Source organism: Meleagris gallopavo, chromosome 15, assembly GCF_905368555.1.
Source record: "Meleagris gallopavo chromosome 15, MGAL_WU_HG_1.1, whole genome shotgun sequence".
In the NCBI taxonomy this organism is placed as follows: domain Eukaryota; kingdom Metazoa; phylum Chordata; class Aves; order Galliformes; family Phasianidae; genus Meleagris; species Meleagris gallopavo.
Genome location: NC_139418.1, coordinates 6,068,577 through 6,140,665, shown reverse-complemented (window position 1 = coordinate 6,140,665; position 72,089 = coordinate 6,068,577). Strand labels below are relative to the sequence as shown.

Sequence of the window (72,089 nt, the reverse complement as noted above, 5' to 3'; positions counted from 1 at the left end):
ACTGGTTCCTTAAGAAAGGGAAGAAAGATAGCTATGCTTGTGCATAACAGTGTATCAGATTGCTTATTAGTTGTATGCCTCTCTTTATTTACCAAAGCACCACTGTTCCTTACAGAACAGTCACTGTGTTCTCTGTAGCTTTAAATAATTCAGATGGACAGAAAGCCACTGTCACTACAGTGAAACAAAAAATGTAACAAAGGATAGGATCACAGCACTGTGTACTGCGGGTTTAGGCAGGTACATGTGGTGAGCAGGAAAGCTCTGAAGATTTTTGTCTGTAGGAGATGCAGAGACAGAAAACTAGTGAAAACATCAGAGTGCGATCAGGAGCAAAGCACTGTCCTTCCAGGAGGTGTTTTCTGCACAAAGGATGATGGGGAGGTGGGGAACGAGGTAGTCAAAATGAGATGAGAACAGTGGCGTATAACAAAGCTTTTCATCTCAGAAAATTCTGTGATCCACCTTTGGGGAAACTTTGGCAACAAAATCTGATACCTATACACCATCTGGTGCATTTCAACGGGAGGAAAATGCATTCCTGGCAGATTTGGGGAGCACCTCAGACATAACAATTGTCTCCGACTCGCGATGGTGTTGAGAAAGAAGGGAACTGTTAGAGATGCAAGGAAATTAACATGAATTTGGTGCTGATGTGTTAACGGTCTCATCAGTGCATCATAGGTGGAATCTGAATACACCCAGTATGTTATATTTGTTTTTCCTGTTCTCTCATGCTTTGATTAGAGCACACAAATAGAATCATATTAATAGTATGGCATCTTACCATCTGCAATGGAAATTCAAGCCTGTAGCTTGCAGCCTTTTGATTGAGATGCAAAATAGCTTCTGGCAGTACCTTTTCTTAGGATTTTACTATCAGTTTGTGCAAAAAACAAAAACAAAAACAAAGACCTATTTTTTCCCTACTTTTACACTACTATTTATTTATTTATTTTTAGTCCAATGAGTTATTTCATTGCTTGGTAATATTTTTTTTTTTCTGACAAATGATGAATAAAAAATGTCTCCTGAACCAAAAGATATTCCTAATACTCCTGTTATTGATAAACTGAGGTCGTGTTCAGTGCTGTACACACTGAAAAATAAATACTTAAAATGGAAATATTCCTGCAGGGTTAGGCAGGTTAGGTTAGATTGTCATCTTCTCTTCTTTTGCCAGAAAAGAAAACAACTCTTGGCCATTCCCAAAGAAGTCTAAAATGTTTTTTAACTAGTATGGTTGTTTTTTTTTCTAGCAAAGATTCTGTGTACACTCTTTAAAAAGATGTCTTTGGAAGTAATGAGAAGTAACTCACTGGAAACTAAGGAACTCAGCAGACCTGTTTGCCTGTCCACACAAAGACCTGGGTCAGTTGTACCATAGCTTTCTTGTAACAGTATGGAGGTTCTAAAATTCTTGTGTGCTTGATGTGTTGGTAGTTTGGGTACTGACTGCTGGCTTTTGTTTGCATTTTGCGTGGTGCAGAAGAAGAGAGATAAGGTTTACATCTTTGGTTCTTGCTAACTTCTTTGTGTAGCCATTCACACCTGTGCAAATTGACAGTGCACTGTTTTCTGATCTCCAGGGAACAGACAGTTTAAGTAAGACCATGCTAGACACCTGCACTGAGTTTACAACTTTAGTAGAAAATTGTTGGGAGTTCACAGATTGAAGTGGTGTGAAAACCTGTTGTGTCTATGACGCTGCCTAGTCAGAAGCCTCTGACTCTCTGCTCTCGCCATGGAGCCTGCACTTGTATGCTCCTCAGACGAAGGGGCATACAAGTACTTCTCCCATTCAGCTTCAGTAGTTATTATGTGCAGAGTGTCAGACATTTCACACAGTCTCAGTGTCTGCACCAATATAAAAGACTGTAGAGGAATTAATTTGGAGTCAGGGTTGATATGTTTGATTTGGAGTATCACCTTGAGTATAGATGGGTTACCCTCACAGAGGCTTTCAGCAGGCTTGCTCCCTAAAGCTGTGATATTTTATTTTGTGCTGACCTGTTGAACTGTGTGAATTTGTAATATCTGGACTATTTTGATAGCAGACATAGTGAGATTATGTAAAATAAATAGTCAACTGTACCCTTTGGTCCATACTTGCTTATCTCATTACTGATAAGCTTGGGCATTTGGGACCTTGTAACTAATAAATCATTGACAGCAAAACATGAGAGTGTCTGTCCAACACAGAGGTTCTTTCATCTTTCATCTAATTGACACCTTTAGGCTGAAGTTTCTAAAACCATGTTGCCCTTAATAAATGTTAACTAAGCATTAACCTGTCATTGATCTCTATGTGTTAAGAAAGAGCGAAGCCTGCCCGCTGTGGAGCATTTTAGATTTGCATTTTGTAGTAACGTGGTTACTTCTGCTGGATAGAGAAGCAGTGTTCAGTGATATGCAAAATATTCCTCACGTATCATTATTGGCAAGTGGCATCACTGAAGGATAGAGTGCTTTCAATGTAGCATGCATGCTGGCTTTGTTTTGGGCTGTTAAGTATTACCTGGTTTTACTGGCTGTTGTATTCACAATCTCAATTTTATCTTGCTGTTTTAAGGTGTCCTGAACACCCTGACTGCCTGTTGTTTTTTACCTCCGCCATCTCTCTCCCTCTCATCGTGAGTTTCTGCTTCACAGACAGTTGAATGTGGATTCAACACAAACAGGTGTAAGAAATGTCTTGGAAACGTAAATTGGGTTGAAGGCAGAGAAGTGTGGGCTTTGTAAGATCGTTAGCCTCACCATAGAAAGTCGGAATCAGTTGTGAAAGGGCTGGGTGCCCAGCAGGCTTGTCTGAATGAAAGCACAGAAGAGTCCAGGGGCAGTGGACTCTTGAGGGTTCTTCTCCCCTGCAATGTAATATCAGTCACATACACAAAATAAAATTGGGGTCTCAGCCCAAACTAGCCAAATGTTGCTAAATTGCTATGCTGGCAAACTGCGTGGGGCAGCTCTGTGGCAACATTGTCCTCTTTTGTTATCTCTTACACCACTGTCTTGAGAGAAGTAATTTTTTTCCATTTTAACTGTATCCACAATACAGCTTTATGGAAACATATTTGAGAAATATTGAAAAATCATACTTCAGCCTAGTATTGTTTTGAAGGCTCAAAAGGTTATGTTGTACTTGTCCTTATTACCATTACTCAACTCATAGAGCGTGCAAAGCAACGGGGCATGGAGAGAGAAATGAGAAAAGCAAAGGGCTTGCAACTCGTTATTGGAGTGACCAGAAAATCTGTTTGAGTTTCTGGTACCTCTCTGTGTCATCCTTTTTGGTTACTCACAGCGCTGAAGAGATGTTTGTGAAGTACACTATTTAAGGAAATAAACGTTCTGTGGCTATTCAGTGCCTTGTTTTTCATGAAGTCTCATTCCACTTATCGACAAAAGAGAGGCTTTTAATTAGACTTCTGAATCCCATTAGGAAAAACAAATACCAATACTTAACTACTCATAAGTGACAAGATGGAAAATTGCTAATGTAATTAGATTTTTAATAGTGTTAATGACTCTCATTTCTTATTAATAAGAATGAAACCTAATGAAAGACTGTATGAAAAATTGTTATTGCTTCCTCTCCTGCCCCTAAATGCAGAGCAGTTGCATTTACTTGAATTCATTTTTTCTGTTCTGTGGAGTCAGGTGGTGCTGTGGCATTTTGTATTAGCGTAGCCTGACAGAGTGTGGCATGATTATTTTCAAGTGGATGAAGTCAGTGGGTAGATTTTGACATGTAGGAAGTGGGTTTTGTATTCTCAGAAGTATTACAGTGAGCAGTAAGGTACTATAAAAGAAACATAAAAACATAAGCTCAAGACTTACTAGAACTCTAACTGGTCAGGTAGTGGTATTAATAAATACTGTGGCATCAGTAAATAGCTGTGGAAATATTTTTCAATGAAAATTTCTGTAAATTTTTTCTAGTGGAAGAAAGCATACTGGTAAGTGGGGTAATGTCATGATGCAATTATGAAAACAAGTCTGGACACCTCTGTTGTTGTCGATACCTCACAAGTGACCATGTTCATACTGTGAATTATCTATCTCAGATGACTCATCAAAATGCTTCATGGAAACAGCCCCAGGCTTTGGCTTTTTGAAATCCAAAATCAGACTGCTGGAACATGAGCATAAAAATTGCAAATGAGTTGTATGATTCTAGCAGTAGACTAAGGAGCGAACTATGTGCCAGCACAGAAGAGATGAAAAAAAGACTGAAAGGTGAGCGTTGCTAAAATGTAACTTGTTCAGATGCTTAAAAATCAAATTTCTAAATAACTCAAAGAGAAGTCTAGAGCTCACTGTGGTTCTAGGTAGCAGTGCCAGCACCAACACCACTGAGAGTCTGTCCCTCCAAAGCTGTAGCACATGCATTGCTACATGTATTGTACGACTGCTTTTTTATATTTTCATTTCTATGCCATTACTAGCACTATTCATATAAAACCTCATTTAAAAAAAAAAAACAAACAACGAATAAATATGCATCATTGTTTTCAAAATCATCCTTGAGACTTAATATAAATAATCTGTGGTATCTACAAAAATACAGACTGTGTGTCTGTACTCATGTTTCGAAGGAACACGAAGCGGAATCTTTCCTTGTTTCTCTGGGAGTGCAGGTGTAAGAGGAATGCACAGGGACTGGCTGAATGTGAGGTTTCAGTTTAAATATCAGGAGTGACTCATTTCAGTTACCTTCAATGAGAGCATTAGACTTCATTAATCACATTGGCTTAATCTCTTGAAGCCCTGTTCAGGGTCTGAGTCCAAATGGGAACTTTCATGGAATTACATGCAGTAACCTGGAAAGCATAGCTCTGTAATGTGCATTTTATGTGGACACAAAAGCAAGAGGCACAAATTGGTCAAGATTTTATATGCACAATCTGCATTTGTATCCAAACCCAGGCTTTACATGGCATTGTCCTGGGAAAACAGCACAAAGCTTTTTTTTTTTTTTTAAGCAGAAGCCTTGCATCCTGCAAAAGGAACCCTGACACCATGCTCATATTTCTTTCCAATCTAGCGTATGTCTACTTTCAGAGCCTGCCATTACTTTCACTGTATTTTCTTTGTGACAGAACATTGCATTCAGACCCTTAGGCTGCCTTTCATCCTGGCATTCAATAATAATGGACAGCGTGTAAAGATCTGTAATCAAAAGGTAAACACTGCAGCATTGTGTACAAATAACTCTTTGAGATATTTATCCTGAAAGACATCCAGGTTAACATTTTAGCTGAGGACACCAGGGAGACCTGCCTGTGGTGAGCAAGCTCCTTCTTTTGGGTTTGTTTTCTGTTCAGCTGTTTCCTGGTGCATCAGCTCAGCAAGCATGCAGCACAGAGCTGCTGCAGGAGCAAAGCCATTTTAGCAGCACGGCTCTGAAATTCTTTCACTCCTGGTTTCTCCCTATTGTTGCCCTGATCTCCATTTAAGCAGTAGATGCTGGAGGGTTCTACAACCTTGTCTGAACCCGAATGTTGTGCCTCTTAGGCATTACTGGTGTAGTTTAATCAATACTATCCTCACGGACCTGGCAACAGATGTAGCTAAACCTACATGACAAAAAGAATAAGCTATATGGTATAAGGTGCTTTCCAGAAGTCCATTTATTGCTGTGCCATATGCCCTTCTAAGAATTAACTTATGTCTGGTGACACTATGAGTATACAAGCAGAGGAGACAGCTGTCTAAGGAAGGCAAAATATAAGAGCCAAGACAAATCAGAGTAGATAAAGCAAAGTTACAAAAAGCCAGGGACAGCAGGAATTACTTTGGCTTTGGAAACTATAGAAGAAACTGAATTGGCTGTTGTGGTCTGAAGGCTACGCACAGACCTCTGGCCTCCCTGCTGCCAACCCCACCAGTGGGCACTGGGGCTGTGGTGTGTCAGGGCTTTTGCAGCCCTTGTTCCCAGTTGAACTGTGTAGAGTTCTGTTGAGCTTGTAGAGAGACTTGCACGAACCCAAGAATCCTCTCACTCCTACCTCCTTCTGTACTGATATGTGAGAGAGCCCTAGAAAGAAACCAAGGAGGTCATTTAAATTTCCCTGTGCTAGAGCATAGATTTTTTGAATTTTGTTTCTTTCCTGATACTCTTAGATATTGCTGAAATAATACCATATGAAAGAGGCTTACAATTTTTATCACAGAGTCACAGAAAGGTGTTCTTATCATTTACTTGAACCTAAAATAGACGTAAATATAAAAGAGTAAAGAAAGTGAGAATCTAAGTCTTTTTTCCAGTCTTTTCATTTTGCTCCTGTGGTCCTTGAGCCCTTGTGTGCATGATAAAGTGAGGACTCTGTACAAAAGGTACTTAGGCCATGGACAAAACACCAGGTTAACTCATGACAAATTGAGCTGTCCTAGCTGCAAACACATGATTCAATTCCTAAAAGTGATTTAGTTTGGTCCCAACAGGAGCAAATGGAGCCCTAGATCTAAATGTCTGCTGCTCTGTAATGCCTGCCTCTGTACATAGACTATTCTTTCAGGTTTCCAATACACTGCTTGATCTCTTGTACTCAGCTGCTATCATGCAATTTCCAGCAAGTATTTCAAGACTTAGCTGTCCCTTTTTGTGCCTGTAGTATTAATCAGCTCTGGAGGAGGCAGGCGGGATGGGGGAGTATTGATGGAGCCGGTCAGGCTTTGGCACTGCCCTCCCCACCTGAATGCTGATGGTGCAGCTGAGCCTCTTCAGCTGTGGTAAGGTCAGGCTGGAGCAGGATCTGTATGCTCTGAGGAAAGTGGAAGTAGAGGCAGAACTGTGGTGTTTCCAGGGCTTTCAGGAAGCAGGCTGACATGCCATCAGCCTCTCGGGATTTGCCTAGGTCATCAAGTCTGATTCGAGTATATCACTGTTACAGCTCCCTTTCAAGGTTTCCTTGGCTTCCTGTACCTCCTCTTTTGTTTTCAGATAAAGAACTGAAATACCATGGAGACAAACTCCTTATAAACACCGAGCAGACAGACAGGTCAGCCACTTTGAGGCACCTTATTTTACATGACTTATGGAGTAGAAGCAAAGCGAAGGCTGGGAAAAAATCCTGTTATTTTCAAACCAATCATCTCATGCAGTGGCTACAGATGATTCTGTTTGTAATAAAAGATGAGTAAGTGCTCTGAGAAACCAGAAGTGGTACGCTGGGTGGTGCATCTCTGTGTTACAATTTGAAAATCAGATTATTTTTGTTCGCTCTTTATCTGTGATGTTTTGAACAGTAGCAACTTTAATCTGCCTTCCCCTACCAGATTTGCCTGTATTAGTCAGAGACTGCTAACTACTTCATCATTAATTACATCAAATGTAAAAAGACTTCTTACAAGTTAAAACAGTACTCACTAAGAGTAAGTCTGAGTGAGTCACACTGTTATTTTTAGTCTGAATAATAACATTAAAAGAATGAAATGAAAAACATTAAATTCTCATGGCAACCTGTTGGTGACAGCAAAGCTACATTAAAGTGCAGCTTGCATTCAAAAACAAGCAAAAATACACTGAACTGAACCTGAATATTCTCAGAGAGAGACGGACTCACCAGATTTTCATTAAATTACTTAATTATGTTTATACAAAAAGCACCTGGTTTCTTCTAGTTTTAAAGTGACTGTCTGACCTAGCAATGCCTTAGCTAAGTAAAGCAATGACTGAGAAGAAGATTGCAGATGCCGGGGAGCCCTTTTGTTTCTTTCAGATAGGAACAACAATTCTCATTCACAAAGCAGATTAAAACTCATCTTTCAAATGGATTCACTGTATTGCCCCCAATTTGTGAGCAAACGAAATCACTGTGATCAGGTGTGAGTATGAAGTAGCACTAGATGCTGTTGATTAGGACACCTGTTTCTTAAAGCCCTGCTGGGGCGTGGAAGCCATTTGCTCCTGTTGTGTTTCCAAGCCTAAGAAGATCCACGACTTGTGTGAGTGGGTACTTGAAGTGGGTGCTTTCAGGTATGGCTATTTATTTACCTAGATAATAGCTTGTAAAAGTCTGTCTAAATTCAGATCCAGTTAATTGATGATATACATATTTTTAGTGGGATTAGATGTGACTCATATTTTTACCAGGCATGAGAACAAAAACTCTCTATTTGTAACTGTTCCAGGAGTGAAACCATTACCTTTGCCCTGTTGAGTACAATGGAGTTTAGAGAAGTACATTTTTTGAGGTTCAAAACGATACCAACAGCCAAATACTGAACAAGTACTGTCGTTCTGGCAAGCCTTGCTTGAAGACTGAATGTTCAACTATTTATAATTTTTTTTAAGAAAAGCTCTTTTTCCTATCCTCTTCCTCCTCTAGCCCATCACCATCAGACATAAGTTGTTTTGTTCTGACTAGTTGAATCTAAGCAGAATGCCAGCATTGGAATCTAGCTAACATCTCAGCCCCAAGAAGATTTATGTAGCTGCAAATAGAAAATTAGGAGCGTTTCATAAAGTAGTAGCTGAGTAATGCTAGTTGGCTGTAACTTTGCTTTACCCTACAGAAAAATGAAGATGGTGAATGTATTGCGGACTAAACTTTATGATGTAAAAAGAAGGAAAATAATTAACAGAACTTAGATTTGTTTGGGGATTTGTTTTCTCTTTTTCTTGTACACATGTAAAGATACTGTAGTTTAAGTGGCAAAAAATGGAGTGATTTGTTCATTTTAATTTTGTCTGATCAGCTGTAACTCTAGATTATCATACAGATTTCCTGGAGATGAATCATTCACGCTGCTTAAAAAATGTGAAATGATTGATACCAGTTTTCTGTTGAGAAAGCTGTGTTTAGTTAAACTATAAGCTTCCCCTAATGAAATAATCTGTCCAAATCTGGGCTGTTGTCCACAAAATGCAGGGAGGCTGAAAAACAAAGCATGCTGATTGCTAACAAGGACCTATTTTTGCTGTCAATCAGGGCTTTTTATTTCAAACTGGACGAAACTTTTAGATGGGATACTTGTGAGCCTTTTACAGCAAGTCTTTGGCGTTTCAGTAAATTAAGGCATCATTTTTTCAGGAAAAACTTCACCCTAAATTTTGTCATGTTTTGCTGTCTTTGTGTCAGTTTGAGCAGATTTGTTGCATGTTTCTGATTCTCACATAAATAAAGTTCAGCCCCACGCTCTTACTTTGCTAGCCTTGCTGCTGCAGTGAGGAATTTAAGAAATTAGCCGAGGAAACCAGGGTATCTTTGGATTGCCTCCAAAACCACATTAACACTCACTGCTTTAGGAGGAAAGAGGCGAAAGCCTCCTTTTTCCTTCAAAGGCAGGAATCCTGGAAATCTTTAATTTGATATATCAATGTGCTTTCAATATCTTTATTTTATTCAGAATGTAAACTATATTTCATTGTTAACAACCTGTGCTTCAGCTCCATTTCTAACTAATACACTGTCAGGAGAGCAGATGGCAAAAGTTACAGGTGTGGTTTTTTAATGCATTTGTCAAAAAAGAGTTGCCTGCTGTTTTCACGGGTACAGCTAGGCAAGGACTCATCAGTTGGGTGTTGCTGCAGTGCTACCCACCTGTGAACTCGGCATGGGGATGGCTCTGTCCAGCTTGATTTTGTGTTGGCAGTGCCAAGTGATGTTTTCTGCTTTCATGTGCCTGTATAGGTTTGAGGCTGGGCCTTAACACAAGGAACGTGTTAGTTGCCAAAATAGCTTTTAGATTCAAGGGGCTACAGAGCTGTATGAAGTTCTGTGAACACTGTATATAGGCTTGAAGATCTAAGTTGCAAGTAAAAGTTTGTCTTGTTCTGTTAAGTACTTCAGATTAGATTATAATACGCTAGAGATAGCAACTTTTCATTGAGGTTGTCTTAACATTTTCTGTTATTTTCTTTGTATCCCTAAGGGAGGGATATGTGCACTTTCTTTTCTACGCATTTGCAATTAGGAATGATGTTGTCTGCAGAATTGTTGCTGCACAGCTCTGTGTTGTGCACTCCAGTAATTTTAGTCCTTTTTGAGAATTCAAGGGAGAACCTAAGGTACCCAATTTATCAAGCACTTTTCATATAATAAGCTTTTTCTCAGATTCTCAAGTGCTGAGAATGACTTCTTTGATTAAGAACCTTTTTAAAAGGTGCAAAGGCTTTTTCTGTATCATAATTTGCACTTGCTCAATTGATGCCTTCCTCCTGTCTCCCTCCCTCCTCCAGTAGATGAGCTGTTCAACTAAAAGGCAAATTTAGTCATCATGAAGGGATTTTTGTAGTCATGATAGAGTAGAGCAGAGCATGAAGATGTAGATGTTCATATGCAATGGAGAACCATTTAAAGGAGCGCTGATTGCTGAAACAAATAGCTCTTAGAAAACGTCCATACATGAGTGAACTACTTACGTATTTGGGCATATGTATGTCTTTGGTGTGATACTGACTATAGGCATTAGAAAAGAACTTGGAGGTCACACTGGGGTTTGAATTACAAGCAAACCCAGTTGCCCGTCTTGAATGCCATCATGCTACTCCTTGTCACCACCTGTTGTGATTCTGCTCAATGCTACAGAATTGACACTATGCAACATAGGAAAGTGCTATGTAATCTGCTCTACTGCATCTGGAAGAGGAAAAATGAACATGTACTGTCTGTCACTTTGGATAACAACCTTCTTATCAGCTCTTACAGTGTTTGTAAGTGAGTTGGGGGTAAGTGCCCATGGTTCACTAGTTCAACACCTGTGCTGATGATACCAGCTAATGTGTGGTTGGCTCTCTGTGAAGTAAAGCTACTACCAAGTTATTTCTCTCTATGCGGGAGCACTGTAGAGTGAGCTGAAGGTACAAACCTTGACTAACATAGCCTGGTTATAACTATTCAGTGTGTCTGAGTGTAGACTGTATTCATAGGCATTGTTTCTCTTGACATGTTCTGGCAGTGTGGAAATGGCAGACAAATACAGATAGATGTTATTTTTCTTACGTCTAATTGTGTTGTTTGGCAAGTAGGTTTGACAGTTTTACCTAATTTTTAAATTCACAACTATACTACTGGATTCTGGATCCTACACTTCTAGCATAAACACCTTGGCAAGGAGTAGTATGGCTTTTAGGAGACTGAGGACAAACAGCCTGAAACTGGGAAAGCTTCTCTTCCTCAGCCTTGCTTTGTCAGCTGAAAAAGAGAAGCATTAGCTCTGCAGTTTAGGTGTAGAGACATGTTTGGTTGCTAGCTAATCATAGGTGATAAAGCAGAAAGCATATATATACACTTTTTCCCTTTTGAAAGAAGCACAGAATGTTTTCCTGTTCTCGTCAGGGAAGTTGGCATGCAGACGTAGTTGTTTGGTTATTCTTCATTCAGTGCTATTCTGGAGAGTGTAAATTCATGTTGAAGTAGTGCAAGAATACTCGTGAGTGTGTGTGTGTGCTGTTAAGAAGGCTCTTTGTGTTACAGATGTACATCTAAAGCAGGCTGTAAAGCCCTGAATGAATTAGGGAACTTGTTAATGAGAAGGTTGTGTTTTCATGGAGTGGTGCTTGTTGGCATTAGTTGGGTGGGATGTGAAGGAGAAGGAACAAGGGTGAACTGAAGGAAAACTAAGTTATTTTTTGTAATCTTAATTTTCACTTCTAGAACATATCAAGCTAAACTTGACTACATTGCCAATTGGACCTGGCCTGGGTTGTGTTCCTGTTCTTGATCATCTCAGTAGATATTTCACTCTTTCTTCAGGTTTATACTGATATATGAAGGTACTTCGATAAGTACAGTATGAAGGTGATACTGCAAACAGTATTTTTTCCCTTGTGAGAGAACCTGGAGAACGTCACTGTGGCTTGTGCAGAGAGTATGGTTATCTGTGTCCTGTAATACCAGATTCATCCAGTTGTTCTTTTTTGGGTCTCAAAAAGAAGAGATTGAGTAAGAGGAATATGGGAACTGCTCTGTAATCCAGTTTTTTTCTCTATATTAATGTATTTTATTGAGATCCAGGTGATATCAAAATTGTCTTTGAAATGTTCAATTGACTGACCCAGTAAGGAGAAACAGTTCCTGAAAATGTTTTATGAAGGAGTAACTGGGTGTCAGCAGCAAGGGATGTCCGGCTTGGTTCTACTCCAACATCTGCCAAATCAAACTTCTGAAACTCTTGTTCATTACATAAATGGAAGAGTAATGCTGAAGCATTACCATGGCAAAGTGACTGCTCCTCACCGAAGCGTGGCTGTAATGGTGGGGGATTATGCTGCTGAAGCATACCAGTCTTGTGGCATAATTGCTAAAACATATACTCTCTGGTGTTCTTTAGAAAGGCTTTATTGCAGATCATCTTGTATTAACACACTGTCATGAGGCCAAAATTGGCATTGTCTTTATCTGGAGGGTTCTGGAGGGGAACCGTAGTTTCTCCTGCCCCTTTATCTAGGGCTTATAAATGAAAAAGCACTTAGTCGGATTTGTAGCCCTCATTAAATGATTGTGATACTGGATTTATCTTGTCCTGAGGGTAAAAGCTGCTAGTCCTCTCCATTTCTTTGCAGAGCTGTTCAGATGAAACGTTCCCAGGACGGAGCAAACAGGCACTGTGGTAGAATTACATTCTGGAGGGAATAAGGCAGACTATTACAACTTCTTTACTGCAGACTATTACAACTTCTTTACTGCTTGTTGTAATAGCCAACCAAGCTGTAGGGGTAGGAATGTGCCTGTTGTCCACTTGTACATGTTTGCTGACCTAGAACCTTGCCAAGAGCCCATTTGCTGTCAGAGTTAAAGCTGCTTTGACTGTGCCCTGATATGTCTTGCTTTAATGGAAGCAGTCCAGTGATGCCCGTAGTTCCTGACCACTTCTGAAAAATATTTTCTGTCTTGCTCATCCCTAGTGTTGGCTGCCAAATGATGTAATGAAGATACACTGAAAGCACGACTCATCTACATGTTGCTAAGCTCTTTGGGAAGCATTTTGAAATGTTCCCCCTCAGTTCTACATTTAACTCCTCACTCCATCAGCTCTGAAGAAAGAACATAAAAGCAAACATAACCATGTGTGTTCAGGTGTGAGGATGGTGTTCCCTGTGCCTTCAGCTGGGTAAGCATGGGTGGTGGCAGGGCAGCCCAGAGCCCTGGCAGTCATTTCTCTCTCTGTAAAATGACAAACGTGCACATTGCTCTTTCATGGAGAACAGATGCTGTTGCTGGTGGCGATTTTATTCTCTTCCTCAAAAAATGAAGGGTGATGTTCTGCAGAAATATGGTATGGCTGTATGTACATGGAGCAAGGGAAGATTTCTTAGAATCTGCTTTGCTATAGACAAATTTACATGACTGCAGGGGGCTGTAGAGGGAAGCAGCTTGCTGGGGAAAGATTCTGACATAATGAGATAAAAGCTAAAGTGGTCTGACAATAACAGGAAATTATTCCTTTTGTGAAGGCTCTCTCAGTACCATTGTGGCTCTAGCATTTCACAGCACTGGTACCAGCACAACCTGGAGTAGCACAGCCTTCATGCCAGCTGCTGTGCAGCACCCTGCACATAAGTGGCATGAAGTGATTGCGGACAGGGAACCCACTGAATTATTGTCTCCTAAGCAGTGTCAATCTTTTCTAAAGGGATGAGGGAAGAAAAGACGTATGAATGAAAGAGGATATTTCTTCCTTTGGCAGGACTCTGATTCTTACATGATAGGTAATAAAATGAGCTGTTTACTTTTTCCCCTTCTTGTCTTGACCTTTACTGGAGCCTGTGCATAAACTGTTCAGACTCAGACTAGTTTAATTTTTCAAAAATAAATGTAACCTTAATATCCGTTGTCCTACTCAATTTATTTTCTGTTTCAGAAAGATCCCATCTCTTTGGAGCAGTGTGTTCTGCCACAGTTGGTGCTTAGGTCACAAAGTGTATTTTGCTCCTTTAAAGTTGTCAAAGTCTTGATGAATAAAACTTTTTGAGGGTAGCAATGAAAGAAGTGAGTTACACGTATTAAAAAACACAATTTTCCCACTCTTTCTCAGAAGTCCAAAGAAAGTCTGTTGGAAGTGTTTGCTTTGCCCTCTTGCATGGCTGCTTTTTAGAAGGCAATACTAGAAACTGGGGCAAGTTCTTGATAAGTTTTATCTTTCCTTTTGCCTTTGTCCCTAATTTCTCCTTCTGCTTGTGCCTGCTGATTACTGTTACTGTCTCAGCGCTCTTCCCCTGTCCACTGATATTCCTCGTTACATTTCCCTGTCATTTTGTCCTTTAGTCCTTCCAGTCTTGTCTTCTGTCCCTTTCTCCTTGCAAAAGACTTAAGTCAGAGCAAGCTGCAGGTATAGAGAAGTTCAGCAGGGAATTCAGGTCCCCAACAGCCTTGCTGCCTGCCTTTCCCTGTATGAGGACTGTTTCTTGGTACAATTCCTGTAATTAGGAGAGATGTCTTCTCACATCAAGAATTGGTGTGGAGGTGAGGAGACACCTCTCCTAACACCTTAGTTAGATTTAAATCAACAAATCCAGTTCACTGTGGGATTTATTTTTTTCCTCTCTTTATTTTTTTTCCCTCTCCCCCTCGAACTTCAGTTCTGAACTTTTTCTCATTTTTTGATTAGGTAAAGACACTTAAGGTTCTCCTTTTGCCTTAATACAATAAAATGAGTATATACAAATGTGAAGAAGCTAGTAAGTTGTGCTATCTACCAGTGATAAACTGAACTCCCAAGTACATTTCTGTGAGCACAATAAATGCCTCCAGCATGTTTCCTCTATTACAGTCAAGTACATGTGGTCTCCACATGGTCTCAATAAAACATAACGGGTCTTTTATTTGGAAATCTCCTTCATCCCTCAGATAGGGAGCTGACTTGACAGGATGAGCCAGGTCTGAAAATTATGGGTGAATAAAACAAATTATGGTTGTTTTGTCTGTGTAAAATTTGCCTTGTAACTACTTTGAGGTTTTTTATCCAAAGTACAGAAATGAACAGCAGCATGATCATGTTCACGTACGTCCTTGTAACAACTAGATGTGGGATGAAAATATGACTTAACTGCGCTGAAGGGAATCCAAACAGCTCTTCTTCAGTACTCTAGAAGGAGATTAATGTTGGCAGAAGTTGACAATTGCTATGCAGTCTGTGTTGCTTCAGTTTTAACACGGTGTGAGCAAGCGCAAGGCAGAGCAGGTAGCTGAGAGTGTCCTTCAACCTTTGGGCTCATTGAGACAGCGCTGGCAGCGTACGTACTGCTTGTCATTTGGAGTAGACCATTCTTCATACCCTATGTTTTGCTCTAATAGTAACATTTTGCTACATCTAGTTATTTTCAGTGTTAGCTTGATAGTAATAATTTTAGAATCAATATCTAACGGGTGGTTGATATATGGACAGTATGGTCCATGGAAAGGCATGTTCTGTAACGTGGCTTCATAACACTTCCTCCACTCTACATCCTTTAGCCTTCATCTGCTTGCAAAGGACTGCAGGAACTCCCGAACTCGTGGAAAACTGCAAGATGCGTAATTTGCTGTATATAGAGACATGAAGTATCCAGAAGTTGTGCTGGAGAAGTGTCTTCCTACGGATGGCTGCTAGCTTTGAGACTGAGTAGTAGTCAGAGTGAACAGAAAATTCTTTCCTTGTCTTTAAAGCCAGTTTTCCCCCATCACTTTGCCACCGGAGTATGCCCAGTCACATATCCCTACTTCAGACACTTAGTGCCTATCTGTGTGCTAATGGAAGGAGGAGGTTGTGCTATGCCAGCAGGAGTAGCTCCTATGGCATACCTCTATAAGAGCATGGCATGACTAATTCCAGTTCATGTGGCAAATGTCTTTTTGTGCATCTAATGTCTGTTTTATGTATTTCTGACCTTTATTTCATGGCCTTTATCACCATGGTATCTAAGTGCTGAAAGGAGATTTTTGGCTTTGTAGGCTTTAGATTATTGATTTTTCCTGTAACTGTCTCTTCTGATTCAAGAAAAAAGAGAAATATGTAATTTTAACTGGTGGAACTCATATCACAGCCAAATTCAATATTAATGTACTAGATAGGCGTACATCAAATATTACCTTTTAATACCCTTATCATTGCTTTTAATGCACTTCTTTGTTCTGCAAGCTCAATATGTGGAAGATTTTCTTTTTTTTTAATAGGATGTTAAATGGCATTTCACGTTGATTCTCAGCTCTGTAATAGGTGTCTGCTATTGGTAGCAATGTCCTGGAGGCACACACTGAAACCACCCTGCCTACCCCATTTCTTTAACTCTGTGCTCACACTTATAACGTGGAAATGATATTAATTAAGGTAAGTCCTTGAGTATCATATGTGAGTCCAGAATTCTGTAAATAGAAATGTCAGTGATGCTGGCAGGGAGCTGAGGTTGAGGTCCCTTTATTGTTGAACTCTTTACACTGCGCTGTGTCCTCAGGTGGAGATCAGCAGAAGTGTTTGTTTCAGTCTGTTCCTCGAGGAAAGTAAACTGAGTGCTATCCAAAGATGTAGAATATTTTAGAAGTATTAATCAACCTTGCTAATGGTTGCTATTCAGCTAATCACACTCAAAATGGCACACGGTTATAAAGATGTCAAAGAGATACACAGAACACCTACTGTTTGAGCTCTTCCTATTCTCATTAAAATAAACTCTTACGGCCTAGCTAGTGTAATCATGTGATAAAACACTCAAATTAAGGGCATTTAATAAAAAAACATGGTGGGGAGCTTTGTTAAGAATCTTTTTAGTGTATTTTTGCATTTGTGCTAAGGACTGTTAGAAATAATTTAATCATTGCCTGATTATAAGAATGTTAGAAATAATGGGATCACCGCCTTATCACATGTAGGCTAATTCAGAGGTTCATTATTTATCATGCATTAAGCATCAAATCAATTTGGCTTGATACTTGAAAGCAGGAAATTTAAGATGAAAGTTGAAGTGAAGATTAAGAAGTAAGATTAAGCCTCTTTATTTCAAACGAGCAGAACTTACTTGCTGAAGTCATGCCTGCAAACAGGTAGATGGATAAAGTCACTCAATCTCAATTCGATGAAGGTAATATGTTGTAGGAACGGCTTATGATTTTGGGATATAACACTCTTTTCATTGTCTTGAAGTCCTTAGTTTTTGAGTGATCCATAATTAAGTGTTTGTTGATTTGTTTTTACACGATTCCTTTACCAAAAATATCCTTCTCCCAATTGTTTTTTAAAAGTGATTACTTCTGTCTGCAGTCTGTGGTTTCCCAATACTCTTTTGGTGATAAAAGGGTTAGGTCTGAGTATCAAAAGTATAAAGGAGTTCAGTGGCTTGCTCTGCTTGTTCTGTAGCTGTGTGTGTGTCTTTGGGGTTCTTTGTTTTTACAGAAGTATGTTCTTTTGTATATAAAAGCAGGTTCATACTTTGAAGTATGAAACTTCGAAGGGTTGGGTGCCAAGCCAGATGAAAGGGGGAGGGTAGGAAAAAAGATAAAATCTTTAATAGGAAGTTTGATGGAAATGCATTGGTTCCCTCCTTGGAGTATCTTGGGTTAGAGAGCTTTTCATGATTTTACAGGAAAATGAAGTATCAGTGTTAATTATATTGGTACTTTGCTCTGATTTTTGTTTCCTCGTGCAATTTTGGTATTTGAAATCTTGATAGAGATGGAATCTGGTTTTAAACATGCTTGATTGAGCATTTTGAATTTTTTTAAAAACAATTCATCTTCCACTTAGTTGTTTTGAAATACTTTGCTGTATCTGCTTTGCAGACTGAGCAGTTTATGAGCCTGTTTGGGGGCCAGTTTACATCCGAATGCGTGAAAGGCAGAGGAGTCTGCTTCACTTCTTGAGCTTCTGACCCTCTCAATAATTCTGCAGAATTCCAGGCATTGCCTGGCAGTGGGTGTGCTGTGTGCCTCTGGTGTGTGATCAGGTGGGCTGAGTGGCAGTTAAACCAGCAGAGAGATGCCACTGCAGGGCAGGCAGCTCTTTCACTCACTTCTCTGGGCTTGGAGACTGCAGAATCTTCTTTGGGTGTTACGTTTTGCCTTGCATGTCACAAGATGCATAGGGACATATTAGTGGGAAAAGTATCCTGCATATTTTATGCTCACTGAATTAATCTTATTTAATATAAGCTGTCAGACAACATTACTATAATTTATTTACATAACTTGAGGGATTTACTTCACGTTAGTTTAACCTTGCAGAACGTGTATTTGTGCCACTGTCCTCCGTTTCCTGCAGTCAGCCTGCTCAAGTGCTTCTCAATTTGTGATTGTTTTGTCTACTGGTTGCTAATATGTGAGGGGTGAATGTAAACACTGTTGCTACAAAGATCTGATTTTCGGAGCTCTTTTTATTGTTGCATGTATTCAATTAAATGAACTGCTATGCTCATACTAAACTCAGTAAAAATATGCTCTAATTAGTTTTTTTTGTAAAACAAAGCATACAATGCTGACCTTGTTTTATACAAAAAGACCTATATTCTAAGGCACTAAGCTCTACATTTTCGTCAGGGCCTTCTGCATATATTATAAGGTTGCTGTAGGATTGTTTTGGGGGTTTTTTTTGTTTGTTTTTAGTGTATATTTCCTTGAGCTGCTGTGAACTGCTGTTTTGAGTGTGCTGCGTTCACTGATGTACTGCACTTCTGATGAAGGAGTTAAAGCATGGAAGTCGTAACCAACTGCTATGGCAAAAGCTCTCAAAAGTTTCTCTCCCCATCTGGGAGAGAACCCAGACCGCCCTGCTTTTCAGGTCTTTTGGACTTTGCCATGAAGTGTGGAATCTATGGAATGTGTACATGAAATGGTTGTTCTATTGAAAATCAATTTAACATGCTCTTGTTTAAGTCATGAAAAGCAAGCATGGGAAAGCTGGGCTTTTGCTATATCCTTTGATGTTGGCATTCTGAAACACAGCGTTCATCCCCTTAGAAGACAGAAATTAGATCAGGAAAAACAAAAAGGAGTGCCTTTTTTTTAAGGAGAGAAGCCTTTAGGTAATGCCTGCAGGAAATCTGTAAACTGTTAATGCTTTTAGAGGGCACACAGTGGGAAAGGACACAGAACCACATTCCCTGTGTGATGATTTCTGAATGAGAGATTCAGAGAGAAATAGGATGCTCATATAGCTTCTCCTTTCCAGCATAGAAACCTATTTCCTCATTATGGGTCACGGATAATAAATTTGGGAATGCTGTTGAGAGTGGAGAATGCAGAGGGAAAGGCTTTTAGTAAAACCAAGAGTTGGCTTGAAGATCAGAAGGCTTCTCAGAAGGTAAGAAAACTCTCATTGCAGCAGTAAAAAAATAAGAATAAAAAAAAATAAAAATAAAAAAATCACTCATGCAGTTGTTCCCAGTGCTTCCATGATGCGAATAAAGAGCCTGTTCCTGCCAGCAGGTTGGCTGCATTCACCTCAGCACGAGGCTCTGCCTTGCCCTCCAGCTCTGGCTCGCCTTTCCTTCTCCAGTGAGCTGCTTGGGTGCTGCAGTGCCATGGGACAGTGCTGTGCTAGCCTGAAGGGTGATAAGGAGGGAGGAGCCAGAAAGCTGATCAGCTGTTACCAACACTGCTATCGCTGTGGTAGGCTGCCTGCATCCTCAAAATAAACCACTTTCTTGGTCCCTTTGCTACAAAATGGAGAAGCTAGTTCCAATTTTTACATAAGCCATGAGCAAGGAAATGGAGCGGTTTGCCCTGAGGAAATGTGCCTCTGGTGTATAGTTAAACAGGAGAGCCCTTTTAATCACTAAACTGTGATTACATTGAACCATATTCTTTTCAGTATTTTGCATTCAGAATTTTTCCTGGATGTAGACCAGGAGGATATGAAACTCATTGGTCTCGTTCTTTTCTCCCCTTCCTGTCTGTTCCTCCTTTCCCAATGGTGGCAATATCAAGGAGAAACAGGATGTCAGAGCAAGCCGAAGGTATTGTTTCAGAAGTATCTGATGCGCTTTCTGAAGGAGAAGGAAAAGGTTTTATTGGTAGTGTCTTTCTCAGGCAAGCTTCCAAGTGATGAGATTTCTCCCTTCCCTGCTGCTATCAGAGCTGCATTCTGGAGGTGCTGCCTGAGAAGATCTCAGTGGAAACGTAATCAAGTCATTCCAGACTTCAAGTAGAATGAAGAAGAAGAAATGAGAAATCTAGTCTTCTAACCTGGGGAACAGCACCTGAGTTATGAGGGATTAGAATATTTGTGAAGAGAAGAAACAAACAAATTTAGAGCCAAACACTGCGCAGTTTCACGAACTCTACGAGAGTCAGTGCCAGTGCAACGATGCTCCTTTTGATGGTATGCTCCATAAAGCTTAACACTGGTGGAGAAAATAAAGTAGCTGGAGGAATTTTTATGACTGCAGTTGTCTAAAGCAATTTTATTTATTTACTGCTAGATTTTCACCTGATTGTTCCTTTGCAGCCCTTTCTGTTCACAGAAGTTTCCTCTAGTAACAGGTGCTAGAAGAAGACAGTAAGAAAGATAGTAAGAGAGTAAGAGTTTTACAAGAGTTGTCAATGTTGAGAGAGTTGACAATGACTTGTCGGAAAAGATTAACTAAGTTTCCTTTCATCAGGATGGCACTTAAATGTTTAGTTATCCAAAGGTGCACTGTGCGATAGTTTTGAATGTCCTTCTTCCATTTCATTTCCTTGTCTTTTCAATTTTGCTTTTTGAGTTCATTTTCATTATTTCCTGTCTATTCCAGTTACAATCTTGATTTTCTGTATGTCTTCTGTCTGTAGTCCTCTAGATCATTAGTTAACAATAAAACGAGGGAGATTACTCACTAGGTCTGCTGCTGGCAGGTGGAGAATAGGCTTCTGTTTCCTTACTTTCTCTTAATAACCACAACCTTTTTGTAGGATGTACCCCAGCTCTTCTCTGTGTGCCATCCTTGTTCCTTGTGTACTTCGTGGGTTTTAATTGGAATTAACTTCAGGAATTTCCTTTCAGTTTTTCAAGTATTTATTTCATTTAAAGTACATTGGCTATTTTTTAACTGATAGCAGTGATGCCATATTCTCCTGGTACAGAATTTGAAGTTTATAGCATTTATAACTTTATGGCAGTTGCTGTTCCTGGGAAATATACATTTGGTAGGCTTCATGGTTTTAAGGTACTAAAGCTTCAGAATCCTTCATAGAATTTTTCATGCCACATTCAAAACTAGAATTAATGAGATAACTGTAATGAACACAGTTTGAGAGTAGAAACCGATATTGTTAAGAAAACAAATCTATTTGTTTTGCAAGTATTTAAATTATGAAACTTAAAAGCTGAGAGAATACTTAGTCTATAGAGGATAAAGGAAAGGGTGTCGTCCAAGGTGATATTAGAGTAAGGATTGGCGTGGAGAGACTCAGGCTTTTGAGATGTGTCTGGGTAATACTGGCAAAGGGAAGTGAACATTTGTCTTGTTGCTTGTAGTTCCAGTAACAGGCGAAGCATAACAGTGCAGAGGAGCCTTATGGTGGGAAATGGCAAGGGACTGACCAGGCTTCTCCATTTCTTTTTAGGCATTCACAATTGGAAGAAGATTTGTGTAGCTTTTCTTTCTTTCTTTTTCTTTCTTTCTTTTTTTTTTTTTTTTGGTCATAATTATTTCTGAAAAAGCATGATAGTATTCCGGGTGTCTAGCTGTAAATGAAAACAGCCACAGCAGTTTCTAGTTCTGCCTCTATACTCAGCTGCCGGCTGATACCATATCTGTATGCATCCTCCTATCTTCCAACTACATGCCCTTCCCTTTCCAATTTGACCACTGAGATACTGTGGAAACTCTGCTTGAAAGTTGCATCTTATATTGATTGTTTCTTTTTCCTCTTTTCCCCTTTCTTTAAAAGGAATACAGTAGCAGTTTGAGGAAGTAGAAAATCAAATTCAGACACAGGAGCAGGGCTGAGCTGTTAAAATTTGATGATAATAGCTGACACGGAGGGGAGTGAAGATAAAGCTCTTTCTAAGAATGATGGTAATATATATTAGAAAGTAATAAACTGATAATATGGTGCATACTCTCATACGGTTTGTCTTTCTCTATGCTGCTAAAGACTGGCTCATACTCACTTGTGCTTTAAGGGAGGGGAGTATACCTTCTAAATGAGAAAGAGACACAGGGATGTCTGCTCATCTTTAGAGTTCCCAATTTTAGTCACCATCAACATCAATGTTATTTTCAGGCTTGGAACTGGAGCAGTACTATCCCATTTCCTCAGAATACGAATTTATGGCAGCATCAACTATAGTTGCCTGAATATTTGATTAAAAAAATTAAAGGGAGAATTAACAATTGCAACTTGGAGGTGATCTTCAAATTCTCAGGACTTCAGCTCTTGCATTTGAACTTCGAACTGTGGATCCTGAAGTAAATTGCTGCCAGGTAACTGCTAAGTAGTGTCCAGCAGGTACTTCTCAGATGCATCTTGTTTATGTACTATTTATATCCTTTTGTAATTAAACATAGAATTAAAAAATGGAATGATGTAGTTATGCCTATAGTTGGCCTGTTCTGGGCACATGCTATTACTGCTCTTTCCTTTGCTGTTCATTCATTCTCCTTCTTAACCTTTTTATAAATTCTGCCTGGATTCAGATCTCCGAATTTGCTGTCCACGTAAAAGTTGGTACCAGATCAGAATTTAAGCAAGGGAGCCTGTGAATATGGAATCTATTTGGTGAATAAATTTCAGTTTTCAGTAATTTCTTTAATAATTAGGAGGAATAGTTATTGTCTCTTTAAGGGCATGTAATTTGTAATGTATTTATTTACTCTTTTGCTTAATATTTATACCATAATAAAGTAAAAGAAGTTGAGGGCATTCTAGGCAGAAGTGAGTTCTTGCACTTGTGCTAAGGAAACTCCCTTGGACTTGCTACAATGCAGCCAAGGGGGATGGCTTCCAGAATGACCCAAGTTACATTATTAGATGTGAGATGGCACAAGTCTGGTGCCCTCTTCCCTTTCGAAGACTGTTGAAAGCACCTGGAGTGTCTTGTGGCACTTTGCCCCTTCATCTCACTTTAAGATAAAATATTCCTTTTCAAAATGTCTTCTTAGCACTCAGCAGCTGTCATCATTATTCCTTTTTTGTTTATTAGGAGCGGATTATTCTATTTACTAAAGGAGATGTAAAGGTTGACACTCATTTTAACTGTTTAGACAATAAATATTGAACTTTCTGTTTTGCATACATGAGATAACTAAATGAGGCTGTGTTTTCAAGACAGGGAGAAGTAGGAGGCTTCCATTTCCCTTCTGACTGCTTCTTTAGCAGTGTTATTTCTTTTCATTTAAACAAACAAAAAATGCAAGCGAGAAAAACAACTACAGCGAATAACACCCCAAACATCACCTCACTTATTTGTACCTGCTGTTGCTTGCCATCATTTTTAGTCTGTCAATACGTATAGAAAATCAGGAAGTAGTCCTCCTCTTACTGCGAGAGTTCCTGCATGTACCCATTTCCCAGGGTCATCAAAAAGAATCCTCTTGCGTGAGTAAGGCTTGTATTTAGTGAGTATGAATCTTCATCATAACCTTATTACTTCCTGAATTGTTTTTCAGTTGGTTGTTATCCATTAATTTTGACATTGTTTCTCAAGTCTTTTGAATCTGCTTGTGGGAGGTCTCTGGTTTTGTTTTTGCCCGTCTCATTTTTCACTCAGAAATAGAATGTGCCCTTTCTAGACTTCTAGATGTAGTAGGGTTAGAATAAAAGCATCTGAAGGGAATACACTCTGTGTAGGAAGAGCAGTTAAACTTCTACATTAGGCTGGTTTTGGCAGCAGGAGAACCATTTAAATTGTTTTTGCTACTCCATTTTCTTATTATGCCTCATTTGGTGCCAGTTTGTTTGCTTCATCTTTCAGATTATCTTGAATTCTTTTTTTCCTGTTTACCAGCTGAACACGTTTCTTTGCAAATAGAATATTCTTGCACTCATGTCAATGACTCTTGAATTTTCAAAGTGCCTATTAGAAGTTGCTTTCAGCTTAAGAGGTCACAACAATATCACAGATGCACAGATTGCTACCCGATTAATACAATTATCAACATGCAGAAATTATGAGTTGAGTGTTTGCATTTGAATATAGCTTTTATTTTAATGCACAGTTTGAAAAGCTTATTTTAAGGAGGCAAGTTTGAATTGGAAATGTTTCCAAGAAATGATTTATGTCTTTTGTGTGGATCAAAGCAGCAGAAACCATTTAACAATTTGTCTGTCTTTAATGAAATCTAATGGATTTTCTACATTTCTCTAAATACAATAAGTTGACATAAGTCTATTATTTGTTTTTAATGCTGTAAAAGCTGGTGTTATATTACTTAGTGTTTTTAAAACTTCAACAATAAAGATTTTTATTATGTTACATATACAAGCAATTATATTTGACAGTTTGGATGCAAACTTGAATTGGCAGCCACTTTAGTATTCTCACCAAGAAAAACATTAGGCTTGTCTATTAAATATGTTTCTTCTGTAATTTATTTTTCATAAGGTTCAGCGTTGTCACAGAAGCCTCTTGTCTCTTTTGTAGCTAACTTTCTGCAGACTTCTTTAAACTTAAGTGGAGGAACACCTTTTTGGGTTAGCTTGCCCCAAGAGAAAGCTCAAGTTCCATTGATATCAGGAAAGAGCTAGAATTGGACAGGAGCTTTGTGAAGATCTGTACCATGTATTAAAAATTTGATATAAAAAAGCATAATGTAGTCCTAATGGAAGAATTTGAGCTCTCTATAGCTGTGCCAATGGAAACCTGCTCCGTTCTTTCTTTCTGCTTCTTGAGTGAAGTGACTCTAACAGCCAGTTTGGCAGGGTTGTGGTTAAGCAGTTCAATAAATTTATTTTTCCGTGTTTCATTTGTTTACTGCTGTCTAACAATGAAAGTGGGAGATATAGAAGGAGATGTTCCCAGCAGTGTCACAGAGGTTGGAACTAGGTGATCTTCAGGGTCCCTTCCAACCCATCCTATGCCATTCTATGATTCTAGTGTAGGAAACATTTATTCCAATACTTTGTGGAACAATGTAAAGTTCAGTGTGCAACCAGCTTATATACGCAAGTATGTAATGATGATCTAAATGTTACTAAGTTAATTTTACTTTCAAGGACGTTGATTTAATATTATGTGCTGAAGCAACAATATGATTCAAGTGAAACGTACATTTGTAGTTAAGAGTCTTCTGCAGGTAAAATAGCTAGCAATCAGGATGCTGGGCACAAGCAAGTTATCCCATAACTTGATGAATAATCCTCCACAAAACTGAAGGCATGCCTTGGTGTATTATGTTTTATTGTAGAACTTGGTCTGCACCCATAGAAATCATATTCAGTCACTAAAGCAATTATTTTTTTCACTCAGCAAATATAATGTCTGAGGAGAATATTTAGCTTTGTCCCACAATATTATCTTTATAGAAGAAAATAAATGTGAATCCCAAGGACAGGAAAACCCTTCAAATTCCTGATGCTATTGGTCAAACTCTTAGTTTTTTTAATTGGTACAAATATCTTGAAATGCTAAGAGTGACTGTAGTCAGTTTAAAAAATGTTCTGACTTAGTTTATCCTTTTCATCTCATATTTTCTTCAGATGGAAAATATACTGACTTACACGAACATTTGACAGTACTGTAAATGTTAAATGCAAGGAATTTTTTTAAGCTAAATCGTAATTCATGTGTTTGCGTCAGAACCTGCCATTCAGAGTTGCTTATTATGAGTTATGATGGTTCTATTGGGAGTAGATAAAGATGAAATGCAACATTTGGTTACTGGAATTGTCTCAAATACAGAATTCTGCAAATAAGGAAATTATAGAGGCTGGAAAGCTATTCAGAAAATGCATTTGAATAATGAGTTCTTTTGTGTAGATAGCAATGTATTTTTGGACAATGTGCTAATAAACACAGGCATAGAGTGTATTTAATAAATGAGCAATTAAGAACCTTTTTGCAGTGTTCTGGCTAACAAGTCACAAATGCAACGGTCTGGCCTTTGTGTCTAGAAATATCTATGTCTAGAAATCCATAAAATGATAAAGAATTTAAGGCTGACTGCAAAAGGATTTCTCAGCTTCACACGCATTGAGGGTGATAATTTGAATTATCAGCATGTTCCCAGAGTCGGAGCATTTGGAGAAGATGGAGTAGCAAGGAGTGCCAGGCATCTGATGCTTTCTTCCAAATCTTCTCGGGATTCTGCAGTCCCCAAATTCTGCCTGATTCACTTTAGATATTCTTTTGTGCCCTCTCTCAGGCCTTTTGCCAGTCATTGAAATGCATGCTCCTCAATCTTTTCTAGGAGAGCAGAGCAATTAATTTTCATAGAATCTTTTAAACTCTGATGAGAAAATTCTTCACTTGCGTGTGCGCTTTCAGCTGGTTGGCTTCTTTCAGTACAGTTAGAGGAACCTAGTCCTTGTCAAATTTGTGGAAGGAGACAGTCTCATGATTTCTTAGCGTATGTACTGTCAATAAAAGTACTCTATAAATGAAGTTTATTGATGATCACCTGTTCCTCTTCACTAGAGTATATTTCAGCTCAATTTCATTCCAATTTCTTGTTTAAATATAAGGTGCCAGCAACATCTCCAGCATCCACCTTGTCTCCATTATCCACTAATCTTGTTTTTATTAGGATAATTCATGATGATCTGTACATTTAGACAGTAATCAAAGTTGCACAACAATAAACCATAGTTTCACATGAAGTAACTCAAATCTCTTCAAGGTAATAACATAATTAGCTGATTAATTTGCCAGTTCATCTAGTACTCATTTTGTATTAAATAAATAATATCCAACAATCACTCAAACATTAATGACATTTCTACTTAGCTTCACTGGTAAAGCTGGTGGAATAAAACCAGGTGGAATAAAACCATACTGCAAATTGAATCTGTTTATGTGGGAATTGAGCCATAAGTTGGAAAAGCTAGTTGGAATGCAGAACTATGGCATCATCTTTACTTAGAAGAAAGCATTCTTCAGTTTTCTGATTCATTGAAAAATGAATCAGACAGATGGAGCTCTCGGGGGAATTGTCAAAGGGCTCTGTCTGTCTGCCTGGGGTTGGCATAAGTGTTTAACTTTTTGTTATCTCTGGTAATGACATTAGCTGGTGAAGAAAGCAAGTGTTGAGGAAGTGAAGAAAAAGAAATGAGCTGCTGCTCCAGGTTCTGTGGCTGCTGCTTTTCTCCTAGGGTGTGTAAACCAAAATGAAGTAACACAATAAAACACGTTGGAGTCTGACACAAAAATGTCAGTGGGAAGCTCTATTTGCAGCTATCCTTCATCTTCTGAGCTCCTAACATTAGAAAGTGCTGCCTGATGGCAGTGCAGGGTCTGTCTGCACATGAAAGCATGAGGAACTTGACCTCAAAAACAATTTTTCCTAATCATTGTTCTTGTCATCTTAAGAAAAACAACAATGCTGTGAAAACATCAGACATCTATGTTTACTGTCTATAAGTAAATGACAGGGATTATTATTTTTGGTGAGCAGATTAAATAGTTAAAGAACTTAATATTTTTAATTACGTTTCTGAGACTGGAAGACTTCTTTTTACTTGTCTAGAATATTTTTTTTTTTCCCAACAATTACAAAAAGAGCCTGTAGTGACTTTGCGGTGAGGATGTTGTGTGTGTGTTGTCATATGATAGCATGCTTAGCAACTCTGTGTATGCACACAGAGCTTTGTCAGTAGAGCAGCTGAAGGTAATATTTTTTTCAATACCAGGATCAGGATGGGTTTCCCATACTGCAGACTGCTCTGTGAGTTCAGTTCTAATGTCAATTCAGAGTTAGTGAGCCTGTTCCAGACTTCTGTCAAGCATAGTTTAAGGAAGAAAATGTATAGGACTGGGATGTAGTGTTTTAAAATTCAGAGGCTGTGTGGGAGTCAGGACCCTGGTCAGACCTTTAGTTTTTCTATTAGCATCATAGGTTTTTCTTTTAAGCACCTTGTTTTTGGTGCAAAGGTTATATTTTGGCCATGATACCGTTTTGCTCCAACGCAGTATGCAGATTTCTAAGCTAGATCTCTCTTTGTGTAAAACAAGTATAGATTGTACAAGGATATTGTTTAAAGGTCACACAGTTGGTGTATGTTTTTTCAAGAACTATCTGCTAAGTGTGATATTTTTGCTAACTGCAGGTTTTGATCCAGCCACAGAGTTAGTCTTTCAGCCTTTTATCGATGTGTTCTGGGATTTTGATTTATTTTCTCCAGCTGAAAATCAGTCCCAACATATGCATGCAATGTTTCAGAGACATTCAGAGTCAGAAATATTTGAATAATCAGTATTTTAAATAATCTGGAGAGGTGACATGCATAAGCTTAGATCAAGGGACAGACCTGCCTTACATTTGACTGGGATTCCATTAAGTGAGGTTTTATTGTAGCAGCTTGGAGGAGGAAAAGAAAGGGAACAGAGCTGTGAAACCGCTAATTTGCACCTTATGAATATTTACATGGAAAGTAGTTTTTAAGTATTTGTGGAGTAGATGATGAAATAGTACTGTATCCACAGGCAAATGCAGCTGTGAGTAGCTGATTCTACAGGCTTCATGGTCTTCGTGCGAGTCTCACTTAGCCTCAAGCACACTGCCTTCACTTTCTTTCTGAAGGACGTGAATTTTCTATGTCAGTCTCTCTCATTTTAGGAAATCTTGTCATCTTTGTGAAAAACTTGTACTGGAAAAAACGTGTTCTGTAGCAGTGCTCTAGAGATTCTGGGAAAGCACACGTGACGCAAAAAACATGGGGCTGTGCAAGAGATGTTGATTCTCTGGCCGGTGAAGTACTGAGGGTGGATGTACTAAGAAGGAAGGAGATGCTCAAAGATAGATTGCCCTGATCTGTGCTTAGCGTGGGGGAGCTCTGTGTCGGGTCTGTCTAATAAAACAAGCCAAATAATGCAGACAACCAGCAAGGTATGGTTGCTTTCAAAGCGGAGCTTATATAATACATGATTATTTTAACACTTTAATTCCCTCATCTGGAAATGCAGAGCTCAAGAAGGACAAGCAGAAGGTTGACTGTTAAGTTTCTGTAACTTAGTCATTCTGCTTGCATAGTAGGGCTCTGAGTTTGGAACATACCTATGGGAGTACCCAATTATTAATTACAATTATTAAGCAAATAGTCACACCCTGTGCGTGACTGTATCCCTTTACATGAGTGCATGTAATGGATTAGTTTATCTGTGAGCTGTACAAAAAAAAAAAAAAAAAACAAACGAACAGTTCATGTAAGAACTTTACTGTTCTCAGTGAGGAGCACAGCTGCCCATATTTTTCCTATGGGATAATTTACTTTCTGATTAGATGATATGAACAATAGCGATGAATGTGAGCCTGAAAATCAAAGTATAGTTTAGATCTGCCTCTTTTTATGTGTGTTTGTTTATCTATTCTATGGGAGTAGGAATCTTATTTTTGTGGGAGTAATGACCTGTGCATCTGTTCTGTGTATGCAAATTCAGGGGGTGCGAGTATGTATGGCTGCTGTATCAGTTTCACTCTTTTTACGTTTTTGCCTTCTGAAACTCCCTGACATTTGTTTTCATTTCTAATGATGAAACTTGTATATGCTATTTGCTTCATATACATGTAGAATTATGGAGAGGACATCATTATGTCTAACTTTAATTAAAAAGAGAATAATTGATGTAAAGGTTGAGAAGGTGTAGCGAAGATATTTTGACTTCTCCAAGTTAAATAGAGATATAGGTTCTATTTAAAGTCGTATTTCATGTTATAATCCATTTAGAAGATAAGGATTAGGAATAAATCTCCATTTCTGACAAGTGAACAGAATCTTTGCTGTCAGAAGGAAATGAACCTAATTAAAATATAATGCATCAAATGTGTATATACATATCCATGTATTCCTACAGAAGATTCTTAGTGTTAACGTAGCTAAAACATAATCATCTGCATCTAATGGACATTGGATAAAATCATCATTTTTTATTCAAAATTGTGCTCATTAACTATCTCCTGGTTGTTTTTATATCTTCTGTGCTCTAAACAAATTTCAGTCAGGTAATTATTTTCTTATTTTTAAAGGCTCTTCAAGTTTCATTTCAATGTCATACTCATTATCGCTTGCTTTTCTAAAATTGTTGTGCCTCATTTCTCCATATTAAATAGCGGCACAGCACATGGCTACACTTTGTCCTCATTTATAACTAAGTACGCCCAGTATATGTGTTTTATCATGTAGGAACACCGTGGTGTCCTTCAGCATGGATTAACCACAGGTGTGCAGTTTGGTCCTGTGTCATTCCTGTTGTCTTCAAAACTCATTTCATACAGGTGAACCATGATGGCTTTTGCAAGGTGTGAACTGCCAGTGTACAAAAAGAGTCCCCACATACTTCTCTTCAGTTCTCTGTGGACCACCTGCTCTTCTGTTTTATGACAATCCAGTGTGTAGAAATACAAAGTATGAATTATTGGTCAGTGGTCTCTGCTGGTCTGAATTTAGGATGCCTTTGGTGAATGTAATTGAATGGCATGGAACTTTGTCTACAAAGGCAGGCTGAGGGAGTTGAGCTTGTTCAGCCTGGAGAAGGCTGCAAGGAAACCTCATTGTAGCCTGCCAGTATGTAAAAGGGAATTATGAACAGGTGAGGAATCAACTTTCTACGAGGGTAGATAGTGATAGGACAAAGGGGAATGGTTTTAAGCTAAAGGAGGAAAAATTTAGATTGGATGTCAGGGGGAAGTATTTTACAGAGAGAGTGGTGAGGTGCTGTTCTGCCCAGAGATGCTGTGGATGCTCTGGCCCTTGTGGTGTTCGAGACCAGTTTGGTTGGAGCCCTAGGCAACCAGAGCTAGCACCATATCTGGAGATTGGTGGTCCTGTCTATGGCAGGGGGGATGGAACTTGATGATCCTTGAGTTCCCTTCCAACCCAAGCCATTCTGTGACTCTGTGCTGTCACAGAGAGGAAAGTATTTGGCCTTGTAGTGACACAGCTTAACCTGTTTACTTGGGAAAAATTCTGTTGGGGAGGGAAAGAGAAGAACTTCCTTGGTGACCTTTTGATATTCCCATAGCCAATATTTCAAAATATGGATCTGCTTATGCTCTGAGGCATAAATTCAGTTTCCAAAAGCATCTTAGTTAAGTAACATCTGCCTTGATGAAGCACTTACATTTGTATTGCTGAGCAGATAGGCATGCCTTTTAAAAGAAAAGGGGGAAAAAAACCTCATCGTCCTTCTGCTTCATCTGTAAAGTAAGATAATAACTGTTTGTTTCATCAAGACTGCTGCCTTAAATCCATACAAGCAGCAAAACAGATCAGATGTCATATGATGTGCAGACAATAAGAGATGTAGGAAGAGAAATGGTTGTAGTCTGAGAAACAGAAATTGTCCTTATTTAGCATCAGTCATTCATTAAGTATATTGCAATGGTTATGGCCATACAGCAGCTATTTGCAGAATAAAGGCCACATGTGCCTTTTTATGATATGGGGATAGTAACCTAAGATTTGAAACATGTCACTGAACGCTGCTGACTTCTGAGAGGATTTGAGCCAGGAAGTGAAATCTTCTCTTATTCCTAAGAAAATTATTCCACAGGGAGTTATCGTAAAGTAACATATCCAAATACAACTCTTACACGTGAAGATGACTATTATATTTAATTAGGTATTTGCAATCCACTTCATGTATTTGTTGGAGGTCTTCTGTGGAGGTCTTTTGTGTCACGCCAAATCTTGAAGACATGTTTGCAGCTTTAATGATTTAATATTAAAGCAATAAATGAACTATAACTGGAAATCTACAATATGTATAAAAACAAAATCTTTTTCCTGTAGAAAAACTGTCACTGCTCTGCATTTCTCAGAATATGGCTTAAGTGCACATAAAGTATATGTGCGTATATTACATTTGTTAGAGGTCTACACTTCATGTTTCCATTTTTATTGCTTTGGATTGAATTCACTTCTCAAGACTTAAGTTTTAATTTGTTACAGCGGCTAAGTAGCAGTTCATTCTGCTTTAACAAGTCCTTACCATCTGCTACAGTAACAGTGAACCAGCATTGCAATCTTACTGTGTTGACAACTAACTTAGGAGTATTTGGAAATTGGTGAATTGTTTAAATAAATATTCTGCTTCCTATGGGCGACCCATTGAAATTCTTTTCATCACTTGTAATTTATCCAAGGCTGAACTGAGTTTATGTTGCAGAAAAAGGAAAAAATACGTGTTTCTTCATTGAGGTATTTATTGAAGGTATGCTGTGGGTGATCAAATATGAGATGACCAATTCCCAAATATTAATGTTTATTTTCAGTGTAGTTTGAGGAAACGAACACATAACGTTTGTAGACAAAGAAAACTTCATTTTCTGCTCTGGAAGGAAAGGAATTATGAGGGCTACTCTCAAAGCAAAGTCTCCTATTTGCCTCGCCTTATGTTGGCCTGTGATGTCAGAGGTAGATGCTGGTGGGATGACAATAAAGGTTAACGTTCCACTCCATTTTCTTCCTGTGTGACAGATGGCAGCAGAGGGGTAGTCTGATAAAATGGCGTCTGACAAGGAAGTGTGTGTGAGGTAAAGATGTTTCATTGAATTTTTCCAAATAAACAGCACTTGCTCTTAAACACTAGCTGAATATTTCTGGAAACCAAACAGATGATGTGAGTACAGTGACCACTGTGCAAACAAAATCTGCGTGGATAGGTCCCACAAATGTTCACGCAGGAAGAGAAGAAACACTGTATGCAAGTTTCTCAGTACCTATTAAACCAATATGAGGTTGAAGGTGGCAGTTTCCTGGATTACATCATTTCTGATGATCAGATGTGGTAATAATAATATAAATCTGAGTTAAAGCAGCCATCAATGGAGTAAAATGTGAATTCCCCATGGAAGAAAAGTTCAAGGTATGGCCCTCAGCAGGTAAAGTGCCTTTTGGGATTGGAAAGGTGTGATTCTTCTGGATTTCCTTGAACCCACACAAACCATCAACTCTGACCACTGTCTCATGACACTGCCTAAGCCAATGGAGTTATGTTTATTACATTTTATCAAATTAAGTCTCACCTTCTGATTTAAGTAATTCTACAGTGAATGTAAATGAGGCTGGATATATTTGATGTAAAACGAACTGGGTGAGAATTAACTCCTGCTTCTTGCAGTATCTCACATTGAAGTCAGCTGAACTTTTTCCTTTGCTTTTACTGGGCTTAACTACACTAAGTCTTTCTGGTTTGTGTCACGGACATTCATTGCCAACTTTTCATGTGCAAAGAGGAAAATGCACTTGGCGCTTAGACTCAGCATCTTATTCAAAGTCTTGTGTCAAAATGCGAGCAAACCTAAGGTGCTACAAGGTCAAATAGCTAGGTATGCTGGAGATGGAAACAGGTGTCTGCAACTCAGCTTTGGAAATGGCTTGCTCTGGGAGATGATGCATTTCAGGCTACAAATACAGACATGGAACGCTGACAAAGTAGGAGAATATTCACGATTGTTCAGATTTTTAAAATGAATTTGATTTGTTCATGTATGAGTAATGTACACGGTACATACATGTATGGTACATAGAACATAAATATCTATTTTTGTATTATAATAGATTTTTTTTGTGTGTATGATTCTAGCTGTCCCATCCCCAGCTTTATAATGTTGTTTACCCAACATTAATGGTATGTTAGAATGTAATTATAACTATTTGCCATGACTGGCTGTTAGAATGAGAGACCAGGCAATTTGCATCTCGTATATCCAGAAATTAAAAGTGAAGGACTGACCACTTGACACCATTGTAGTTTTTGAAATAAAGCCTGCTGAGCTCAATTTGTTGTGGCTGCTAAATGACTCTGCTCACCAGTATGAATACATGATGAAATTCCTGTTAGAAGATGGCACTGTAATAATTGATGGCATAATGAAAGTGCCAGAGACTGAACAGAAATACTGTTCTGTTAACCTCTTATTTCAGAACACAGGTTTAAAGTAGACTTTTTGAATTACGTACATGATGCTCTTTTTTTTTTTTTTTTTTTTCTTCTGATTCTGAGAGGTGATCAGAGCTGTGTTAATTTTGGTCTTCCAACATGTTGTTCAGAACCATACACTGTATTCTGTGGATAATTGTTTTTGCACTGTAGACAGTAACTGCTTTTTCACTTCACAGCTGTATAAAAAAGGCAAATGAATATTATAGTAAGTGATTGCATTACGGGCAATTACAGGTGGGAAATGCAAAGTCTCCACCATCTTAGAAAATAGGTAGAACACCCTTACTTCTGCTTCTGTTTGGTAGTATGGAAACTATTTTGGATTTTGGAATTCATGGAACAAATCCCAGCAGTGCCTAATTATTTATTATCACTATCCTCTTAATTCTCGCTCTAGGATAAATTTCCATTTATATACCTATACCAAAGCTTGGATTTCTATTTGATTGCATCTTTCAAATAGCCACATTTAATATTCATTAAAATAGAACATAGTCAAAAGTACATTTGATAATAAGTCAGCAGACATATTATTGCAAAAAAAAAATCTTTCTATTAACAGTGTTTCTCCCTTTTCTTCCTATTTCTCAGAGTGATGCTCAGTGCAGATATGTACAGTAAAAGCCAATCCCACTCTCAAATTCTCTTGTAAAGCCCTAGCTTTTTTCTTTCTGCATAACATTGAGTGTCCTATATCTTCCGTGTGTCTAATACATTAAAAAGTATAAGATTTAATGCTGCAATTATAAAAGCATAAAGGAAGAAGCCCATTGTGTGTATTTTAGACAGATTATCATCTTTACCTTTCCAAATATGTTCTATTATAGTAGCTGATTTCCTGAAGAGTTTTTTACATAGGCAAATATCTGGCTGAGACTGGCTCTTACACACTAGGATATGAATAAGTTATTTCCATAGCTCTAGCACATTTTTTTTTTTTCCTATTTTTGTCTTAAGCATTCCTTTTTCTTAAAAGCATTAGTTTGCTGCAGAAGCAGAAAATATGAAAAGAGACAATATTGAGTATTCCCATTTGAAAGAAGGCAGCTCATTCAGGTCAGAGAAAAGCTGCAGCAGCGTGTCTTTTCTCTGAGCAATGGATATTACAACTACTAATCAGCTTGAGTATCAACGTGTTTTTTTTTTCTTCTTCCCTCAGAGAAGTCTATTAAGCTGTTTTTAATGTTATCAAAAATTCATTTTCTGTATGGGGAGGCTTTAACTGTTTCAGATCTTGCATAACTTTACATGGCTCTCTTTTGAGAGGTGGTGTTTATATAATGACAGTATTTTCTCATTCATTAGTCAGTTCTGGAAGCCATTAGAGTGATTCAGGAGGTGTTTTTCTTGCAGTGAGGGAAATAGTTTTTTGATTTCACACAAAAAGCTGTTGGAATAAGATGTAATCTAGAAACAGGATTATACCCAGAGAGAGCAAAAAGTCAGTAAGAAGAGAGAGGCTGGGGTTTTGCATTCCCCTTCACATGGTAAAGAATAAACCAGAGGAGCAAAGGAGAGAATAATGGTCAGGGAATATCTCAGTGGTAACCACCTTAAAATAAACAAATGCATTCTACTGAACGATGTGAATTTTGGATCAGACCCATTCATGCTGTATTGACATCTGGAAGTAGTAAAACTATACTGTGATTGGGGAAGGGTTTAACCTTGCTCAACAAGTGAAGTGAATTGACTAGCTGCCAAGGCCATGTACTTCACCAAGGGATCTAACCCTACAAAGAATGGCTGTCATGAGATTGTGAATTTTACACCGTCTTCAATTTGTTGTATTGATTTTTTTTTTTATTTTTATTCTTTTCCTTGGCAGGACACGTGAATAAATCTACCTAGAGAGAAAACTGAACATCCAGACTGGTCTTCCGTAACAGCTGCCAAAGGTCACCAGATACTTTTCAAACTGTAAGGAGAAAAAGAAATCTAATGTGTTCCTCAAAATATCAGACCACTTGGATCCAAGTAGTTACTTTGAGTAATGTTTTATATCTCTTTCTACTAAGTTGATGAAAGATTTCTCACTGATGGGATTCTTAAGTGCAGCTTTTCAAAATGTTCAGGTATCTGATGTTCATAAAATTGGAAATATATTAAGCATTCGGATGAATCTTGATGTGTTTGTGAATGAACAAGTTGTTGGAAATGAACAGCTTTAGGTGCAGTGGTTATTTATACCCACAGACTGCATATGAGAAAGAGCATAACTGTGAGAGTTTTTCTGAGGTCTTCCACTTGGAGATTTATCTCTGGGAAAAATGCCACACTCCTCAGTCGTAGGCATGCCAGTGCTCAGGCTTGGCAGTGTGCTTTAAGAAGCTGTCTGAGATTGTTCTATCTCACTGCTTGTTCAGTGTCCTTCAGCCACTGCAATAACTGACATTTGAATATTTTATTTATAACTGTAATTCAGTATCTATGGTGTTCCAGCAGCCCTGTAAAGCTCCTTTTTTACCAAGTAACAACTAATGCAGAGTAAGGGTGGTGTAGATTATTGTTAGCTTGCAAGGAAACTTTGGTCCTTGATATAGATTTTAAAAGGGTTTTTTATTGGTTTTTGAATGATGTTCTGTTTAAAAGTGGATCTTAAAATAGGCTTAACAGATCTAACTTGCACTGGGAAGGAAGGTGGAACCTAACTGTCAAGATTTTTGTTTGGGTGGTCAGATTCATGATTTTTTTATTTTTCTGGTCCTGTGAAGGCTGTAGTTAAACCTGTCAGCACTTCTGAATGATTAAATGATAAACAAAATATGTTAAGTATTAAGATAATTTTTTTTATTTTTATTCTGAGATTTTTGGATCCAGTATCTGTATTTAAAAAAAAATTTATAGTAGTTTTAAGTAGATTTTGTGTTGTTATGTTGTTATGTGTTGTTCCTATGCATAGAGCATAGGAGATAATAGACTTTGTGCACATTAGAAAAGGCTTTTTATTCAGGTCAAAGTTAATGTTGCTGTAGTTAAAAGTGGATTACCAGACATGGAGTCCTCCCCATTACTGACTGGGAGTCAGTGTTTGTCTGGAAAAACTCTCACCATTTTTTTCCTCCTCTTTCTACTGATCTCTTGGGGTCCTTTTCCTAGCTGTGAGCAGCGGCGTGCCAATTTCAATTAACATTTCCTTTAAAACAAATGTTATCATCTGCTTAGTGCCTGTGACTTTCTATTTCTAACAAGAATAACAGCAGAGTGAAGGACTGTAGCTTCTTTTTTTCTTCTAGTTTGATGTCACTTCACCTTGGTGAACATCATTAACTATTGACCCATCTGTGGCATTTCTCCCACTTCTTTCTGACTTAAAGGTCAAACCAAGGCCTGAAGACTGAGTTCTCTGTCTGAAGCAAAGGTATTTTCTTTTCCATAACAAATTCAGAGCCAAAGCCTATTGCCATTAGGATGATGGACTGCTTTTTCATTATGATCAGCAGGCCAAGGTTTGCTCTCCAGGTTTTTGGGACCTGCAAACCTGTGAACAGTATGGCAGTGATGCTGATTACATCTGTATGAATAAATTATCTTGTGAGATGGCTGATTTTTATCAGAGAAGAAGACAGCAAGACAGTTTTGTCAAGTTATCCTAAAGTGCAATTTCTCTGCCACTGAAAAATTAATTTAAAAATCATTTTGGATTACTAGAAAAATACAGTTAGCTGAAACATACCTCATTTAGCTCTTTTAACCCCTTAAAAATGAAGATATGTATGCTTATATCTGCTTTTGAATTTTTTTTTTGTTACTTTTAATGTTTTCCCCTCTTCTTACATTTGTTATTGTAAGAAATTCATGTCAAATATGGTCAACTCACTGTTTTATTCTTCTTTTCCCACCCTTCTCTCCAAACCTCTCCTATTTCACCTGAAATTGTTCCACTCTTCTACTCCTGACTCTTTTGTGAATATTTAGTCATACATCAAATACTGACTGACTTAAATAATTGTGGCAGTCCAAGTAAGTGTGCATGCCCAAATGTTAAAGCCTGGAAAAAACAAGCTAGACAAATAAACAGTCCTTGGTCCAAAGCAAGTGTGTACCAGGCTTTCTCCTGATTCTTTTTCATCCTGTTCCTCTTTGTTTCTAATTCTTTTTGTTCTTATCAAAAGTAAAATGAAGTCTTAAGAACTTACAGAAAAATGGCAGGGGGAAGGGAAGAGGTTTCAGTTGTACCTTGTGGGCGATTTAATCACTTGTGGTTTCTGTCTGTTCATACCTTTCTGTACTGAATTATGATACTAAAGCTATCTGATACTGTAGTTCGCATCCAGGCGTATCAAAACTGCCACATTATTAATGCTGAACCAGGTGTTTAAATTTATTACTGGGATTATTTCAGAAATAGAAATCGTGACTCTGCCAAAAAGGAACCTGGGATCTGGTGCATGAGATACCAGAGTTGTGCCTGGCCTTGGAACCTCTTCTTAACAGATGCGGTTTCCTGATGCTTTGAAGAAGTTTGCCAAAGGACCAGTAATAAACAAATTAGAGAACATTTTCTGAAAATAAGAGAAGTTAGCTTAGAATTGAACCCATCTGAATTCACACCTGCCAGCATTCAAGGAGTGTGTTCTTTGTTGGCTGCTGAGAACCATAAAGGTCTCAGACGCTTTTGAAGAAGTAACCTAAAAAAGACGTTTACTGCAGCTATGGAAATGTTTTTAAGAAAGCTCTACTCTTCAGTTCAATCTTTAGACACTTTTGAGGGCCTCACTCTATTTAATAAATCTTGATGTTTTGCCTAATATTCTTCACTTTTTTAAAAAATTAGTATCTATCTCCATTGATGTATTCATAATTCTTTTATTCTAAATTCCTTTTTAGCTGCTCAAGGAAAGTTTTGTTTTATGTCACACTGGGAACAAGAATTATAGAGCAGTGAAGAGTGAAGGCTGTTATCTTATTCACATGACAAAGGCATATATTATTTATATTATAATACCCAAACTGCAGGAATTGATAGATGAGACTTATACAGTCGACTCGCAAGCAAGATAAAACATCTTTTAAAAATAAACTACTTTTTGAGTGGTTAATTCAAAGTCGGATGGATTACTGCAAGATACTCTATGTGATTATTTTTACTGTTGGGACTCAAACTACCTACATATATTTTCTCACTGAGACAGGAAAAGTCTTATTGCATTTATTTTTCCTTCTGTTTGGATGATTTAAAATCTGAAAAAGAGACTGTTAGATCAATAATTTAGTGCAGTCAGATGAAAAGTGTCTTAACCTGTTGATTCAATGGTAGGATATTATGGAATTTTACACACTGAATGGCTGCATTTAGATTGTATAATCCATATTCAAAATAACTTCTAGTGGAGGGGAAATTGGCCATTGTGGATGAAATTAACATCTATGTCTGCTGCTTTTATGCCATATAGAAAGATTTGGTCAGCATGAAGGAATACTGCAGAATTATTCCTCATAATGATGAGTAGGTGAACTCTGCTTGTTGACGTTATAGACACAATATTGGCAGTTTTTCTTTCAAGTAATAATTTATTTTCAACCACAGTAAAGAACATAAAAACAGTGTAATCTTAAATTATGTCTGTCACAGAGGAATTTGAGAAAAATTTCCTATATTAGACTTAGTCCCCTGAAATATTCTCAGTGAATGACCTTATTAATGATTTAGATGGAGATTAGAAAACATCTGTGGTTTCACTGCAGTGATATAGCAGTGAGAGTGTAAGTAATTTACTGTCTCTTGTGACCCTGAGAAGCAGCTAAACATCTTGTCTCATTCACAAATGATAATATGACACCTTTGCTAGTAAGACTGCTTGTACCTTGCTAGGACTTCTGAGGCTGTGTGCATGTGTGTTGCAGTTTTTCTTCGTTGCTTGCTCTGTTAAGATTCAGACAACTTATGCTTCTCTTTTTCAGAGACCAGCTATTGATCTCTGTCTTTGCTCCATTCCAGATTATTCTTTTTCTCTTTGTAGTTACAAAATGGAGGAATAATAAACGAGTAATGTTTGTGCATTCTGAAAGCTATTGTTTCTCCTTTAATTATCAGAATACTTTCTTTCTGATTCTCAATTTAAAGTTGTATTGCTTTGAAACTTTGTGTTCCCACAGGAAGAGCTGTTGCCTTCAAAATTTAACTGCTGAATTTGATTTATTTATAAAAGGAAAGTTGCACTGTCACTGTCTGCCACTTGTCAGGGTCCCGTGTTTGTGGATTTTTAGTAATCTGGTTTTATTACTAAAGGACAAAAGTGGTAAGAACAGTTCTGACTGAAAATTCTGTAAATCCTGTTTGAATACATGATACAAATTAACATGTGGTCTAATACATACAGTAAGTGTGCAAGATTTGTTATGACATAATGACTGAAGAGATGACAAGGGTGTTGTTGAAGCTGCTGTTGAGCTACTCGGCACTTACTTTCAAGATACTGTGTGTTAACTTTGATTACAGCTGTTAAATTATTTTCCTCCTCCTCCCTTTAATCTCATTTCTCTCAAGTGGAGAAAATATTTCAAAACTTCTGTCGTGCCCCAAAGATGTAACTTGTAAAAAATCATAGCATATATTCTATTTTCTCAGCATTGAGCTCAGAGATGAACATGACTGAAAAATCAATAATGTGCTTGGCCTGCAGTCTTGTCATTTATTGATTTACATGTCGTTTATCTCTATACAAAATGCAATTATTGCTTAAATACAAAACAGTATTTTGCTAATAGGATACAAATGTCACCACTGAATAAAAAGGTCACACTTGCATGTAAATGATTGTCAACCCAGTCTCAAGCTTTGAAGAGGTTGTTAAGACACTGGAGACCCAGGTTTGTTTTTGTAGATATCAGTGGGTGCTCACCTTTTGATTTGAGTCATCAGTATTCCAATTTTTTGGGCTTGTATTTGTGTTTTGTGCTTGTGTAGTGGTATGAAGTGTATAAATGCAGATCACAAGTAGAGGATTTGCAAGATACAATGCAGGAGCAGTGATGGTGCAAACATTCCATTATTGGTGCACCTCTGGGAGAATTTGCTGTGGCTTCCTCAAGACCAGTCTTGAATTCCCTGTGACCTGAGCAGTACTGACAGAACCCTTATCCTTGGGAGCACCTGAGGGGCTCCTGAGAGGCAGAGAGTTTTCAGTGTTTGCACATTTCTTGTTTCTTTTTCTGTCATAGCAATGACTGCGATGGGTAGTCAGTAAGCGTTTGCTCCTTGCCTGAAGAATCAAAGCAGAAAAGTCAAGTGTGCGTGGACAGAAGAAGAAAAAATAAATAAATAAATAAATAAGGAGAAGATAGAATGGCTTGGAATGTGTATTCTTACCTGCATAAGTGGAAAATAGACCCTTAAACAGTGCTTCCAAATACACTTGGAAATCTATAGCAAAAAATATTGTAGAAGAGATGCTGTCCTTCTATCTTGCTTTGAATATTTCATGGTGATTGCTCTGTTAGAACATTGTCAAACTTTTTATAGTTTATTGCAGTAACTAACTTAGGTAAGAAATCTCTCTGAAGTGGCATTGCAGGGCATTGAACTGCAGAATAGCTAGTATAGAGAAGGAAAAAAATCATTGTATGAAGACCTTTATTTATTTATTTATTTATTTATTTGTAGATTCAGTCTGTACCATGAATAAACCTGGGCCTTGATTTAATTGGCTGCCCGTGCAGGAGGTCACCTCTGCCTCTTCTGATCCAGTGAGTCTACACTCAGGTGCTTCGTGCTTGGATGTACAGCCTGATCCCCTTAGCAGCTTTGCACCTCCTATCCCCTGGTACCAAGTGAACAGTGAGAGGGCTCCTCTAAGGTATCACTTGTAGCACACTCAGGAACGCATTCCTGTTCTACAGCTGCATCATGCAGAATGTCAGTGGGATACATTTAAAAATTTTCTTTCCAGAACCACAAATCAGGCAGTGAAGCATGTGCTGCTGGTTTAAGCACTTATCTTGGATGTAGAGCAGGAAATCAATGCCAATGACAAATGGCCAGTAGTTGACAGTTTAAAATCTAGCAAATGAAAGCAAATGAAGTTAACGAAGTTGTTTTACAGTACTGTGCATCTACAGGTACATCTAACTTCATATCATTCATTTTGAGATCAAATTTATGACTGACAATCTTTGATAAAGTTGAAAACAGTGCAATCAGCAAATGAGGATATGCTATTTTTAACTGGCAACAGATATGTATACTTTTTTTTCCCTTCTCTTCTGTTTTGGGTTGGCATTGGAGGTATTTGGCTTGTATGGAGAAAAATGAGTTGATGTGCTTAGAAGAGGGTCTGTTTTGTAGAACAGTGACACTAGCAATTCAAGGGATGAACCTCAGGTTGTTTTTGTTGTTGTTCTTCTTCTTAACAAACAATTAATTTGTTATGTTAAAGGCCTCAGCTCATTTGTAACTCTTTCTAAAGACAGTTTGTTAAAGAGCACTTCCTGGACTACTCTATAGGTACTGTGATGTTGCTTAATTACTAAAACCTGAAAGTGATGACCAGATCGTAGCATGTGTACTCCTAAAAGGATACAAAAGGTTACCTGGAAAACCTTTCTTGCCACACTTTCCTGTGTAATTTATAGTGTTGATTTACACCATTTCGGACAGCATCAACACTGTCCAGCGCTAGAGTAAAACTCTGTAGCCTCTTTCAGGCTATCAATCCACAGCATAAAGTTCTGCATACGTTATTCCTTCACTACTTTTTCAGTGCAGAATTTTGCTTCAGTCCAAATAATGGAATTACCTTAGAATATGAGTGCAGTAGAACGGAGAAGAATCAAACCAAGACACTTTATTTGACTAAAGCCAAACACAGACATTTTTCTGTCTCTTGGAGTGCTGTACAAGTTTTTGAGCAATACTTTAGTCATTGATTTAAAAAATACTAACCCACTGTTTTGTACAGATTTAATATACATGAGATATATATCAAGGAAAAAAAACTGTATTAGACAAGTACAACTCTCCAATTTCTCAACACTTAACATAAATAATTGCTGCACTATGAAGATTTAAATGGGGATTGCCACTTTTATAATTAATTCTTTTTTGTTTCATCTTCCTTACTAATTGAAAATGGGCTTTCAATGCAGAATGCTTTGAAATTGTGTGAAGAGATAGAATTGGAAATGAACTTAATTAACTACAAACTGTCCAAATCAATCAGTGTTTTACAGTGCCTTTGTAATATACAGAGTTCATAATTTACTAGGGATTTGCCATAATACGTATGCCATAATTGCAAAGTAATCATGCTAAGAGAGTACAAAATTCAGTGTTGTGTTCTCATGCTCTGTAGGGATGAAATGTCTATGCGTTCACACACCAAACTGGATTGGGGGCAAAAAGGCTGTTTTTTTCCATTAACCAAACAGAGAACTTTTATAAATTAGGGCATTTCTCCAAGTCTGGCAGGGCTTTCAGATGTTAATAGCTAGAGAGAAAAAATTCTTTGAATTCAATGTCCAGGCAATCTGGCATTTCAAATTGTAGTGTTTTTGCTACACCATCCATGATGTTTGCAGCATGGAAACCGTAAGCTTATAAGAAGATCAGGCAAAATAATTCCCAAGCAAAGCTTTTCAAAATTTCCAGTGAGTTTTCATAAAGAAAAACAACACAATCAAAGCTGTTAAACAGTTTAGCATCGTGTTTATTTCACTTGTGTTTGGGATTCTAGAAGCCCTCCAAAGTTGTGTGCCTGATCCACAAATCTTAGAGCTTTGATACTTCGAAAGTTGCTATTCCAGTTTCTCGAATGGAACAGAAAGTTTTCCAGTATTCCAAAAAATAGAATAGTTTTCTGTAGTTTTCTTCAAACCCTTTTGCAACACAGGCTGTGATAAAGCCTTGTTCTCAATCACACATAGTATTTCTCACTCAGTAATACTTGAATAAAAAAGTAGAGAGTGACTCTTGCAATTCTTTACAGCTCTGCTTTCCTCTGCGAATAGACCTTCCTTGACCCTTTTTGAGTTGCTGGCTTCATCCATGAGTGTTTTAGTTGCAGTGTCATGAGGAACTAATTTGTTTTTGCCACTTTTCTTGTTTTACTTTACTTGCTTTACTTTTGTTTCTAGCAATGTTATATCCTTTCTTTTCAGTGGTAGTGTTTGGGGGTCAATAAGTAGTCTTTGTTAAGAATTGTGACTGAGCCTTTGGTGAAAAGGAAATTAAAATAATTAATGTTAGCTGAAGAAACTTGAGAAATATGAGAACATTATGTGACTTGTCCTAACAAATACAGGATTTGCTGACAAAGTCTGTTCATTCCAAATACTCCAGGGGCCTTTGCTAAAGGGTCAGAGATCCTTATTCTCTGGAGAAGTCCTTTTAGACGTGACACAGCTGTTGATGACAATTGCCAGTTGCAGGACACAAGGCTAACAGGAATCCTATTCATTGCTGAGTTCTGGTCTTTGTCTCAGAGGACCTCAGAGATAATTTATTTCAACAACAGACTGTTTCCAGTTTATGTGCGACTTAATCTTTTATTTCTGTCACCAGCACAGTGCTCAAATTTGATTGGTAGGAACCTCTCCTTTGCCAGTCTCAGAGAGTAAATGCTGAGAATATACCAGTAAACTGTAGCTGCACAATATGGCAGACAACACGTGGTAGTCCAAACTGAACTGTAACAGATTTTGAATCTGTAATCTTTTTAAAAATTGCAGTGTGATTTAGAGGAGAACATTTTAACATCTGAGGTAATGAATAGCAGAAGGTATATAAGCACACAGGTGAAATCAGTGACACAGTACTTCAGAGCTTTTAGCAACTGATGTACATATTTGTGTAAATACATTGACAGTCCTCCAGCATCTTTGGCATCTATGTTTCATAGTTGGGAAAAAGAGAGGAAAAATAGCTAATGACTGGTTAAATCCCTCTGTACTTATCTAAGATCAATTACATCCTGGGAAAAAGCTGTTGTAACTTCAAATAAATTGGAGAGCTGTAGGGAAATTGCTTTTTATATCTTTTTTTTTTTTTTTTACCAGAATCCAGTTTTGGGGATGAGGTCTTTTTGTACCTTCTTTCAGGATCTGTAATTTTTCAGGGGGTCACAGTAAAGATGTCCTTTGCATCTAGTGTTCTAGAAAACTTCTTGCTTATTCAATGGAAGGATTCACACTGTCCCTGGCATCTCACTAGTAGGCAAGTCTCATTCTCTCTTATCTTTTTTCCTTTCTGATAAAATATATTCTCTAATAATGTGTGTCAGGAAGATTTTGAAGCTTGAGGACTGGTGAGTATCACCCATTTAAAAGAAAGGGCATAAAGATGGGCATGAACAGAACTCCAGTTAGTGTCTTTTCCTGCCAGTGACAGATCTTTGCAGTATTGTGTTGCTCTAGGCACTGTAACCCGGCCTTGAAAATGCCCAGTTGAACAAGCTGGCTTCCAGTGATATAATAATGAGCTCTTCTCATTCTCCAGCCAAAGTCATTATGCTTGGGGTATTCCCTCCAGATGTTCACCAAAATGTGCTTCATGCTTCTTCTGCCAGCTAACCGTATGTCAGGAGCATATCCTTTGCCTGGCCCAGCAGCGATTTACTGGCAGGATGGAGTCAGAGAGAACTGGACTGGCTGGCTGGAGCAGTTATGCAAGGAAAATGAGAAGCTAAATATCCAATAAGTGTGATATAAAATGCTGTCCAGAGAGTGGAGGTCAGAAGAGCCAGCAGGCACAGACGGGGTTGTGGGACTGCCAAAGACAACTGACTGCGTTCAAGGTGTGTAATTCATACTTATGTACTAATCGCTTTGCAAGCTGTCTGGACTGGGAGGCCAATGGCAGCTGAGTGGACACATACCTGGGTCTGAGCCCAGCCTACGAGCTCAGAGAAGTTTCCTGAGAAGCAAGTACCAGCCACTTTCTGGATGGATGATAAGGTGGCACTTGCTGTGATATGAGCAACAGACTGTCCGGTTATTAGAGACTGCCAGCTGTCTTCACTTTGACTGTAGCGCTGCTGCCATCACAAATAAACCAGGCCCTGCCCCTGACAGCAATAAGCCTGAAAACCTGAATATTTGGCATATTTAGAGTCGTAAAGAAGTAGGTCCCTATTCACTACGGCACTGAGCAGGGTACTTAACTTGGACAGGTGTATGTTCCCACTGACAGTGCAGCTATTGAGCAGACATTTTGATGAACACACACCAAAGCGCTGTTGTGCATGGAGAAGTTGCTATTGATTTAAGTAAGCTTACACCCATAAAGGATTTTTTCATCACTTACTAAGAAACAAAGAGCAGTAGTTATAGATGTGTTTCATCAGAAGAAGGTTATTGCTGGAAATCCTTTTGTCTAATGTACGAAAACAGACAAGGCTGCCTAAGCAGAACAAAACAAAAAGGCAGCTAATGCCCATAAAGCTTCCAGACAGTGCTTTTTAGTCCTTAGAGCTTTGGAAACAGATGAAGGGCAATTCAATTGCTCTTAATGATACTCCACTGAATACATGCTTTATTTCAAAAAGCCAACTGCTCTAAATGCCATTGACAAATGCAATCATAATGTACAAGTGTCAGTGTCAGTGTAAAACTATACACCATTTCATATATTTTGCAGCTTGTAAACATCAAGTAGTTCATTTTTTATTAAAAAAAAAAACAACAACCAAAGAAATCAAAGCAGATGGAGCTCAGCAGTGATTTGTAGTATAATTCTTAAATTTATTTTTAATTACAGATTTGTTAGAGAAATATAATTTCAAAGAACAGTGGTAGCTGGACTTTCTAATGGATAAAGCTACACGGAAGTATGATACTTTGAGTTCAAAATAGATTGAAGTCTTGTATATTTCACACTAAGCAGATGCCCTGAGGGGAGTTTTCACTTAAAAGAAATCTCTAGGATACAGCAGTGTAGTTGTGAATGGTTTTGTATATGTTATTGTGTTGTAGTCAGACACAGGAAGAGTATATAAACCGATGTATATAGGTTTAAAAATGAAGTTAATCTAAATAATCTGCAGTCGATTCTAGATGAATCCATGTAATTTCAGAAACAAAATGAAAATTATAGGTAGTATCCTCAGTAGCTGAGGTTTTACGAAGAGCCTTCTGGGGATCAGCACAGATGTGGGTGCTGCAGAGGCTATAAACGTTGCAGCTCTTAACACTCCTGCTGCATCATAACCACAAAAGAAGCTACTTCTCCTCTGTTTCCATTAGTGGAATTGTTCCGTGATAAAACAGGTTTCACTGGGACTTGTTACCTTTCTGACTTTTCGCATCAGAATGTTAGGACATAGCACAGCTCATTTCTTTACATCTTAGTAGCACACAGGAGACTTTGGAGTGGGGATCTCACAAATGCAAGACATACATTAAAAGTATATTTCAAGTAAATGTACATTTATGCTCTGCAGATCTCATAATAACATCCATATAGCGTGTGTTTACTGTGAGCTTTTATGAAAGTGGTTGCAAACATTTAGATATTATTTAAAACAACAAAGATCAAAGCAAAGACAGCAAGGATTACATTGATTGGAATAAAGTTTTGACTGCGACTATGGGAAATAAATAAGAAACAATGGGACATAATTAATCACTCTAAATCTCTCATAATCATTCACTCTAAATCTCAGACATAAGTTGATGTGCCCTATAGAAAGGCTAAGGCTGTGTGCAGCCTCTATGAGGAACAGTCACCAGAATAAACAGAAAGTGTTCAGGGATTGTGGCAGATGAGGAAACAAGGTGGTTGAAACAGAAAAAAAGTAAGCAAGAGACAATTGTATCATGTGATTGTTACATCTCAACTAAAAGATTTTAAAGGATTTTAAAAGGGCTAAGGAGCAGATAAGCATCACAAACTGCGGACAAGAAAAATATGGCAATTGTAAACAATGATTTAGTATGTTTCTTAAAATGCCAATCAAGTGTGTGACAACGGCCTTGTCCAGAAGTGTGACTGAAAGTACTGAAGAAGTACAGTGCATTCAGTGATGAGAAACAGAGCTGTGCTAGTCAGTACAGGGCAGTACTTTTTCTCATTATTGTAATTATGAGGTTCAAATATGTTTCTTGGTCAGAGTAAGGGTCCTATCAGTGTAAGTTATCTGACCAAAAATCAGTATAAGAAGTAATTGGAAATGAATTGTGGGAATTAGAAAGGAACACTGTTGCTCTGAAGAATGTGCCAAAACTCCTGTAGCCTTCAGCAAAGCTAGGATTTCAGCCACAAGGAAAGAGACGTGAAGCCGATGCACATCTCCGAATGTGTTGTGTTTACTGAATGCTCAGGGTAACGTTTAAAAAACAGTGTTGTGCTGGCCTTGAGAAGTTGTTATGATTCTGAGGAGTCACTAGCTGGATGTTAGTGACTGTGCCCTTATACAGCTGTGTTCAAACAAACAAAAAACTGTAGTACTGTGCAATATTATATTGCTGACATTACAGCATCTGAGAATACAGACTACTAAGAGAAATGGCTACATGATTAGGAATTATTTCCCTCTGATCTCGGGATATGTTTTGTGGCTCAGTAGTATGTGAAGGTAGACCTTGATCTTATGTAACATGGAAGCCAAGAATTCGCTTAAGTAAATACTTATGAAATGGATGAGTCATAGTTTTTCATGAGTCCATGGCTGTACAGCAGGTTTATTGGTGACTTACTTGGAGGAATGTTAGGAGGTCAGCAGTCTCTCAGTACTGTGAGGCTGAGGTGCGGTGTTTCCCTTCCAATGGCAGCACTGAGCAACCTGGTGTCAGGCAGCGAGGAATTAGGCTTTCTATTTGTGCTGTGTTCTTACCTGGAAATTGGTACTGACTCAAAGAACAGCAAGACTGAATTTTTTGCCAGGAGTGTCTGTCAACATCGTAAGCCCAGAGAGTAATTCATTTTCTATGGTTCCTTCTGTATGGCATCCATAGTACTCAGTGAAGTACATCTTCCTGTCAGCATGCAGCTATTAGCTGACAATGCAGTTGCTAGCTACAGCACAGTCATTTTTTTACATCTCATCCTTCAACAAATGAAAAGCACCAAGGAATGCCCCACTCCATTGTTTTGTGATAATGTATGTGTGAAAAGCAGCTTATTCTAAGACGAGGATAAGCCTGTCTCTCAAATTTACAATAAAGATTTGCTTTTGAAATCTTCAGATAGGAAAATACAGCTAGCAGCCATTCCATCTGTTTATTTGAATAAGCAAATCTTATGGTTGAGAAGTTCTGTAGTTGTTCTGGAAAAAGCTATAAACAGTGTATTGTTTAGTTTTGAAAGACATTCAGCTAATGTTAGATTAACATGGCTTTGGTAAAAAATTGTTTTTTAGCATATTCAAACATTAATAATAGTTTTATTTTAAGAGTTCCCAGATTTTTAAATACCTGAGATGAATTGGAACTGCATGTTCAAAGATTTAGATGCTACAACACGTGCAAATTTATTTCACCACTCACCTTACACTGTTGTAAAGTGTTAATCTGAAAGAATAAATCCATATGTCTCCCCTGGTACAGCCCAGCATACAGCATGCTAGAATTATTCTGTTGTGGATGAAAAGAGTACCAAGGTTTTTGCATATTTTCAGATTAGTTTTCCATGTCAATTTAGTCTATAAATACAAGCAAAGGTTTGAAAAGCTTTTGTTACCCAAATGGATCATTCTTGTTATTCTCAACAGGACATACTCCTTTTAAAACAACAAGCTTTAGGATTTACTAATCAGCTCCATCTAAAATCCTTTACTTCTAGTCAGGACAAAGTATGATCAGTGTGTTGAGCCATGGAAAATTTAAATGAATTTTGTTTTTGCGATAGAATATAAGAAAAAGAAGTCTAAACACGAAGTTGTCATTTGTATTTCACCGCAAGCTTACTGATCTCACCAGCAGTTAACACAGAATCTTTACTGAGATGAAAACATTGAGAAGTTATATTTCTCTAGAAAGTCAAAGCAAACAGTCTGTTAAATAAATATAGATAATCTGTAGATTTTTCTAGTGTATGTGGTAACATTGTTTTGTCAGCCTACAGGAGAACTCGCGTGGCTGCGCTCAGAAAGGGAAGTGTATCTATAAACCATCAGGACAGTATCAGTTCTATTACTTTTGAGTAGAAGCAAGAGATAATGTTATCTTAATCAGTTAGAAAACCCAGAAAGGAATTTGTGTTCCTCTTCAATTGTCTACCGAAGCTGAATATCTGTGCATTTATGAATAAAGTATCAATATTTATGGTAAAAGCCTCTTGAATGATCATATGGTGAGCTCTTTGATTAAAATAATAAAACTGTATTGTGCACAATTGGAAGTTCAGAGCTCTGACAAAGAGTGTGCATTTCAGGCATTGCTACTTAAAAGCCCCATCAGCACAGAGAGTAAGGATGCTGTTGATTCACCGACCCTGGAGTTGTTCAAGGAATGTTTGGATTCTGTGTTGAGGGACATGGTTTAGTGAATACTATTGGTGATAGGTGGATGGTTGGACTGGATGATCTTGAAGGTGTATATATCCATGACCAGTGTGACACATAGATATCTTTAAATTGTAGTGAGTTTGACAGGACTTATTTTATAAATAGTATGTTTTTGTCATTTATTTGAGAGTCCAATATTATTGTACACACAATTTCTGGATGTGAAAGTGTAGAAGACTTCTGAGTTCTCTGTAAGTAAATTTCAGTAATATTTACTGTAAACCAGTATATCCTATGTATATAACAGAACAGAACAGTTAAACTGCTGTTTCAGGTTCTGGATTGTGCTATTTCTATCTCTCTCTAATCTCATATTCTCCTTTAAATTATAAATTGCCCAAGTTGTATGGACTAAGCCAAGGGAACTTTTGGAACGTATTTAATATGGCTTTATTAGCTTTACTACAGGCTCAGGATATGATTTGGTGTGTTGGAAATGTATCTGTATTCAATGATGTCTCCCTCAGGATTCATTCCCTTTTAATGAACAGTGAGAGATGATAGCAGTGTGTGTGATGTATGTTTTAGCATGGTTGATGGGTTTCTGCAGTTAAAAAGTACATGTCATTGTTATTTACTCTGTATTATTTATACTGTGAGGCTTCTCTGAGGCCCTAGCCCTATTGCACTAAGCAATGTAAAAATATAGATATCATCTATATTTTTTATCTAGTTTTCCTGAGAATAAGAGACCAAGACAGGCCTTCAGAACAGTGAGTCATACTACTACTTTCTCCTCAAGAATGGTCAGTGTTCTGGGGAATAGGGCATTGGCTGATGATGGTCTGTTTAACCATTTCAGCTGTTCTTGGCACACGAAGAATTATAATATTGGGCTTCTTGCTGTCTGTATTCATGATGCTATTTTACTATTTGTCACAGAAAAAAAGAGTACGAAGTGAATTCAAAACTCAGTACATCCACTAAATCACACCTTGGAAAGAGCCTACAAAATGAAGGGACAGTGTCTAAAACAGAGGAGATCTGAACTCTGCACTATTTATTTTGTTTAATAATAATCAGTTTTATAATAATATTATATATAATATATAATAATAATATAATAATAATATTTTGTTTAATAACAAGTTTAGATTTGAATGCCATTTTTGGAAGTTTGGCCCACTTAATATAACATTTATGACCAATGTGCTTCTTTTGTGTAGAAAGCATTACTCATTTTAACAAATTCTAAGTCAAGCATGTTTGTTTAAGCATGCATTTAAGTTTCTCCAGCAAGTTTTTTATCCTGGAAATTATTAGGAAGGGCTTTTCATCACAAAGGTAGTGACTGACTGCATATTTTGTTTTATAAAATCTCTGAATTTCTCTTTGGCTATCCTAGTGGAAGACACTGAATGCAAAGAGCTGTTAAAGCATCTTTACTTTGTTCCAGTGGTAAAATAAGCCATCTTCTTTAAGAACACAATGTAATTAAGTGAACAGATACCTCAGAAAAATAGGAATCAATCACTATAGTGATTAGTTTTAAAAAGATGCGAGGTGGACTTGCATTTTGTGCACTAGACAGAATAATTCTGTCTATTTAAGTAAATACATAGGTTTTGATGGCAGGTTATTTTAGGCTCTTGTAAGTAGTGATCCAAATCCATCAGCTGCTATGGCTCAGTATTCCTGAATACTGATTATCTTCAGGAGCTGTAATAAAACCCATGTAAGACAGGGCTTCATTAAAGCATTTTCTTATGTTTTCAGTTTTGTGATTTTCTTTCAATTGAATTGTTTATGAAGCAAAGTTTAGCTTGAAGTGAATTATTTCCAAGTCACGTATTATCAAAGTAATACTTCAGTCATATTGAATATTGGAGGAGAACGTTTTTATAGTGCCTAGTTTTACTGCCTTGCAACAGTTGGAATCCACTAAGATAATCAGCTACGATAAAATTATGTTATTGAAGAGCCTGAGTCAGTGACTTACAAATTTTATGTAAAAAGCTTAACAACCATTATCTATTTCTTCTTCTGAGTGGATGAAGATAGGACTTGGCTATCCAAAAGCTCATACGAACTGAGTCATTTCACATGTTTCCAAAGCAAAACTTGATGATTAACCACCCAGAAAAGGGGGAAAGTGCTGTTAGCTACATCCTCTCCCATTTCAGTGGAGGTCTGCTGTGCCTTAGAAATGCAAAAAGAGCTGCTAAATTACTGTGGTCTGTTGAGGACTTTTAATAGGACTTCCTATCATAATGAGACATTCTAAAATTCCTTTTAAATAGGTCGTCTTTTATATTTTCTGTGCTTCATATTTAAAGGTTTACTACTTACTTTTGTCAGATTATTCTGATATATTCTTAATAATCATCTTAATAACTAATTAAATGTCTGAAATGTAATCTTTGTCTACTCTGCTGTAAAAGAAAAATTCTTCTAACTTGAGCAAATGTTATTTTTTATAGTTCTACACATAATAAAATGGGATCTCTGAAATTCTGAAGGAATTATGTAAGATGTAGTTTAATACTATAAACTAAAATACTGTTAGACAGTATTATGACATTGTCTGCCCTTCAGGATATGATGATTCTTTGGGGATATAGTGAGATAAAATTACTGATTCACTGGAAATGGACGAATTCCTCCTGGCACATGACTGAGGCAAAAAAAAAACAACCAACCAAACAAAAAAAGCAACAACAACAAAAACAAAAACAAACAAACAAACAAAAAACAAAAAGAGCACCCCCCAAAATTAATCAGAGCAGCTAAGAGTGCATATATAAATATATATATATATACATGTATATCTATTCACACACACAGATAAAGCGATAGAAATGTACTTCAAGATGATACTGACTACAGTTATTTAGTCTGCATCCACTTGATTATATTCGCAGCCCTTTGTCTATATATATTAAAACTTACTTGTGCTGCACACAACCATGAGAGATTAATAGTCGCCTGATGATTTGCTTGTCCTACTGACCATTTTGGAGATGTCTCTTTTATTGTGAAGAATTAATTCTGGTAATCATAACCTTCCGGTTGGCATGTCAAAGACACAATCAGACCCGGTAGTTATGTTATTGCACTACCAGTATAACCTACTCATTGTCCTACAAAAGCAAAGCCATCATTTTGATTATCAATACCATTATTTTTTCTTCAGTTAAGAGATTGATTCCTTTAACATTACAGAGTGGAAAAAATAAACTTCTTGCAGATCAATAACACAACACTTCTCTTCCTTCAGACAATCCTGATAAATGTAGCTTTAGATTGCTTATCTTACTGACTCTACAGCTTAGAGGGGAAAAAAAAACAATTTTTTTTTCTTCTCATATCTTTCAAATTTACACTGCCTGCTTGCCATTAAACTGCCTTAAAATTCTTCAGTATCATCATTTTGGTCATTAACGTCGTGCTGCTATAATTTTGTATTTGTTGATGTTACATTCCAGTAGTTTAGAAAGCAGCTTCAGAACACCTTGGGTTCACAGGTCAAATTAATTTAAAAGTTAGATGGAGCACTGAATGCTATTAATGGAAAATTGATCCTGAGAGATAAAACTCATTACCTAGGAATGCATAACTGGAGTATTACCTCAACACAGGTCTCTCAGTGTCCTCTACCGTCCAAAGGGATTTTGATGTATGTTTTCCTTAGGAGGACATTAGAAGACACTGCAGTGTTTGTGGTTCCAAACTGTTCAAGATTTTTTTCATTGTTTGAATGAGATAAAGAAAATCCATCCAGAAGTATCTTTTATTATTGAATATGAGATCATTGAATAAATTCTTGAGTATAAACTTACTAAACAGTATGGAGCCCTGCTGGTCCCTAGCATAGCAGAGTCCTACTAGAAAGGACATCAGTGTGGCATTGAATAGGCTGCCTTGCTCTGAAATCTCAAAATAACTGCATAGTTCTGAGTTTTAAGTCCCATGAGCAAGTTGCTTTTCTGCTGTGCTTCTCTGTCAGCGTTTCTGCTGTGTGTAATTCTGTGTGTGTATCTTAACCTCATCCTACATGCAATTGAAAAGTCCTTTTGTGTTTGGCCTGTCACTCAGAAGATGTGTCATTGAATGCTATTACCTCTACAGGTGTCCAATCACAGCCAGTGTCTGACTGGAGTTGCTTTGTCTGAAATACTCAGGCTAACAAAGGAGGAGCCATTACAGCCTATTATATGTGAAAGGAACTTTTGCTGGACTCAGTAAGTGGCCCAATTTGTCTAAGAACTCCACCAAAGTATCCTAAGTGGATTCTTAGGGCTGCCCGGTAGACTCTGGATGGCTCCCCTGCTATGCCTCCTTTGTTTAATCCTCTTATTGGAAATTTCTCCTCGAATATTCATTTCAGTTTGGTTATTAGCATCATTTCAGTCTCATCTCTGTTGCAATCTGTTATCCCTGATTTACTGGGAAAAGTGAAGCATCGACCTACTGAAGATAGGTCTGTGAAGGATTATTTAATTTTATATTTATACTGAACTTTTTAAAGGGAGCATTTTATACTTGGGAATTAAACTTACTGATGCTGGTAAAAATAATAGCACCTCTAGTGGTATTCTGAATCGCTAGTATATGTACTGATAATTCCCTGATGTAAACTGATGTAGCAACCGGTGTAACTTTCATCTCTCTGACACAAAAATCAGGTTGATAAAATTCGAAAGTAGAAAATGGAAACTGCATTGAGCTCTTCACCAGAGGTTCAGTCTTTGCAAACAAGATGCCGTAGGCACTCATGAAAAATGTACCCTCACTGACTCTCTTTGCCCAGTAGGGTCATGTCCAGATCCTTTCACCTTTAAATCACATTGCTTTTTGCTTCACTGTTGCATCTTGCCCTCGTTCCTAGTTTGTTGCTGCCTTACAGGCTTCTGTTGTTCTAGAGACAAGAGAGGAACGTTTATTAAGAGAGATTTATTTGGAAAGGTCAGACTCTACATTACCTCAGTATTAGGTTCAGTCTGCAGAATAATGATTTCATTTAGAACACAGGTTTTGCAGACATCACTTACTTTAAAATATGTCTTTGAGGAATCAAACCTGTCAAAATCTGTTAAATGAGTGAATCTCCATTCTGCTGAGTGCTTCTGAAGCACTAGAAGCTTTAGTAGCTTGATTTACATTAAATTTTGATTTTAAACAGTGAAAAACACTACATACTGTTGATAAGTTTAAAAAAACAAACAAAAACAATCTTCCAAATAATTTGGAACAGAAATTTAAAACACAGGTTGCTTCACCTTTCCAGTTTTATGAAGAGAAAGGTTTATAAACATGTAAGAGACAAAAACAGGAAGAAAATTCTCTTCTCTTTTAGTAATGCTTTTTAGTGCAGTCACATGTGGATAATTTCAGCAGGTCAGTCTATGAATCAGTATCTATTTTGTGTTATAGCTCTTTAGTACCACCCCATAAACTCACATATAGGGTTTTTTTTTTTTTTTAATGCTTCCACAAAAGCAAAGTTTGTGAGTTATTGTAAAAGTCCAGATTACAGAGTCCAAAATTTAAATCTTGGCTTCATTCACAAAGGCTTCATTCTACATATTACAGGGCTTTATACCAGCAGGATTTAGTAAAGCACATACTGTATTTTTCACAACGAGGCACAGAGGATCTGTAGCCATCCAGTATCATCTGCAAATTCATATATGTATGCCAGGCACAGGATGAACACAGATTGAAAAGAAATTCTGCAGACATCTTGTATGTGACAGGATACAACAGATTTAGTCATACAGAAATACACAAAACAGTATTAGTTGACTACAGCCTCATAAAACCACAGTGGCATATCCTTTTAAGACTTTTCTGAGCATTAGTGTGGTTTAGAAAGGTGTTTGGAAAAGTGTAATGGAATAATTTGTGGATATTTAGGGGACCTCTTCCCAGTGTGAGAGCAGTAGGGGAAAAAGCGCTTGTTTAAAAAGTAATGAGCTGAGGAAAGATGCTGGTGTCATGGGCTAACCTAAGGCAGGCAGGCAGTGACCTCCTTAATACCCAGCAAGAGCCAAACAGCATAGACACAGGGTAAGAAGGGCTTTGAACATGAAAATAAGAAAAGCTTTGAACAGGAAAATAAGCAGCTCATTTGAGGCAACGGAGGAGAGAAAGTGCCTAGAGAAACAGCACGTAGGAAAGACTGTCAGTTAGGAGAATGTTGTTGTCAGAAGTTAGTAGGAAAGGTTACATAATGACATATTCTGCTTGTCATTAGGCAAGTTCTGTAAGGGTTTGGCATACTCTGCATATGAAAACCTAGAGAGAAATTGGGCTCAGAAAGAGTGCCCAGGGCCCAAAGGAATGGATAGGACAGAAATAGTGAGATTATAGATAACTTCATGGTTTGCTTTATGAGAGAAATGAGGGAAGATGACAGGGAAAAGTGTGTTTAAGATCTCTCTTCTAATTAGGTAGGTAGTTCCATGGGAGTAGATTCTTATAGGTCTGCAAGGAGAGATCACAGGTGCAGCTCACTCTCAGTGAACAAAGGTAGTTCTGGAGTATAGAAAAGAACAAGGAAGACATCATAGATGGTGCCTGAGTTGCATTTGTGAATGTAAAATTTGAGAATTTGGGACAGAAAAAAGACAATGTTGAGAGACTCCTTCCAAATGTTGCAGAAGGAATATGAGTTCCAATGATACAGAGAATAAATAACATCATAAGTCAGTCAGAAAACTGAAAAAGAAGATTTCAGAAGGAATTCAATATTTGATTTGGTTTTATGTTTCTTGGCTTATTTCATACAACTTTATCAGCTCTTTGTGTGCATTTGCTTCTTGCTTAAAAATGCAGCTGTTGCCTGTTTGGAATGTGTCACTTTATTCTAGCCATGTTTGTCCTTGCATTTTCTCTATTCTCTGCATTTCATGTGGCTATGCATCCTTTCTTTAATACCTTCTTTTCTGACACCAAACCCAAGTTTCTTCACTTAGCACCTCTTCAGCATATTGCTTTCCTTTGTCTACCTCTCTGTATTTTACCAATACTTTGTTTCCTTCCTCTTTAGTGATGCCTGTGTTTCATAAAGTAGTTGGAAGGCTTCTTTCTTAGCATGTCTTGAGGATGGAGCTTCCTTCTGATTAATCCTTGCCCACATATAGCCTGATTTCTTTTTCTTCTACTACTATTCCATATAATCAGAACAGGATTTTCCAGATGAAAATAGCCTTCTGCCTGTGTATTTGTAGCAATTATGGAATACTGGAGATGGGATATTTCCTAGCACCTCAATTTAGAGTACTAAAATGAAAGCTAAATAACAGTTGCAGAACTATTCGCATTTCTGCATCAAAAGCTTACTTCTCCAGTACCTTAAACCACGTATTCTCATTTGTGTCTGTTCAAAGCGAATGCAAAATCATAACGTGAAAGGACTACTTGAGACTGAAGTTAATAGAAAACCAATCATGAAATTAAAAGAAAAAGAAAAAAAAGTCAGCTGCCCTTACTATTAGCATTTAACAGAATCTGTCACTTTGTCAGTAACCAAGGGAAATATTTTAATGAAAAAAAATCTGGGAGATGCAAGTAGTATGCAAATTATAATTGAAATTACTTGTTTTGAGACTGACCCTTGAAACATAAATAAACATAGTATTGTGGTTTTGAGTCCAGGTGGGATTTTATATCTCTGCCATCACAATAATACTTGGGCATCTGTTTTGCTTAAATACTGAAAAATATTTTACAGAGTTTAAATATGTTTCAGCACATCTACATTATTTACAGTATTTTATGCTTAGATCAACTCTAACACAAAAAGCGACTTGCCAAAAGCAAGAGATCAATGGCTGAGCTTAAAAGTAAAATTCAGGAAGCCTCATTGCCAGCTTCCTCTCTACCCACTAGACACTAGTACTCCATAAATATGTGATCAAAAGATTGCTCTGGTGCATGCCTCTGCTGGGGAACGGGTGGGGGGACCTGAAAAAAGTCTGTCTCCTTGGACGCACTTAATAACATTGTGGTGACAATTTTTTAATTGTAAGTCAAAATGAATGAGCATGTTACTTGCGATCTGTGTCACATCTGTTTTCGTTTCTGAATCATGACCTGTCAGAAGTAAAATATTTAGTGGGCAGTACAATGAAATCATTTGTTATTTGTGGGAAACCTGTGAACTGATCAAGGAGGAGAACTGTTGTGCAAGCTGACGCTGAAATGAACATGAAGCCTGAACATGCCAGCTTGTTTTGTGTTGCCACCTACCTCTTAACCACGAGTTCTCTGCACTGTCTGTGTTTAGCATCTCCATTCGCTTCCTCCTTTATATGAAGTCTCTCTGTAAGTGAGAATGTCAACCTGGGATCAAAGAATAAGGAGCATGTGCTTATGAACAATTTTCTATCAGAAAATTCAATCAAGGTTCTTTTGATCAAAACATTAATCTTTTGGACACGTATCACAGAGAGAACTCAGGGCAAAACCTTGCTGCTATTGTATCTTTTTAGAGTCATTCTGTGATTGCAACCTATCAGCAAAAGGTAGTTGGGAAGTGAGGCAACATAGATATCAAGAAATGATTCTAAATATGATTAACTTGATATTTTTTTTTACTTATTTCTCTCTGTGGTTTCAGTCCATTAGGGGGTGGTTGTGAAATAAGTTTGGGCAATGGCCAATAAGTAAAGAGAAAATCATCTTAAAAAACATTCCATAAATGCAGCAGTAAAAGATGAATCTCCTGCACCAAAAATGAGATTGAACTAGTTTTTATTTAAGAGGATTGCAAAACTGCAAAAGGGCAGTATTTAAAAAATGGTGCTATATTCCCTTTTGTTTAGAACATTTTGTTATAGATTGCAGTGATTTTATCTTGCTCATCTTCAGCAATGAAACCATGCAGATTTCCATTTAGTTTTCAACTTGATTTACCAATGAATGTAAGAAAAGAAGGCACTGGTATCTGCTCTTAGTATTTTGAGGCTTTGATTACAGTTTTAATCAGAGTCAGTTCTATCAGAAGACTAAAATATTCATTCCAGCTCAATGCACTACTCTGCTCTCTAGGATGTTTCCAGCCATTTTTAACTGCATTGACCTTCAGAGTAGCAAGATCCAGTTTAAAACAGGATGAAAACCTTTCTTTTGCATTTCCGTTTTTCCTCTTGCATCATAATTTGGGGCTTGGGGATGTAATTTGTCATTGAAAACTTTTTCAAAAAAAAAAAATCTTTTTTTCAGAGATTTTTCCAAACCTTTTTCTTTCCAAGTTAAAAATGTGTTGGCATAACAAAATGATCACCCGTCAGTGATTTTATCCAGGATACATCTGCTTTCATCAATCCTGGACATAGTGTTAATTAGATTTTTCTGAAGCCTATCCTGCAGCAGATGTTTTAGGCTCACCCCTTACCATGTATCCAGGAGGTATCAGCTGAACTTTGCTAGCAACAGGGTTGGTTGTGATGTCTTGGAGATGTTGTTTGTTGCTGTTCTAAGCATTTTGCTTTTCATAGATTGATGAAACACTGTCCCCAGTTTAATTGCAACATCAAGTAAATTCATCTTCATGTATTAATATTATACATTAATATTATAGTGAGTGATGTCCTAAGGCTCCTTTCAGTGTTGAATGGAAATGACATAGATTTTTCTTTTTTTTTTCCTCATCAGAATAGCAATAAACACTGGGGCACAGGGGCAGATTTTTACTGCTGCTTAAGTTATATTTCAAATTGCTAATATGCTTCCAGATTTTCGAAGTGGCACGGTTTTGAAGAGAGTGTTTTATGCTGGGACCCAGTGTTGAGACTTGTGCAGAGCTATGCTACTGCTGCAGTTTGTCATGTAACAGAGATGCCAGACCCACCCAACAACTAGAATGTAGAAAACAGGAAAAAAAAAAAAAAAAAAAAAAAAAAAAAAAAAAGAGACACCACTGAACTTAACCAAATTAAAGAAACCTAAATAATCAGACATTAATGAAATATTTACTCCTTCCATTCCTCAGCCTCCATATATATGGACATGGAACACCTCCCCAGCAAGGACAAGCTGGGGGGGCTGGGGCTGCTTAGCCTGGAGAAGTCTCCAGGAGACCAGAAAGAAGGGCTATAAATAAGAAGGGGACAGACTCTCTAGCAGGGTGTGTTGTGATAGAACAAGAAGAAATGGTTTCAGGTTTCAGCTTCAAACTAAAAGAGGGGAGATTTAGATTGGATAAAAGGGAAATGTTTTTTACAATAAGGGTGGTGAGGCTCTGGCACAGGTTGCCCAGACAAGTGGTGGGTGCCTTGTCCCTGCAGACACTCAGGGTCAGGCTTTGAGGATCCCTTCCACCTCTGTCCATGATTATGTGATGCTCAGTGTGACTTGCAAGGTGTTTGTTATGAGAAGGTTGTGCTGGGCCTGCCTTTTCCTACAGCAGCCGAAATGCAGCCTTTCTGTGGGCAGAGAGAGGCAGCTGCCAGTTGAGAGGAGGAGGCAGCAGTGCTTGTGGCGGGAATTGCAGTGCCCCTCAGCAGCTCCGGTACGGAAAGTTGTGGGAAATACTAATTTTACCTGCAAAATAACAGACAGTAGACCAGTGATTGTACGTAATGATTTGTTATAAAAGTAGTTGAGGTACCAATGATGGGTATTGTAGCTGCTGTGATTCTCTGGGAGAAAGCAGGAGACAAAGGAGAGCTGCAACCCTCCTCAGTCAGTGTCAGGTGAGCTGTGCACAGGTGCCCATGCTTTGTTATTTATCACTGAGGTGATAGATTCTCTTGATGTGTTTACTGTTCTAATTGCTTTCATGTTTTTCTGTTTGATTATCAGGCCTTCTCAGTTTTTGTGCAAATGTATGTTCATACATAGGCAGCTATGAGTGACAGTGCAGGAATGTTACCCAAATGTTTTTTGATCTCAGCTCTTCACCAAAGAAACAGCACCAGTATAATATGGTCAAATTAAGTAAGAGGAGCTGAATAACAAAGATTTGAAAACATAGGTCCAACAGAAGATATGAACACAAAGAACATATACAGAAACTGCTACCTCCAACCTGATCTCCTTAATGACCAGACAGAATAGATATGTCTACTTGAACACAGAACAGCAAAAGAAAATATTTTGTCTGATAAAAACGTAACTCAGAAAAATTGTCTAAATTCACCATGGGAATACTTTATTATGGTCAGTTCTTGTGATATAAAAGATAATTAAACCTGGTCTATCTAATTTATAAACATGCCTCTTGTTTCTTTTCCAGAAGAAGCAGTTCTAAACTAACTTCTTCAAGAGCATACAAGACTTTGCTTTGGTTTCAGAGAAAAGGTAAGAAACCAGTTGTCTTACTTCTTCTGCCTAATTTTTATTTCTTTTCTAACATAAACCTGTTCTCTCCTACTGGAAGCCTGGTATTTACATTAAAAAAACTGAATAGTGTGAGTTCTTGTATTTATAATTAATCTACTTGTAATTTCAGTACAGCAAAATCTGGAGAGATTTCTGTAACGTGTAATGCTGGTTCTCTATTGAGGAATTAAGAAAGTTTGTTTTGGGCACTATCGGGAATGGTTGGTATATGCGTATTTCAGTTTCATTGCAGGAGTTTAGAGATCTGTTTGATGATATGGTCATAAACTTCATGTTTTCTTGTACTGTACCCCCAGACATCAGAGGGTACTGCTAGCAGAAGCATAAAGAACATGAAGTATTGGCAGCTAGATTCTCTGTTTTACTGCTACTGTGAAGATTTAGTTCCTTTCCATGTTTGTTAAGGCAATGTTGTGTTAAACAATTAGGGATAGAAGATAGTCTTCTTCCAGAGGAGGGGTGATTAGCACTAGGCAAGATGCTGCTATTTGATTTTTTTTAGTATGTAAAAACAAGGAAATGTTAAATAGGTAACATCAAGGTTATTTCACCATTTTCTGCCTTTCTTCATAAAGTACCTGAGGAAAAAAAAAAAAGAGGCTTTTATGTCTAGGGAAGGCAGTGATATTTTCAATAATGCCTCAAAAGCACTTCTTTCTGGTGCAGAATTTCTCGTTTATATTTTGTTTGCTGAAAGAGAACTGAGGAAAAAAAGAGTTTGTCTTTAGGAGGAAGAGAAGAGACAGCAATGAACACCATTCTATTTAAACTTAACAATGTCACAAAATTGCCAGTCTTAACATATTGCTGTGGTATTCTGCTACTACAGACATTTCTTCTTCTTTTCTTTCATGATGACGAAAATGAAAAACTATTTCACCTTGAAAGCTTTTCATCTCTAGTGGGATTTCAACCATAGGTCCAGAACACACCAAACTTTGAGATGAATGAAGGGCTTGACAGCTGTACAGTGATAAGCTGCAGTGCCTTATATTCCTGTGTTCCTAACGGCCTTATGTTGTGTGAGTAGGCTATACCAAGAATGTGATTATTGGTACATTTATAATGTGGTCTACCCAGAATCACAAATAATGGATTATAAGGAAAAACATATTATTTTGAATGACTTAAAAATACAATTTAAAATATAGGTCTAGCACCAGTCAGCTCACTGGCCTACTTGAACCATTTCAAATTAGCTCAAGAAATTATTTTTTAATGGCTCGCTCTGTCTTGGAAGAAGGGAAAAATTGATAAAATATGCTTTCCTTCCCACCAACTCTAACAGCCCCTACAGCAGAAAATGAAACTTTAAAGAAATGTAGTTTGCTGTATAATTTATTAGCTTACGGATTGCCTACAGTGTGTACTAAATCTTCTACATACTGTATTTATTAGTGATACAAATAGTTTTTTGAATTTTTAAGTGCTAGCGTTTCTTTTGATTTGTTAAAATGTAAGATTTGTAAACTAATCTTATTGGTGTCATCTCACACACTGTAAAATATAATAGTTATATTGTTAGATACAATGTTAGAATTGCAAAGTCAAGCAGAAATCATGAAACCACAATAGTGAAATGCTCTTTGTATACAATTATTGTGAAGTAGTCACTGTGAAATGTACAGTTACTTCTAAAGCTTCTTAAAAAAAGCTGCAGATTTATTTTAACATCAATAGTGATATGCTTTTTCCATTCACTTCATTCTTGAAATAGTGTGATTTCTACAAATATGATACTATTTTGACTGATACTAAGTAAGTGAATAAACAAAAATAAGTCCAGGCAGGCATTCAGAGTGATCAGTTTCATTCATGTATTTCAAACTTAGAAAAAACTGCTAACAGCAGTCCAGTAATGGCATTAGATCAATCACAGAACTCATAGATAAGCTGTTAATTTTCGCAAGCCTGTAGGCTCCTCAGTGATCAACTTAGTATTATACTCGTTTGCCACAAATGGATGAAGAAAAGTCCTTTCCCTGGCAGTCTAAACAAAACTGGTAGGGGAAACCTGATCTTTTTCTATCAGAGATGACAAGACTCCCACTTGCAGGAGTACTTTTTAAGCTCTGTATAAACTTGTAAATTTTATCCATTTTGTGGAGAAGAAAAAAACCCTATTTTATTTGTTTTGTAAAAAACACTAATGGTAATTACTTCAGGAACCATCAGTCACTTGCTAATGGCGTAGGAGAGTGTACAACTACTTAGCATCTATTAGTAAAATAAAATTCACAATGAAAGAAGTTGAAATGCTATAGAGAAGTGCTATTGAAAACTAATTAAGAGCTGTTGAAGAAGTTCTTGTGACAGTTTGAAAAGCAGTTTTGTAAAAAACAGTTGTGTCTGTCTGAATTATCTGCAGAGGGAGAATTGAAAGAAATGACAGTAGTTTTGCAACTGCTTCTGCTGCTGTTAAGCTGAACCTCGAACTTTTATTTTGGATATCAGGATGAAATCCTGGGATTGTGCATTTAGCAGTGAATTCTTATCACAGCAGACTGGTTGTACAAAGTTCTCTAAGATGTTTCTTTAATTTTCTGATGAGACAATTATCCTCCTTCCTTTCCAGTGTACAATTATAATGTAATGTCATGCAAATAGCTGATGTCCACTGTGTTTAGAACTTCAAAACTTCAGTATGTTTATTTTTCACTCCTCACAATTTTGGAATTCAATGTAAATCTCATTTTAAATGTTATCTGACTTTATGCTAGTGAGACCATTGAAAGAAATGAAAAGGAAAAGAAGCTCTGGATATTGTAGTAGACTTCATGTTGTGAAGTCCACATTTATTCTGTCTGCAGTGTATGGTGGTTGTTATTACTATGCTTCAAATGAAATATTTACCTCCTGGACTAGAGAGAGCCTCTGAAAGACCGTTCTCTTCTTCATAGTATTGGTAAATGTCTGACTTATGCTGTTTTGCCAGTGGTAGTGAGTTTCAGGAGAGAATTCTTTTTGGAGTAGATGTCACCTCATGTTTTCGAGTAGGTCAACAAAAGAATTCTGTTCTAAAAAAGTACAGCTTTCTGATTTAGAGCCATCCCTTATCCTAATATGTACTTACATGTGGTGAAAAGATGTTCAGTTACTCTGATCTGAAGATGTATTCATGTTCTATTTCTTCCATGTATTCACGTTACACGGCCACAAAATCGTTGGACTGTAGCTGTGCAGGGAATGAGGGATTGCTTTAGAAGAGAATTACATCATCTGCTATGATAGATCTGTATTGCAAAATGTCTGGAGAAGAATATGGCTTTAAGGTGGAGATGATTACTAGAAGTTAATTACTGCTAAGGGATAGACATTGGGGTTTGCCATTACGTACCAGAGATTGAATGCTGAGCCAAGCACAGATGTTTGACATATTTAGCTGAAGGAAAGACAGGATGTAGAAAATCATTCAAATTACTCAGTCTAGTGAGTTTCAAGGGGACTTTTGTTCTAAATATCTGAAAAGTCATCTTTAACCTCCAAGAAAAGATAGGTATGCTTTGGAGTCTCCAAAATGCAACATAGTGCATGTAAAATAGAGATATTTCCTGGAAAACTTTGTGTTTTGCTCTGTAGTTAGTATTAAAAGTGACTCAAACTCCTCACACAAGGATGGTAGAAGCCACTGGGGGAACTCTGGGATGATGATGCGGCTGGAGGCTGTGGCTTCTCAGCTTGCTTAGTACCTGGGTTAAAATCAGCCCTCAGACAATATAAGCATGTTACCTAATGTGATTCGGAATAAGAAATTTTCATCTTGATGTCTTTCTTCTTGTATTATTGAAAGCATGATTCACCACTCTACTGGGGGACCTCACCTAAATTAAACTGGAATCTTTCTTCAGAAATCCTAATATATCATTTGCACAATGACTTAGCTTTTTTTTTTTTTTTTGTCAATGAAAAAGAAATAATTTAGTTTTTTTAATTGGAAAACTTTCTGTCATTTGGAACTGCTGCTGATACAGCAATGGTTTAAAAAAGCTGCAGTGAGTACTGTATAAAATTTCATGAAATGTGAAGAAATTGGCCATAGTGGTAAAAATAAGCGCTTGCAAAAAAAATCTCACAAGCAAACAGATGAGGAAAAAAGGTAAAACTGTGACTTAAGAGAAGTGCATGTTTGCATGATAGGAAGTTTAAAAAGAAATAAAGCACTGCAATCTCAGAAATAAATGCCATCTTTTGTGAAAGTTGTATTAAGAATATAAAGAACGTTACCTTAGTTGAATAATCTTCCAGCTAAGTGTTTTCTCAATTATAGTAGCACTGGATATTTTGTGATCTTCTTCTGTTACGGTATGTTTTTGTTTGGCTGAGAGGCTGCTGATTATGAAGTATCAATAGTGACTTCACCAGAGAAGCACATTTCAGGGAGAGCATAATGCTGGTCTTTGAGACAGTAAGTCGATACATTTCTTTTCCAACTAAATATGGGTATCTGTGTAAACCCAGATTCACTAGTCCTATTTAATAGCATTGGTACGGGACCTTGGCTTTGCATTCAGTCAAGTTTATGTGGATTTTATGATAAACATGATCTGTTCAAGTTTTCTTAGAATGTTAATGACTGGCGTTTCAAATGGGCAAAAGTTGCAACTAAACTGTCAAGTTTGAAATAAGAAAATTAACCTTAGACATCAAGTATGAATGCAATAGAATTTTGTTCAACTACTTTTTTGTTGAACTGGTTAATGTGTCTCTTTGCAAGTGTCTCTACTAGGTAGCATGAAACCTTTGAAAACTGTAGTGCTCATTATTTCCAGAGAAGTTGGGTTCTGATGGAGCACTTCCCTGTGCGAATGAGCACAATTTTATGAAACAATAAATCTGAAATAATAAATTCATACTGGGGAAAATCAGACTGTAAATTGGAGAGAAATGAAGAATGTTATTGCAAAGTAGAATTGATTTAATGAGTAAGATACATATAGAAGTGAAAAGGCTTTTATTTGGTTTCAGTATGTAGATGTTCTACATTCATAGGTTAGAGCTTTATCTTAGGAGCTTATACTGACCTATTTACTACAAATACTAATGTTTTTAACTGACTAGAGCAGATACTTTTGGCATAATATCCCAAAGGTCAGTTAGCAGACTTTTCTCCTCCTCTCCTCTTGGCAACTCATTCATACAGAACAAACTACTTTTGTGATTTTTAAGAGCACTCTTTGCAATAGAATTTAATATCATTACCAAATATAAAGACAGTTTTGGCTTATAAGGTGAACCTTGTTCACATCATTCAGTGTGTTATTCCAGTTCTCTTTAATGTAGATACACTTGGATTTTCTTTCTAAGTGGAAAAGTGGATGAATTGTTTCATCACTAAACCCTCTGTTCCTGAACACTAGAAATTCAATGTCTAAAAAGATGTTTCTGTCGTATCTCCTCATATTATATGAGATTTACATTGCTGATTGCTTATTGCATTTCGTACCTTAGTCTATATTGCAATTTTGAGGTCTCCTTTGAGCATGTATGCCCTCTGGACTAGGATATTTCATGAATAGATCTCCATTTAATGACTGTCCTTCAATTTTATCTCATTGCTCAAACATGCAATACAATGAACTTGTTGAGTTAGTTTTTCCTGTAGTGGTTTTTAAAGCACTTCACTTACACTCTCAAAATGTGATTCAGAGCAGCTCCAAGGAATTCTCCAATGCAGGCTGGAGAAAGCAACAACATGTTAGCAACAACATGTTAGGTATTTTTTCTGCATATTTTGTTGTAACAGGGTTAGAGGACTAGTGGATCATACTCCACCAAAATGTTTCTGTTATTAAAGTATCAATTAATATCAATTTTATTCTGTGTTTTCTTTAGAACTCAACAGGAATTAGGTACTTTTAGGCACCTCTGAAAATTCCACTGTTAGATTTGGGGACCTTGCTGTGCATAGGTGAACACTTCATCTTTGAGTGTCTAACATATGGCAAGCTGCATGTTGGGTTTATAAAACTGAATATATTATGCTAGATCCATCCTGAAGTGTTGCAAATAATTTCTTGGTAAGTGCAATGAATGAGTTTTCTGTACACTATGCACACGGTTGTTTTTTTTAAATCATGGATAACGTTTTATTTTTGCAGTGTTATTGTGAAACCTTAGAAGTTAATTAGTTGGGATAGTTGGACTATTTTTCTTATCTTTATTCAGCAGGGATTACAAAGAATTTGAATGTAGCACCGTGGTACGAGTCTGCTTCAGATACAGTCAATTATATAAGTCTATCAACAGCTATTTTATTATGGGAACAACTGAGACAGAAGGCTTGTGTTCTGTGATGAATATAGATTAGAAAGAGGTCACCCTGACATACATAATTAGTTTCAGAATTTTAAATTAATAGGTAGTGTGCCCCTAAGGCATCCATACATTCAGGCTGAAGCTGCAGGATATCTGGTCCAGTTCCTGTCTGCTTTTGTCAGCAATGACATGGCTTAATGCACTGCTTGTATAATGGCATAAGATATTATGGCAGAACTAAATCACTATAAAAACAAAATTTGCATATTACTTTATTCATACTACATACATTTCCCTTTGGAAACATTTGCACTGTTAAATTATTATGCAGATTACCAGTAGATCATTGGCTCAACCTGATACGTCTTCAGGTGCTTTATAAGAGCTAAGCAGATGCTTAAAAAAGTTTCTGAAAACAGTTACTTGAGAAGATGTAAGGGTTTATGAAGTTGCTAGCATGTCTTGTTAAATGAACTCTAATAATTCGAAACGATTGAACAAAAGATGAACTGAAGGGTGTTACCTGCCACGACCTGAATGGAATGCACATTTCTGGCCCAAACTGGAGTAATCCAAAGCATTTCCAAGGAATATGATTCATAGCTCCATCTGTCATCTGTTTTATCAGCTCTGACCACTGCAAGAGAGAGGTCGTTATAGGCAGGACCGTATCTTCCTTTTCTTTCTGATCTACAAGCTTATGTGGGTTACCTGAGTTTCTTGAACTTTTTCAGATGCATTGAGTTTGAGTTAAGTTATAAAATAGAGCAGAATTTTTATTATTTAAAGCATCCAAGTAGCACATGAAACCTGATAGCATTTGATAGCTTTCACTTATTTTAATATAACTGTTGTTTAGTTTATTCAGATGTGAAACTGGAAGCAAAAGAAGCAAAGTAAAATAATTCAACATTTCACAAAAATGGTGAAAATATGTCCATACATTTCAAGAACTGAAACTGTTGCTTTGCCATCACTAGTGAATTGGAACATAGGAGGACAGGGTTTTCAGTGATATGACTTTTCTGTGCATTTCTTGACATGAGTAATAAAACACTTCATCATTCATTCACACAAAAAGAAAATGACTTGACAGACACCTTAGTACACTACAGCAAGCTTGAGTTGTGATACAAAATATAAGCAAGTTATTTACTGTAAATTTTTAGATTCTTTTTTTAAAGTGTGTGGGCATTATGTAGCAGATGTCTTCACCTGTAGACTTCTGGGCTTTTGATATTTCGGATTGACAAGTATGTAGTATATAGCTAATTGTCCTTTGATTCCTGATAAAATAGTAGTATTATATGTAGACAGTCAGTGGTTGTTACTTAATGAAATGGAATGTGTGCCAGACAAATCCATGCGTGTTTGATCTATTATTTTTTTTTTTTTATAAATAATGTTGCTGAAATGAAATGTCACCAAGTAATGGTTTCCTACTGCCACATAAATGCCATGAAACCATTTATTTAATTTATAATTATCTGCTTTATGGAAAATAAATACTGGAACAATCCTGAAATGTTGATTTCCAAAGTAGAATACATTGCTCCTATGCCAGCATTCCATTATGATGTACTTACTTCCATTATAATGCCAAATGATTGATGAATTGCAAATTGAATTGCATTTTCCTTTGGAAACTGATACCATTGAGTATCATTTTTTCACAGTAATCATTTTGTTGAGTTCCTGTCTGTCCTTCCTTGTGGTCAACTCAAACTACATCCCTTATTTACAGAATGCATCAAAAATCACATGATTTCCTGTCTGTCTATGACTGTTTATCTTAACATTTTGCAGATCTTGTCTTTATCCTTCTCCATGCCTTCACATAATTTGTTGGTGAGAATACTGCTGAGTTTTCCCTTTGCTGTTACAACCCCGTTTTTTGAAATTCTGTTTTTAAATCTTTCTGTTTACTGGTAGCGTACTGACAGTGGTATTATTTAGAGCTTCCACAGAAAAATAATCTTCATCCCTAGTGGCTCTTTAATTCCATGGATGGGAACATGTGGGAAGACCACAAAGATGATAGAAGAGCAAGCAAGGCTATTTATTTACATTCCACATTAATGAAAATCCTTAAAAAAAAATATCATCATGACAAAGACAGAAGCACCTGGTAAACATTACTTTAAAATGTCTGGAACTGCAGAAATACATATCTTAATTTCAGTTTATGTGGCTTGGAAGGATGCATAGTAGCAAAACTATGAATGTATTATGTAAACTTATATAGAGAATTATTTTTTGAAAGTTTTGTAATGTGATCCATAAGCAACACTTTTTTTTTTTTTTTTTCCTTGTTATTAACTGATAAAGGCAATTATCAGTGGTGATAGGGTGAGAAAATAGATTATAAAACACACTTCAGATCTTCACCAGTTGAAATTTACCTTTATGGAACTAGCTGTCTTCATTTAACTTATCCTTCTTTTTGCCCTGAATTCTCAGGTTTGATTCTACTTTTCTTTCATCCTTATTTAGTGAAGTCTAGAAGACTATCTGGATTTTAGCTTTTCCAAGTTTATATCCTTGTAAGTGAAGATAGCCATATCTAGTTGATATGGGGGAAGCAAACAGTTCAAATCTAAAACATTACAAATTTTCAAGGAGAAATAATATCTGTCATAGAATATCCCCAGTTGGGAGGGGCCTAAAAGGATCCCACTGTCCTGGCTCCACACAGGACAACCCCAAAATCAAATCCTGTGTCTGACAGCATTGTCCACATGCCACATGCCCCTTGAACTGTGGCAGTTTGGTACCATGACCCTGGCAGCCCATTCCATACCCATCACCCTCTGGTGCTGAATATTTCCCTAAGCCCTACTTGGTCCTCCCCTGACACAGCTCCATGCTGCTATGCCAACATATCCCAACATTACTTTTCTATCTGTCAGAGACTAAGAATGAATTCTAAGAATTATGTTAAAAAAAAATAAAAAATAAAAAATAATGGCATAGAAAATCTTTTTGTAAGGCAAAGAAAAATTCTAACGTGTAGTCGCTCTTAATATACCAACGTTATTGCAATAATAGGAAGAGAGGCTGCCTTTTCATCATCGCTGTAGGTATGTGTTTTTAATTTCAGTCACAATTTCCTGCTGTTACAAACATGCCATATAATCTACAGGGATCTGGGGAATTAATTAGGTACATTTCATTTCTCCTCTAACTAATCCCCTCAATTCTCTTGGTTTAAGGAGCTGAACACACCAATGACTGATAAGCCACAAGGGCCCTATTTACTTTACGGAAGGTTCTGCAAATCCCAGAGAGATGTTGGCTTGTGCTTAAATTTTCTCTACTTAGTCCTTGGGATGGTGGCATTTGAATGTGACCCTTGAAATCAAAAGTATGTTTATACTTGAAAAAAGCAAATGGGAGTAAATTAATGAAAAGAGCTAACATAGCAGTTTAACAATATACCTTTTCTGTAATCAAGTATTTTCTGCTTAAAGTACTTGAGAGAGGATACAAAACATCATTTAACATAAGCTGCATGAACTAAGCCCATTTTAATTCTATAAAAATAATTCTAAAAAAATATTGAAATATTCATGTTTACTGAGTGCTGTTACAACTGACTTGTTTTCAGTCTTTTTAAGCAACAATTTAGTACCAGGTTATCCTTCATTATCAGAAAATTCAAACATTGTACACCTATGAGGGCTGCCCTGAAAGTGCTCGGTGTTGGTGGGATGGCAGTAGAGATTGAACCTCCTCATCGATATTCCATTGCATTTTGTTGCCATGCAACAGATGGCAGCAAAGGTGCGGAGTTGAATTCCTCCATGTGGAAAAAATGGCCCCCACTGACATTCATAGACACTTGCTGAATGTTTCTGGAGACCAAACCATGGATGTGAGCACAGTGAGGCGGTCAGTGGCGTGTTTCAGCCATGCTACAGTGACAGTGGATTGTCTCCATTGGTGCAGTTTTTTACAAGCGTGGTACGCAGAGTCTTGTTCGCTGCCAGTGCAAATGCGTAGTTATTGGTGCTGACTGTGTTGAAAGACAGAGTTTTGTAGCTGAGAATTTGCTCTATCAAATACTGTTATTACACTCTTCGTATCTCTTGTAGATTCCATGGAAAAAAAGTAGGAGGCATTACTTTTGGTGGAATTAGCATAATAATGTTATTGATACTGTTGAGCATG

The 72,089-nt window shown here is 37.4% G+C and overlaps 1 long non-coding RNA gene across 2 annotated transcripts; it reads left to right on the top strand.

Annotated features, from left to right (window-relative positions):
- Nucleotides 1–32,468: 32,468 nt before the first annotated feature.
- On the top strand, nt 32,469–61,623 carry LOC116217207 (uncharacterized). Of its 2 annotated transcripts, none has more exons than XR_014886549.1 (3): nt 32,469–32,524; nt 35,765–35,856; nt 41,101–41,155. It is a non-coding gene; the product is annotated as an uncharacterized LOC116217207 (long non-coding RNA). The 2 variants fall into 2 exon arrangements; XR_004161399.2 differs by lacking the exon at nt 41,101–41,155 and adding an exon at nt 61,558–61,623 and having other exon boundaries at nt 32,471–32,524.
- The last annotated feature ends 10,466 nt before the right edge of the window (nt 61,624–72,089 follow it).